The sequence below is a fragment of the Geotrypetes seraphini genome, chromosome 10 (genome assembly GCF_902459505.1).
Source record: "Geotrypetes seraphini chromosome 10, aGeoSer1.1, whole genome shotgun sequence".
In the NCBI taxonomy this organism is placed as follows: Eukaryota; Metazoa; Chordata; class Amphibia; order Gymnophiona; family Dermophiidae; genus Geotrypetes; species Geotrypetes seraphini.
In genome coordinates, this window is record NC_047093.1 from 22,441,280 (window position 1) to 22,513,368 (window position 72,089).

The window sequence follows — 72,089 nt, forward strand, 5'->3', positions numbered from 1 at the left end:
CTTGGGATCTACTGGCAGGCCAGGTTTTCAGGATATCCACAGTGAATACGCATGCGAAAGATTTGCATACCAAGAAGGCGAGTGCAGGCAAATCTCTCTCAAGCATATTCATTGTGGATATCCTGAAAACCTGGCCTGCCAGTAGATCCCAAGGACCGGACTTGGGCAGCCCTGATTTAGTCCTTAAGGCTCAACAGCAGGGGTCCCTAAAGTCCCTCCTTGAGGGCCGAATCCAGTCGGGTTTTCAGAATTTTCCCAATGAATATGCATGAGATCTATTGTATGGATAAGGTAATTTGCTTGGTAGACTTTATATTGCAGACAATATATACAAGATGCAGGCTATATTTATTATACCAAATCTTAAATGCAGTCACTATTATCACCTTTTTACAAACCAAGAGACCCGACACGGTCCGTGTTTCAGATACCACGCCTTCTTCAGGGGTCCATGGTTATTAAGGATTAAGAAAAACCACAATTTAAATTGGTAAAAAAACAAAACTGTACAGTGCAAGAACGTTGGATTGCATCTATTGTGCATACACAGGCGTTTTGTTTATTACCAATTTAAATTGTGGTTTGTCTTAATCCTTAACAACCATGGACCCCTGAAGAAGGTGTGGTCTCCGAAACACACACCATGTCGGGTCCCTTGGTTTGTAAAAAGGTAATAATAGTGACTGCATTTAAGATTTGGTATAATAAATATAGCCTGCATCTTGTACATATTGTCTGCAATATAAAGTCTACCAAGCAAATTACCTTATCCATACAATATCAATTAGCAAAATGCTGGAACCAACTACCACTTACACTACAATCTTGTGACTACTATCAGGTTTAAAAAAACTTTTAAAAGCATTTCTGTACAAAGACAGGGCTCCAACCCTCAAGTAACTGAAAAAGTAATTGTAAAAGCCCAATTTGAAACTGACTAATGCAACTCCTGGGACAAAACGAAGAGTCAATGACCTACTTGTAGGGTATGTGTTTGAAACCATGACCTAACTGTATTAATAGTTGTACTGATCTAACTGTACTAGGAACCCTATTGAATGACTGCGTTAAACTGTCCATTGTAACTGAACCCAACCTCTTATAATGTATTCTGACCTTGAACTGATAGGTAAAGAGAGAATAAAAAACCTGATTAACATATTACTTCCAATGTTACTTACTTAGATATGATATCTAAAAAAGCCCTCTGGTACATCTCAACATTCTTGAAGGAACTTGATCACACTCATGTTGTCTTTCAAAAAAGAACAGCATTTAGGGACCTCCTGTTTAAGATGAAAATTGACAGATTCCGAGAGGGGCTCCAACACTGAGCCTGTACCAGACATAATGGGATTCAACAGAGATTTATGGATTTTAGGTACAAAATAGATGACAGGATAGTTGTGATGTAAAAACTTAAATTCCCCTTCAGTAATTTTAGTTTCCACTGATTCCAACAAAACAGCAGATATTAATTCAATTAAATCGCTTGTAGGGTCATTATCAAGAGTGAGGTAATTAAATTTGTGGATGATGCAAAGTTATTCAGAGTAGTGAGGACACAGAAGGATTGCGAAGACCTACAACAAAACATAAACACACTTGAGGAATGGGCCGCGAAATGGCAAATGAGGTTCAACATGGATAAGTGCAAGATGATGCATGCTGGTTGAAACGACTAGGTCCCAATTGGTATTAGACTCGTTCTGCTGTCCTGACTACAGATGCATCAGGGGACAGAAAACACACACACACACAGATAGCCAAAGAAAGATGAAGTGTTTATTCAGACCAACATCACATATTTATAGTCCCCCCCCCCTTTGTACATGCCCAGTCACAAGCTAATAATGGGTGTAGCTTATAGGGAAAGATAGGTTTCGTTTCTCATGAACACAGGGAGGGGGGTGGGAAATTCCACAGCCAGTAGTCATAGTTACAGATAACTATGTGTGATTTCTTGCATAGCAAAATAAGCTTATAAAGCATATACCCTTACATTGGTAACAAAAATCATATGCACAAATAAAGGATGTCTGGTGCTATACTCGGAGAGAGCCCCCAGGAAAGAGACTTGGGAGTACGTGTAGACAAGTCACTGAAACCATCCACGCAATGTGCGGCGGTGGTAAAAAGAGCAGAGTGCTAGGAATGATTAAGAAGGGGATAACAAACAGATCTGAGGTTATCATGCCACTGTATCGGGCCATGGTACACCCCCCACCTGGAATACTACGTCCAACACTGGTCGCCGTACATGAAAAAGGACATAGCACTACTCGAAAGGGTCCAGAAGAGCGACAAAAATGGTTAAGGGACTGGAGGAGTTACCGTACAATGAGGCTAGAGAATCTGGGCCTCTTCTCCTTTGAAAAGAGAAGACTAAGAGGGGACATGATCGAAATGTTCAAGATATTGGAGGGAACTGACTTAGTAGAGAAAGAGATTGTTCACCCTCTCCAAGTTGAAGAGAACGAGAGGGCACGCGCTAAAGTTAAAAGGGGATAGATTCCGTACAAACGTAAGGAAGTTCTTCTTCACCCAGAGTGGTAGAAATCTGGAATGTTCTTCCGGAGGCTGTTATAGGGGAAAAAGCACCCTTCAGGGATTCAAGACAAGGTTGGATAAGTTCCTATTGGAACAGAACATACGCAGGTAAGGCTAGACTCAAATAGGGCACTGGTCTTTGACCTAAGGGCCGCCGCGTGAGCGGACTGCTGGGCACAATGAACCACTGCTCTGACCCAGCAGTGGCAAATCTTATGTTCTTAAGAACTCTGTAGAAAGATTGAACAGAGTTGTTTAAGAGCTCCTTCAGCATATACTGCAGTGTCTAAAATTACTATTGTACCTCCCTTGTCAGCTGCACGTATCATAATATCAGCATCAAAAGAAAGAGATTTAATGGTTCTTCGTTCAGTAAAAGTCAGAGTAGACAAAGTAATTGAGGAAAGAACTCCAATTTACATATATCATTTTCTACCATTTGTTGGAACATTTAAATGAATGTGGGGGGCTAGGGTTACATGGCCCCGTCCCATCCCCAGCCTCACTTTGTTCCGCCTCCAAACCCACCCCATTCTGCCTCCAGTGCCATCCCATTCAGTTCCCAACCTCCCCCCCTCACAATGCCTCATCTCTTCTTTCCCAATCTCCGGGCCGTGTCTGGAGGGCCTCCGAGCATGTATGGGCGTGTGCGACGTCGGTCACGCATCCTCAAGAGTCCTTCCAGATGCGGCCGGAATTCAGGGCTTTCCAAAATTGCCAGGTTTGGAAAATCCATCCAGGCACCAGGATATTCATCTAAAAAAAAAAAAAAAAAAGGGGGCAAGACTGGGTTTTTCCAGACATCTAGTAACCTTATGTGGGGGCTCCACTGGACCTGGTGAAATCCAAGATGATTTTCCACATAAAAGCTTGGGGGAGTAAGAAGTTCCCACCTGAACTTTGAAAAAAATGTGTCATCTTATATTTTCTCATGAATTTATAAAGTCTTATCCTGGTATCAAAAGGATCATAATAGTGCTGGATTTGAATACTGTCAGGGACGGGGCCCGATACAAAGAAAGTGTAATATGAGCACCGTGCTTATTTTATAAAACAAAATAAAGTAAAACCTTGGTTTGCGAGCATAATTCGTTCCAGAAGCATGCTTGTAATCCAAAGCACTTGTATATCAAAGCAAATTGCCCCATAGGAAATAATGGAAACTCAAGACGATTCATTCCACAACCCAAAAACTTTAATACAAAATACTATACGTACTTGTATTGCAAGATTTCGCTCATTTAGAACAGTCACTACACTCCTGCAGCGTCAGAGAGAGAAGAACCATCGGCTCAGTTGTGATGATGTGACGTGTGTATACTGTATGTACTCGTATTGCAAGACTTTGCTTGTTTAGAGCAGTCACTACATCCACTCCTACAGTGTCAGAGAGAGAAGAACCATCGGCTCAGTTGTGATGTGTATACTGTATGTACTTGTATTGCAAGACATTGCTTGTATATTAGGTTAAAATTTAATCAAATGTTTTGTTTGTCTTGCAAAACACTTGCAAACCAAGTTACTTGCAATCCAAGGTTTTACTGTACACAGGTACGGAATACCTCCACCCAAAAGCAGAATCCAGGAGGACCACCTACAGGGAGGACTCTTAAAAATGCACATGGCCAAATGTATAGTAGCTGAACCTGCAAACTAATTCTATTAAAAAAGCCATTTCTACATATAAAGACAGCATCTATATTTAGGGCTCCTTTTACAAAGGTGCGCAATTTTAGCGCACGAACAAGATTAGCACACGCTAGCTGAAAAATTACCGCCTGTTTAAAAGGAGGCAATAGCAGCTAGCGCATGCTAAAACCGCTAGCGCATCTTTGTAAAAGGAGCCCTTAGTATACTTTATATGTACTCAAAAAAAATTTTTAAGTCTTCAGAGTGTGCCAACCACCAGCCAAATAGTTTTTAGGCTTAATCACTCAATTGGCATGTTCATCTTCATCAGACTTATTTTTTCTTTTTTTAAGTGCTCTGTGCTGTTTAAGTGTGTGTCATAAACTACTGCCAAACCCATAAATACTTCATATATTTTTAAAAAGGAAGAGGAAACTTTGTACTTAGCTTCAGCAGTATTTTAGCCCTGCTTGAGCATAATGATAAATTTTTTTGGATGTCGGGTAGGACCTGTCAGCTCGACATGTTTCAACCGAAGGCTTTTTCAAGAACGGAGCAAAATAGAAGGGGGGACTCGTTCTTGAAAAAGCCTTCAGTTGAAACATGTTGAGCTGACAGGTCCTACCCGACATCCAAAAAAATTTATCATTATGCTCAAGCAGGGCTAAAATACTGCTGAAGCTAAGTACAAAGTTTCCTCTTCCTTTTTAAAAAAATATATGAAGTATTTATGGGTTTGGCAGTAGTTTAAGACACACACTTAAACAGCACAGAGCACTTAAAAAAGAAAAAATAAGTCAGATGAAGATGAACATGCCAACTGAGTGATTAAGCCTAAAAACTATTTGGCTGGTGGTTGGCACACTCTGAAGACTTAAAAAAATTTTTTGTGTGTACAAAAAGTATACTAAATATATTGTAGATGATGTCTTTGTTATAGAGATATGAGATTGTGACAGCAATAATATTTTTAGGCTAAAATGTAGCACTATCTTTATTTTCTCTTCTTTATTAATTTCCAGGTACTTTAGTTAGATTGTGAGCCTTCGGGACAGTAAGGGAATTTTTTAAGTACCTTCTTACTTCTCATTTATAATCTTAATGTATATTTTCTTCAAACCGCTTAGAACCTAACGGATGTAGCGGTATATAAGAAATGAATTACATTACATTACATAAAGCATGCCCTGTATTCAGAGACATTATCTTCAAAATGGAATGGAATCTTATCACTACAAGGCCTTGCACGGTGCACAAAGTGCGCGTGAAGGTGCAGTGCGCGTGCAAGCCCACCCGCGCGCGCACGTACAAAACTCGATACAACTTCAGGGCGCCGCTTCGGCGGCTCGTGCCGCCCCTGTAAGCGGACACCCAGCGAGGCCTCTGGCAAATGCGGCTCTGGACCCCCGCCGGGAGCTCCGTCCTTCCGGGACTTTTGGCCGGGGACGCGGCCAGGTCGAGGCCGGCACCATGTACCTACGGCTCGAAGCGAGGTGAGAGGCGAAAACGCCCAACAGCCGTCGCCAGCGCGCGCGCGCTCTACTTTCAAACGTACCATCGGCCTCGGCCCGCTGTCTCCTCCCCCGGGAGTCCCGCCCCCCTCCGACGCCACGTCTTTCCCTCGGCCGCGGTCCCACCCCCTCCGACGCAACTGACTGTTTCCGGGAGGGCGGGAGAGGGGAGACGCTGCGTCAGAGGGGGGCGGGGCTCCGGAGCAGGCGAGCTCCGGGGCCGGTCCCAGGCAACTTGTCTGAAGTGCTCCGGCCGCCGCCGCTGCTGCCTCAATGACACGTTCGAAGGTAGGAGCTGGAGACCGCGGGCGGGGAGGAGATGCGGTCACGGGTCGGGGGTTCTCGTGATGAGGGCAGTCCAATGCAGGCGCTGAATTAATGCTGGGACTTGATATGTCTGCAGAATGGACATGCTGGGGGGGGGGGGGATAAGAGAGAGGTGGGGAATCGTGCACGGCTGAAAAAAGGTTGTACTGGGGAGGGAGAAAGGAATGAAAAGCAAGGGACAGTGCTGGAGAGAGCAAAGATTATACGGGGGGGAGGGGGCTAGTGATGAAGAGCAAGAGAAAGTGCTGGAAAGAGCAAACATTTTACGGGGGGGCTAGTGATGAAGAGGAAGGGAGAGTGCTGGAAAAAGCAAAGGATGTATGGGGGAGAGTAATGAAGAGCAAGGGATAGTGCTAGAGGGAGCAAAGATTGTACTGGGGGGAAGGGAATGATAAAGAGGAAGGGATAGTGCTGGAAGAAGCAAAGGTTATACTGGGGGAGCGAGTGATGAAGAGGAAGGGATAGTGCTGGAGGAAGCAAAGGTTATAGGGGGAAGCGATGAAGAGGAAGGGATTGTGCTGGAGGAAGCAAAGGTTGTACTGGGGGAGGGAGTGATGAAAAGGAAGGGATAGTGCTGGAAGAAGTAAAGATTATACTGGGAGAGGGAGTGATGAAGGGGAAGGGATAGTGCTGGAGGAAGCAAAGGTACTGAGGAGGGAGTGATGAAGAGGAAGGGATTTTGTTGGAGGAAGCAAAGGTTGTGGGGGGCAGTGATGAAGAGGAAGATAGTGCTGGAGGAAGCAAAGGTTGTACTGGGGGAGGGAGTGATGAAGAGGAAGGGATAATGCTTTGAGAAGCAAAGGTTATACTGGGGGGAGGGAATGATGAAGAGGAAGGGATAGTGCTGGAGGGAGCAATAGTTGTTCTGGAGGAAGATGAATTCTGCTGGAGGAGGCAAAGGTTGTACTGGGAGTGGGAGTGATGAAGTGGAAGGGATTATGCTGGAGGAAGCAAAGGTTGTAGGGTGGAAGTGATGAAGATGAAAGGATTATGCTGGAGGAAGCAAAGGATGTATTGGGGGAAAGTAATGAAGAGGAAGGGATAGTGCTGGATGAAGCAAAGGTTGTGGGGAGGATTGAATGATGAAGAAGAAGGGACAGTTCTGGAGGGAGCAAAGATTGTACGGGGGGAAGGGAATGATGAAGAGGAAGGGATAGTGCTGGAGGGAGCAATGGTTGTTCTGGAGGGAGATGAATTCTGCTGGAGGAGGCAAAGGTTGTACTGGGAAGAGAGTGATGAAGAGGAAGGGATTATGCTGGAGGAAGCAAAAGTTGTAGGGGGGAAGTGATGAAGAGGAAGGGATTGTGCTGGAGGAAGCAAAGGTTGTACTGGGGGAGAGAATGATGAAGAGGAAGGGATTGTTATGGAGGAAACAAAGGTTGTAGGGGGAGTGATGAAAAGGAAGTGATTGTGCTGGAGGGAGCAAAGGTACTGGGGAGGGAGTGATAAAGAGGAAGGGATAGTGTTGGAAGAAGCAAAGGTTGTACTGGGAGAGGGAGTGATGAAGAGGAAGGGATAGTGCTGGAGGGAGCAATGGTTTTTCTGGAGGGAGATGAATTCTGCTGGAGGAGGCAAAGGTTGTAAGGTGGAAGTGATGAAGATGAAGGGATTGTGCTGGAGGAAGCAAAGGATGTATTGGGGGAGAGTAATGAAGAGGAAGGGATAGTGCTGGATGAAGCAAAGGTTGTGGGGGGAGGGAATGATGAAGAGGAAGGGACAGTTCTGGAGGGAGCAAAGATTGTACGGGGGGAAGGGAATGATGAAGAGGAAGGGATAGTGCTGGAGGGAGCAATGGTTGTTCTGGAGGGAGATGAATTCTGCTGGACGAGGCAAAGGTTGTACTGGGAAGAGAGATGAAGAGGAAGGGATTATGCTGGAGGAAGCAAAAGTTGTAGGGGGGAAGTGATGAAGAGGAAGGGATTGTGCTGGAGGAAGCAAAGGTTGTACTGGGGGAGGGAATGATGAAGAGGAAGGGATTGTTATGGAGGAAACAAAGGTTGTAGGGGGGAGTGATGAAAAGGAAGTGATTGTGCTGGAGGGAGCAAAGGTACTGGGGAGGGAGTGATAAAGAGGAAGGGATAGTGTTGAAGCAAAGGTTGTACTGGGAGAGGGAGTGATGAAGAGGAAGGGACAGTGCTGGAAGAAGCAAAGATTGTACAGGGGGAAAGGGAATGATGAAGAGGAAGGGATAATGCAGGAGGGAGCAATGGTTGTTCTGGAGGGAGATGAATTCTGCTGGAGGATGCAAAGGTTGTACTGGGGGGAGGGAGTGATGAAGCGGAAGGGAGGGACAGTGCTGGAAAAAGCAAAGGATGTACTGGGGAGGGAGGGATGATGTTAGAAGAAGCAAAGTTTGCACTGGGGGACGGAGTGATGAAGATGAAGGGATTGTGCTGGAAGAAGCGAAGGTTTTGAGGAGGGAATGATGATGAGGAAGGCAGAGTGCTGGGGAAAGCAAAGGTTGTACTGGAGGGGGAGTGATGAAGAGGAAGGGATCGTGCTGGAGGAATCAAAGGTTCTGTGGGGGAAGGGAGTGATGAAGGGAGAAGGAATGAAGGCATTGTAATGAGAGAAGTGACAGCAGGAGACATGGTGGAGGAAGCAATGGGAGGGGAGACATAAAGGACTAGGGGTAATAATGTCAGAAGCTGTGGAAGGGATTGTACAGGGAAAGTAAAGGAAAAAAAAGATGAGAAGGAATGGAAGAGAGGGTTAGTACCAGAGGAAGCAGTGGAAGAGGTAGTCATGTGTAGGGAGGTTGTAGTGGCAAGAAGTAATAACGGGGAAAGGGAATCTTTGGGGGTGTAGGGGCATTGCTGGGAGGAAAAAGGTAGTACCGAGGGGATGGAGGGAGGAAAATCGGTGGGTGGAGAGGAGGCAAGTTATAAGAGCTGAGATGAATGAGGGGAATAAATTACTACCAGTTTCTTATACAGAGGTTCCAGCTTTAGTTTTATAAAAGGATGGCCCCTGGCAGCTTCCAGACTAAGGAAGCAGGAGGAAAGAGGCCAGGCGTCTTCTCAGGGTTAAACTGAATTTGAGTGAATGTCTCCGTCCTGTGGTGTTCTCAGCACACTGCCTCTGTAATACTCTCTTGGTGGCTTTTGGGGGGAAGGGGCTGTGGGGAGAGCTCTCCTGGCATGCATCTTCCTCTCCCTCCCTCTGGTTACCAGGACAACGGAGGATTTTGGCTTAGTTTCTCCGCAAGCTTTAAGTTGGTTGTCAAATTCGTACACGATTGAGGGAGAAAGGCTAAAGCTATAAGAAACAGTTCTTTATAATTAAAACGTTAAGACTGCTCTTGCTCTGTGGGGACCTTTTCCTTTTTTTTTTTTTTTGCCCCTGGCACTGCTTTGCCTTCTCCTGCTGGTAACTTAATGTCCATTGTGCGCTGGAGAAGGGAATCACGTTGCTCGTCTGGGACAACAGAAACAGCCTATTTTTACGGTGGAGGTACAGGGGAAAGGGATAATGGAAAGGCGTTCTGAATGGATTCCAGGGGTTAACTGTGTTTCATGTATCGTTATTGAGCATCGAAATGTTTCCTGTTGGAACAATGCAAGAGGGATTTGCAAGCCTCTTTCCTTTTGCTAGGGATTTGTCATTTGTGAGCGGCTCCTTATATCTTCCTTCTGAAAAGAGGTGTTGAAATGAAACTCCAGTCACAGTTCACACACACTGAACTATTCTAGTCCCGTTCTGGGGAAGCCCATCAGCCCTTGCTACCAGTTAGGAAATGGGAACCTTTCATCTATATCTTATTTTTTCCACTTTGTCCAGGCTTGTGGTCCTGCCTCCAACCCTCTTCCCCCACCAACAGATCCCCCCAGTCTTTCATTTTCTCCCCTAATTTTTTTTCAAAGAGAGCCCCATGTTTATTTCATCCTTCTGTTTTGAGAGAAGGTTAAAGAGATTGGGATTTTGGAAAGGTAGTAACCCATGTTTTCTGTAACATTAAAGCAGAATCGTTTTAATAGAATCTAGAATAAAGATAATTTTCTTAACCAATTTATCACACTGGATTGGAAACCAAATTTGGAACTAATATAATATTGCTGTTTATTACATTTTTCCCCCCTTTTATTTACTAACTGATGTATAGTATAAGCATTACAAAGTATGACTACTGGTTGATGGATGTTATTCTGGTATTCAAATGCAGTGTTATTACCAGGCTTCCTGTTTATGTAGTTCATTATAGAGGTAGCTGTCATGAACATCTCAGGAAGTCCAAACAATGTTACACATCTCGGAGAAATGCCATCACATTGTTTTATGGACACTCACTCACAGAGAGAGAGTGAGAGAGACATACACAAAGCCAGAGACACACACACTCGGAGAGAGAGAGACATACACACAGACAGAGACACACACACTCAGAGAGAGAGACATATACACAGCCAGAGACACACACACTCGGAGAGAGAGAGACATTCACACAGACAGAGACACACACATTCGGAGAGAGAGACATATACACAGCCAGAGACACACACACTCGGAGAGAGAGAGACATACACAGAGACAGAGACACACACATTCGGAGAGAGAGACATACACACAGACAGAGACACACACACTCGGAGAGAGAGACATACACACAGCCAGAGACGCACACACTCGGAGAGAGAGAGACATTCACACAGACAGAGACACACATACTCGGAGAGAGAGAGATATACACACAGCCAGAGACACACACACTCAGAGAGAGAGAGACATACACACAGACAGAGACACACACACTCAGAGAGAGAGACATACACACAGACAGAGACACACACACCCGGAGAGAGAGAGAGAGAGAGAGACATACAGACAGAGACGCACACTCAGAGAGAGAGACACACACACTCAGAGAGAGAGAGAAAGAGAGAGAGACATTCACACAGACAGAGACACACACACTCGGAGAGAGAGAGACACACACAGACAGAGACACACTCACTCAAAGAGAGAGAGAGACATACACACAGACAAAGACACACTCACAGAGAGAGAAATACACAGAGACACACACACTCAGAGAGAGAGAAAGAGACATACACACAGAGACGCACACTCAGAGAGAGAGACATACACACAGACAGAGACACACACACTCAGAGAGAGAGAGACATACACACAGACAGAGACGCACACTCAGAGAGAAACGCACACACTCAGAGAGAGAGACATACGCACAGACAGAGACGCACACTCAGAGAGAGAAAGACATACACACAGACAAAGACACACACTCACAGAGAGAGATACACAGAGACACACACACTCACAGAGAGAGAGAGAGAGAGACGTACACACAGAGACACTCACAGAGAGAGAGAGACAGACACAGACAAACACACACTCACACACAGAGTGACACTCACGCAGAGAGAGAGAGACACACTCACACATACTCACAAAGAGACACACACTCACACAGAGACACAGAGAGAAAGAGCAATACACACAGACAGAGATACACACACTCACAGAGAAACACACTCACTCACACACAGAGAGAGACATACGCACACACAGAGACACACACACATTCACACAGAGAGAGTCATAAGCACAGATAGACACACACAGAACCAGGGGGTCAAGGGCAGAAACTTGACAGGGGCTTCTAAAACCTGCCTGTAGGCTATGCTTCCTGCAAGCTTAGAGGCCTTGGGCATTAGGCAATTGTCTTGTTTGCCCTAGTTAAACATGTTAAATTTGTCTGTCAAAATACAGCTACCTTTCAACATAAACTTAGGCTGTATGTTCTTTCTCTGTCTAGTCTGCGTGCCATCTACTCCCCCTTCTCCCTTACAGATCCTATGTACTTGTCCTAAGGTTTCTTGAATTCAGACACCTCCACCGGGAGGTCGTTCCACAAATTCATCACCCTCAGGTTACTTCTGAGTCTCTCCACTTTCACCTTTAGCCTATGCCCCCTTCATTCATCTCCTGGGCATTTATGCCACAAAGGTATTTAAACTTAGCAGAGAGAAGTTCATTTTTCTCCGTTTCTATCATATCCTATATCTCCACTCTCCTGTCTTTCTTCCAACGTATAATTGTTGAGATCTTTGCCTGTCCCCCATACTCTTTGATGAAGACCGCTGACCCTTTTGTCACATTCTGAGCCGACTCCATCCTGTTTATATCTTTTTGAAGGTGCGATCTCCAGAACTGCGTGATACTCTGATATCTCACCAGAGGCATTATCCCTTTCCCTACAGGCCAATTAGTGCCATTATTGAGTGGTAATTGGCACCATTTTGGACTTGCACGCACAACTTGCTATGCGTTATTCTCCAACGATGTATGCCCAAATTCCATGGCATGGAGCTCAAAAGAGGTTGTGGCCATGGGAGGTACACAGGCAGATCAGGGTTCCTAAAATTTGTGCAGTGTTACAGAGAACTGGGGAAGCGTGCCCAAATTTGGCGCAGGAAATTACACCCGATTTCAACAGGTATAAGATTTCACACCCAAATTAGCAGCCAATGCTATTCTATAATGGGCACTCATCTTTAAGCGCCCTTTACTGACTAGCCTAGAGAATGACACATTGACAGAATTTGTCCCCGTCTCCAACCTCATAGATAACCCCAGGAAACCATCCCATGTGATTCTTTAGTGCCTGTCTCAACCTCAGTCCTTCTACACCAGCATTCTTCAGTGCAAGGCTTGAGGGTCAGTGGCTGGGCCCATTCAATACTCTGATTCTTATGTGAGCCAAGAATAGGATAAAGAAGCCATTGTGACATCACTGAAGTGATTGGCTCTTAGGCATTGGTGGAATGAGACATTGTGACATCACAATATCTGCTCTGGATACCAGAGACTGTCATTCTTTAGTGTCTATCTCAACCTCAGTCCAAGGTTTGAGGACCAGTGGTTGTGCCCCTTCATACTCTGATTCTTCCCTCTCTCCTTTAAAGAATGATAAGGGGATAGTTTCCCGCGGTTATCTACGGAGACGGAGGTGGTGACAAATTCTGTCGCTGTGTCATTCTCTAGGTCTAGGGTAAGAAAAACATAAATGCATATAATGTTAGTTCCTGACTCTCAGTCTGTAAATTTCAGACTCTACCTGTACTAAACATTGTATCTCAAGTCTGTCTTCAGTTTCAGGATGAGTAAACTGAAAAATGAAAGTTTTAAGTAGCAGCTTGGGGCTTTGTTTGTCCCATAGATACGAGGAACAATTATTCTAGCCTGCATTTTTTTTCACCTTTCACTTTCCTTCTGCTCCTTTACATTAAACCAAGTGAGTATCTAGCACTGTGATTCATTTTTTTTTTTTCCTTATCTAATATTCCCTCGATCCCTTCCCTGCTCTAAATACTCCTGGACCAGAGATTGTATGACCTGGTCCCTATGGACCCTTAAGACCGTGGCCTGATTTTGAGCACTCGGACACATCGAGTCTTAGTGTTGTTTCTGTGGATTTGACTCTCCTGTGTTTTTCTGTCTGATTTTGAGCACATCATTCTAGTCTTTTTGAAAATCTATACATGCTTAATAAATTCTAAAACTGGTTCAGGATTTATAACAGAATATAGTGAAGCTAGTCTTATAGCCCATTACATTAACGGGTGCTAGAATATATGTGTGTGTGTCTCTCTTTATTTCTTTCTCTCTCTCTCTCTCTCTCCTTAGCCGCTTTCTTTCTTTCTGTCTTTCTTTTTCCTTGGCTGTCCATCACCACCCCTTGCCTGCTCCCCCTGTCCATTCTCCCTTCCTTTTACCTCCCCTGTGTCCACCACCACCCTCTTCACAGCTCTCCTTATGCAGCAGCAGCCCTTCTCCCTTTGTTTTACCTCCCCCCCTGTCCAGCAGCACCTTCCTTCTCCCCCTGTCCAACATTAGGCCTCCGTTCCTTTTTCTTCACCCCCCCTGTCCATCAGCACCTCTTTCCTTCTCCCCCTGTCCAGCAGTAGGCGTCCCTTCCTTTTTCTCCCCCCTCCTCCTTCTTATCCCTATGATACACTTATCTTGCTCTGCCCCTGATCAGAGGCTCCCGACAGCAGCCCAGTTGCACCCATTGGAAAAGTTCCCTCTGCGGCATCCCACACCCCTCCTGACGCGACTCCCGCTGTCTTTCTTTCTGTCTGTCTCTGTCCCTGGCCCCCTTTGTCTTTCTGTATATCTCCCTGCCCCTGTGTCTTTCGTCTTTTCTTTCTGTCTCCCTTCCTCCCTCTGTCTGTCTGTCCGAAGCAGCATTCCCTCCCCCTCCATTTCCCTTCCCCCACACCAGTTCCCTGTGCACCTGCCCCTGTGTCTTGTCTTCTTGTCTTTCCCTCTGTTTGTCTGTGCAAAGCAGCATTCCCTCCCCCTTCCATTTCCCTCCCCCCACACCAGTTCCCTGTGCAGCAGCATTAGCGTTTCCTCTACCCCCTTTCCCTTCCCACAGTCGCAACTACAAACGCGGACCCGAGTCTTTAGCCGGCCCCCCCCCTTCCCTTCCCTTTCCGCGGGCCCGACTACACATGGCGATTCAAGCAGCGTGTGCAGCAGTCTTCACACACTGCTTCGGGTCCTTCTACTGCCCTGATTTACTCTGGCACGTCCGGAGCAAATCAGGGCAGTAGAAGGGCCCGAAGCAGCGTGTGAAGACTGCTGCACACGCTGCTTAAATCGCCAGTCGAGCCCGCGGGAAGGGAAGGGGGGGGCGGCAAATGATTCGAGTCCCGGGCAGCGGAAAGTTGCTGGGCTCCTCGGTGGGGGCGCTGAGTGGCCGCGATCCCTCTCCTCCCACCCCACCCACCCCCCCGGAGGAACGGAGATCGGCGGCTACAGCCGCTGGCTTAGGCGTCTTCTATCCACTGCGGCCAACCCTAGCGGAAACAGGAAGTAGTCAGAGAGGGCGGCCGCAGTGGACAGAAGACAGCAAAGCCAGCGTTAGCGCGGTGCAGCGCTTTTCTCTTCATTTAAAAGCGGGTGAGCCGGCGAGAAGGAGGAGGTGGTGGTTTTGGCAGTGAGTGAGGGCGGGAGGAGGCAGTGAGTTAGGGCAGGAGTCGCCGGCTGTGCTGCGCTTTCCCGATCTGTCCGCCGCATACGCACTCTGGCCACGGACCTACGGATCACAGATCAGGGATTACAGATCACGCAGGTCTGAGTGCGCATGCGCGGCTAGCGTTTTATTATATAGGATTAGAAAAGTTACAGAGAGGGGCGACAAAAATGATAAAAGGGATGGGACGACTTCCCTATGAGGAAAGGCTAAAGTGGCTAGGGATCTTCAGCTTGGAGAAGAAATAGCTGAGGGGTGATATAATAGAGGTGTATAAAATACCGAGTGGAGTGGAAAGGGGTAGATGTGAATTGCTTGTTTACTCTTTCCAAAAATACTTGGACTAGAGGACATGCGATGAAGCTGCGAAAAGGGCGAACAGAATACTAGGAATGATTAAGGGGATCACAAACAGATCGGAGAAGGTTATCATGCCGCTGTACCGGGCCATGGTACACCCCCACCTGGAATACTGCATCCAGCACTGGTCGCCGTACTTGAAAAAGGACGCGGTACTGCTCGAAAGGGTCCAGAGAAGAGCGACTAAAATGGTTAAGGGGCTGGAGGAGTTGCCATACAGTGAGAGATTAGCGAAACTGGGCCTCTTCTCCCTTGTAAAGAGGATACTGAGAGGGGACACGATCGAAACATTCAAGATAATGAAGGGAATAGACTTAGTAGATAGAGACAGGTTGTTCATCCTCTCCAAGGTAGAGAGGACGAGAGGGCACTCGCTAAACTTAAAAGGGATTCTGTACAAACATAAGGAAGTTCTTCTTCACCCAGAGAGTGGTAGAAAACTGGAATGCTCTTCCGGAGCCCGTTATAGGGGAAAACACCCTCCAGGGCTTCAAGACAAAGTTAGACAAGTTCCTGCTGAACCAGAACGTACACAGGTAAGGCTAGTCTCATTTAGGGCACTGGTCTTTGACCTAAGGGCCGCCGCGTGAGCGGGCTGCTGGGCGCGATGGACTACTGGTCTGACCCAGCAGCGGCAATTCTTATGTACTAAGAAGTAGTTTTAAAACAAACTGGAGAAAATATTTCTTCACATAGCATGTAATTAAACTCGGGAATTTGTTGCTGGAGAATGTGGTGAAATCAATTAGCTTAGTGGGATTTAAAAAAGGTTTGGATAATTTCCTTAAAGGGAAGTCCGTAAGCCATTATTAAAATGGCTTGAGGAAATCCACTGTTTTTTCATAGGATAAGCGGCATAAAATCTGTTTTCCTAGTTGGGATCCAGCTAGGTACTTGGAACCTGGATTGGCCACTATTGGAAACAGTGGCCACAGGGCTCAGTCTTGGGCCCAATCCTATTCAACATCTTTATAAGAGACTTGGCAGAAGAGCTTCGAGGTAAAATAACATTATTCGCCGATGACGCCAAACTGAGTAATGTAGTGGGCAAATGCACAACAGACGAAGATTCAGTGCCCGACAACATGATGCATGACCTACTCCTACTGGAGCGATGGTCTAGGACATGGCAACTCAACTTCAATGCCAAAAAATGCAAAGTTATGCACCTGGGCAGCCAGAATCCATGCAAGTCTTATACCCTTAATGGCGAGATCCTAGCAAAAACGGTAGCAGAACGAGACTTGGGGATAATCGTCAGTGAGGACATGAAGTCTGCCAATCAAGTGGAGCAGGCTTCGTCCAAGGCAAGACAAATCATGGGCTGCATACGAAGGGGTTTCATCAGTCGTAAGGCGGAAGTCATTATGCCATTGTATAGATCCATGGTGAGGCCCCACCTGGAATACTGTGTGCAATTCTGGAGGCCGCATTATCGCAAGGATGTGCTGAGACTGGAGTCGGTGCAAAGAATGGCCACCCGGATGGTCTCGGGACTCAAGGATCTACCATACGAAAAACGGCTTGACAAATTACAGCTATACTCGCTCGAGGAGCGCAGAGAGAGGGGGGACATGATCGAGACGTTCAAGTATCTTACGGGCCGCATCGAGGTGGAGGAAGATATCTTCTTTTTCAAGGGTCCCACGACAACAAGAGGGCATCCGTTGAAAATCAGGGGCGGGAAACTACGAGGTGACACCAGGAAATTCTTTTTCACTGAAAGAGTGGTTGATCGCTGGAATAGTCTTCCACTACAGGTGATTGAGGCCAGCAGCGTGCCTGATTTTAAGGCCAAATGGGATCGGCACATGGGATCTCTTCACAGGGCAAAGGTAGGGGAGGGACATTAAGGTGGGCAGACTAGATGGGCCATGGGCCCTTATCTGCCGTCTATTTCTATGTTTCTATGACACTGGGCTTGATGGACCTTCGTTCTGTCCCAGTATGGCAATTCTTATGGTGTTTTGTGTAGAAATACTAGTCACAACTTGAGGCAGGGTCTTTCATCTGTCCATGCACTTAGAAATCCTATTGCTTTCCACCTGTATGCACTGTTTCTTTATGTGTCTATGTAATGTATATAGCAAATAGTAAGCAGGAGTTTTTAAAGGTAATATTACAGTTCAAGCTTTCTGAACAAGAGAAGGGAGTGGAATTGGAATTGATCCGGGGATTTTCTGAATAGTTTCATGAAGGTTTTGATATATTTGTTTATTAGCTGTGGGGGGGGGGGATTTTTTTGTGCAGTAATATTTGTAAGTTTTGTAGCGCTTATTATATAATGTACAAAATTGTGAATCATTTATTGCACATTTATAGTTTGAAAATCAATAAAGAATTAAAAAAAAAAAAAAAAAAAGATTTCCAATGCTAGTAATTTTCAAATAACTTTTCTCTGGCTGTATAGGAATATATTCTTATATGTGTGAGCAAAATCGTGGAACAGGCCGCAAATTTTGTCAGACCTGGGAGTGTTTCTGGCAGGACCTTACACCGTATGCTCGCAGTAGACTCTTGAATTGTTAGGACTCTCTTTACCTCTCTGTTTTGATAGCAGCATTGGACTCTTTTTTTGGGGGGGGAGGGAAGGGAGGGGAGGGGAGGGTGTGAGTTTGCACTGTTGTTATTTGGACATGTATGCAACTGATATTTGTATGTTTTCGCTGGAATAATAAAAAACATTTGAACATATGTGTGAGCAAAAAGCCACTTAGGCCCAGTTTTAAAATCATTGTGCTGCAATTTTTTTCCCATTGTGTACAGAGCAGACTGTGGCAGTGTCAGAAAGTATTCCAGGAGACTTCTGACCCCTTAATATTAAAAAAAAAAAAGGGATCAAACTGACCTTTGTTTCTGCCTGGTGATGCTGGAGTTGTGAAATCCACCGAACTGTATTATAGACAGCGAGGCAGCTCTACTAGTCTGTAGCAGCGGAAAAAGCATTTGAAGCACAGGTTTTCTGGGAAGCGTCTTTCATTTTGTGTTAAAGTTCAGTTTGAGGAAGAGGAATGCTCAGTGAGAGAGCGAGTGAGTAGTACACTTCTCCGTATTCGCGGTTTCAACATTCGCGATTGCGATTATTCACAGTTCTTAGCTTACTGGCTCCTCCCCCCAAATTACATCAGCTTGCATAGAGAAATCGCTGATTCCAAGCGTTTACAGAGAAAATCGCTGATTCCCAGCACTTTCTTCACCGTGTTTTGCCTCTCCTTCAGGAACAGGCCAGGTCTCCCACCATGTTATTCGCGGTTTCACCATATTCATAAGAACATAAGAAGTTGTCTATGGCCACATAACTTACGGTGCCATTTACAGAATTTGGTCCTATGTCTATAATGTTATTGTTGATTTTATTGGTGATGCTGTTTGTGTATTGTTTTTTGTTTTTTTTTTTTATAAATACAGTGGTACCTTGGTTTACAAGTGCACCGGTTTGAGAGTGTTTTGCAAGACGAGCAAAACATTTGCAAAATCGGTGCCTCGGAAACCGAGTATGGCTCGATTTACGAGCACCCCCCCCCCCCCCCCCCGCAATCCGGCACCCCCCCCCCCCGCGATCTGCCACCCCCCCTGCCTCGAACCGGCACCCCCCTGCCATGATCCGACCCCCCCGCCATGATTGGGCACCCCCCCGCCACGATCCGACCCCCCCCCCCCAACATGATTGGGCACCCTCTGCCACTTCTTACCCTCATCTGGGCACTCTTGAAAATCGACCTTCTCCTCTGCTGGGCCTTGAGCATCTGAGCATTCTCAAGTCCTGCGAGTTCAGCATTCGCGGTTGCAATTATTCACGGTTCTTAGCTTACTGGCTCCTCCCCCAAATTACATCAGCTTGCATAGAGAAATCGCTGATTCCAAGCGTTTACAGAGAAAATCGCTGATTCCCAGCACTTTCTTCACCATGTTTTGCCTCTCCTTCAGGAACAGGCCAGGTCTCCCACCATGTTATTTGCGGTTTCTCTGACTAATTTTATAAATTACCTCTAATCCTAATTTTATAAATTACCTCTAATCCTATCCCTATAACCTTACCTCTACTCTTATCTGTACCCAGCAATTGTTATGTTCTTAAAGTAACTTAAAAGAGGCGCTATATAAATATGTGGACATTTGAATATCAATTTAATGAGAGTGAATTTCTGGCAGTCTATTTTGGATTCAATAAACACAGCTACAACTGTTTTCCCAAGAAAATTAGCCCGCTAACCAGATTAGCACACGCTAGCCAAAAAACTATCACCTGCTGAAGAGGAGACGGTAGCGGCTAGCGCGCGATAGGGCCTTAACGCGCTTTCGTAAAAGGAGCCTTTTGTGTGGTGATTATATCATGACTATGTGAAGAGAATGGATTGCAAGTGGCAAGGACGGGGGGGGGAGGGGGGCTCAACAGGTGACAAACGAGCCTTTCCAGATCCCGCTGTTAACGTCTCGTCCTAAGGATCTCTTCACAGACCAGTTCAGTTATGTCTGAACTGTAGCAGCTATTAACTGTAGCTGGGCATCGCTAATTAGAGAGAGAGAGAACATTTCCCCATATGCTGCATCATTTATTCCTTTTTTAATTTCATGTTACATTAACCATCTTTTCAAGGTGTTCTTGAGCCTAAGACTTAAATTGGAAATCAAATATACTAACCAGAGCTATAACTGATCTGCATGCACATTCCCTGGACCTTGAGCCTCTTCCATCAGGCACAGAATGGACTTCACATACCTTAATAGGCCTTATTTGGCAAATAATCTAATCTAATCTAATCCTTAGGTTTGTGTACCGCATCATCTCCACGTTCGTAGAGCTCGACGCGGTTTACAGTAGGAGAAATAGGAAGGAACTACAACAGAGGGTTAGAGGTAGAAGTGTGAAGAAAATTTAGAGGACTTGGGATGCCAAGATATAAGAGTTTCCTTGATTCCTAAGTTGGAGGTAGACTTACATTTTTTGCTCAGTCAAATAAAAATGAACAACTTGGCACTGAATAAAATCGGACAGACTTCCGTTTCCCTTAAATGGAACATCATTTTAATTTTACCTTGTTTATGGGTTGTTTCTAAAGTTCACACTAGAGATAGAAAATGCATGGATTGTATTTCACGTACAGAGATTTTAATTTGTAGAAATACTTTGCTTTTCAAATACTGTATATTTTCAGATAAGTGAGCAGCTTTCTTCGGGACCAAAATGGCACTTGAACAGGGCGGTGCGATACCATTTAATTGCTCATAAACATTTCCCAGAAATTTGCAGTGCTTTTCGTTGGCTTATCTAAATAAGCATTCATTTGTTTTATGTTTTGCAGATCTTCTGGAGAATAGTGTAATAGGGATTAAAACATCGGGCTAGAGTCTGGCCAAATTTCAGATTTTGCACCGAAACCATCCTGAAATCCAGATTCAATCATGCTTCGGTGTCAGCCGAAAATACAAGTGTATTTTAATTTGAAATTGAAACTCGCCACTCTCCCCTACCCAAACGCCCTCCTTGGATCCACCTTCAAAACTCTGGTGGTCTCTTTGGGGCAAGAGGGATCCCTAGTTACTCCCGCTCATACTGTTTCAATTTAAAAATGGTTGCCGTAATCTCCTGCAGAATTCGCATAGTAATTACTGTATTTTGACTGTGGAGACAGCAGATGGAAGAGCAACTTGAGATCGCTCCTACCCCAAAGAGCCCACCGGACCACAAAGGCTTTGAAGGTAGGCCCAGGGCTACTAGCTATTCTGCTCAGTTTCATGCATAATCTTTGGCACACATCCTAAAATTTTGTTGAATAGAGCACATGATAGCCATTTGGTATTGGCAGTTGCAAGGGGCAGGAGTGAGGGGGCTTTGCTCTTGCCCCCAATGACCCAAGGTGTGGGCTGGGAGGGGGATTAGAGGACTTGTTTTTGTTGGGTTATTTTGAAGGTACAAAAAAAATGAAAAGGACTTCCATATATGTTGATGCACATCTGGACTACTGCAATTCCCTTTACCAAGGTATAAACCAAGATACAAAACACTGCAGTTAAACTCATCTACAAGGCTAAAAAATTACGATCATGTTACTCCTCTCTTGAAACACGCTCACTGGTTACCCATATCCCTCACTGCATCTCCTTCAAAATCTTACTTCTTGTTTTACATTACATTAGTGACTTCTATTCCGCCTATACCTTGCAGTTCTAGGCGGATTACAAAAGAGCTAACTGGACATTTCCAGGATAGTTATAATTTTTTGTTACAAGTGAGATAAGAAAGCTGGATATTTCCAGGAGAAATTGCGAATTAGATAACAAATAAGGTAAGTGGATATTTCTAGGCAATATTACAAATAGGATAACAATTTTTTGTTACAAGTGACATAAGAAAACTGGATATTTCCAGAAGAAATTGTGAATTAGATAACAAATAAGGTAAGTGGACATTTCTAGGCAATATTAAAAATAGGATAACAATTTTTTGTTACAAGTGAGATAAGAAAGCTGGATATTTCCAGGAGAAATTGCGAATTCGATAACAAATAAGATAAGTGGACATTTCTAGACAATATTACAAATAGGATAACAATTGGGAAAGCTGGACATTTCCAGGAGCTTTACATTTTAGGGGACTGTAAATCTTGGTTGATATTTAGAAGAGGAAAAGATTACCAGAGAAATGGAGGCTTTGAGAGGGGATTTTACCAGGGAGGAGAGGAGTGAGGGTGAGAGTTAAGGAGTTTCTTGAATAGCAGGGTTTGGATCTCTCTTCGAAATGTTTTGAGGTCACTTGTTGTTGTCAGCAGGTTGGAAATGGAGTGGTTGAGTTTTGCTGCTTGAGTCGCAAGTAGGTTGTCAAACATCAAAACAAGAAAATACACCAGTTTTCATTGACAGACTATTGATCCCTCACAATATTGTGACTATTACGAACTCCTCAACAGAGTCTCCTTTCAATTCCTTCACTTCGCTATATATTTTATGACACAACACGTAAAACAATCTTTTCTGTTGCAGCCCCTACTTTATGGAACACGCTTCCAAGTCATATCGCGAATGAAATATCCTTACTCATATATAGGACGAATCTAAAGACCTTTCTATTTAAGGATGCCTTTACTCCCTAAGAAGTAGTTTACCCTTCCCAATGTGTAAGGCCCTTATATTTGTTTTTGTTTTTTTTTATATTGTATTTTTTTCCTCCCCCCCCCCTTTTGTATCTCTAGTCAATATGCCAATATGCTCTTATAATTATATGTCCTCGTCTGTTGTTTTTATTTTTAATCCCTCTATTTTTAACTTTATTGTAACCTACTGTAAACCACCTAGACATAATGATAGGCGGGATATCAAATATATTTGAAACTTGAAAAGAATTTTACGCATATTGTACAGTGTGTAAAAATACATTTCTTTCTTCTTGTTTCAGAAAAGAAATGACCTTTCCCAAGAGGAGTTCTTCTTTTGACAAATTCATGAACCATCGCGCACCGGCAAACTGCCGCTATAAACCTACTTGGTATGAACATGCTGCTAACTGTTATACCCATGCAGTAAGTGCATTCATCTCTCTTCTGGCTATCATCAGTTTAACCTGAAAATGTAAAATATTACTTTGTCTTTGTGACAGACTTTCGCAATGTTTACGTTATTTTACAAGCAAGAGCTACTTTGGCCAAAAATCTCCATGAGATTCAGGACTCTAGTGGCTTAGTAAACAGAAGGGGGGGGTGGACCGCCCCAGGCACCATTTTGTTAGGGGTGCCGGCACCTCTCCGCCGCCCATCCCTCTTGCCTTTTTTTTTTTCCAGGTGGGAAGGGGGAAGGGATGGTTCGGGAGGGGGGCAGCCTCTGATGCCAGTGGGGAGTGGGCATCCCTCCTGCCAATTTTCTCTTCTGGGGGGATGGGGACAGAATGGGGGGGGGTTGTTGGTTGGTTGGTTGGTTGGTTCCCAGTGCTGGGACGTTGGGGAGTGCTTTTTTTTTAATGGGGCAGATATTGTGCATGTGTAACACACACACATCTGTCCATTAAAAGAAAAAAAGGTTTCCTACCCCGAACAGCTGAGTGGCAGGAGGCTGATTTCGGGGCTTCCCCTGCTTCTCAGCTGCTCGGGCTTCCCTTTGCTGGCTTTGCACATGTGTGAGAGTCGCTCACACCAATCAACTGAATGAGTGAGACTAGAACCTCCGCGCTAATCATTTGCATGCAGTTGTTTTGGTACATCAATTGCTCTTCCAAAGTCGGCCAGAGAATCAGCCAACAGCGATCCAGTCGGTATTAGCGCTTATGTTTAGCGCATGCAAGCCTTTGGCAGGTAATCATATTCCTTATGTCCAAGTCCAGAAAGAGTCCAAAAATACTAGGACTAGGGGACTTGCGATGAAGCTGCTAAGTAGTAAATTTAAAACAAACCAGAGAAAATATTTCTTCACTCCTTGTGTAATTAAACTCTGGAATTCATTGCTGGAGATTGTGGTGAAAGCAGTTCACTTAGCAGGGTTTAAAAAAAGGTTTGACTAACTTCCTAAAAGAAGTTCATAATCCATTATTAAGGTGGACTTGGGGAAATCCACTGCTTATTCCTAGGATCTTGCCAGGTACTTGTGACCTGGGCTGACCACTTTGGAAATAGAATAATGAGTTTGATGGACCTTTGGTCTGTCCCAGTATGGCGGCTTTTATGTTCTTAGGTTATGTTCATAAGTTGCGGCACCTGGATTATAGCATTGCCCTGTAATGCCTAACTTTTACTTTAAAAGGTTTGATAGCAGAGACCCAAAGGTAAGCCGGTGGCGATCACTGCTTTGCAGGTGTTAAACCCAGAAGTTCAGTGCTGGGCCATGTCCAAGTGGTGATATTCAGCACTTAACCAGTTATGGGTTACTACATAGAGACAGCACTGACTTTTATGTGATCCTATTTATGAGATTAATCTAGCCAGTTACAAAGTGTTGAATATCGTCACTTAACTAGACAAGTGCCAGCCCTGCTTCCAGAACGCCCCCCAAATAACTCAGTTTCAGTGAGGTATTAACAGGTTATTTCAGCGGTACTGACCTGTTAAGGGCCACTGAAAATTAGTAGCTGGCCTCGGAGAGGTGTTTTTGACCAGCCAGGAGTCATTTCTGGCTGGATAAATCATTTTCAAAATTGACCCCGTAGAATTCTAATGCGTTAATAGTTTAGCCAAAGCTTAGATGATAAAGTGTTGAACTGATGAAGTTAAGAGGTGATAGGCTCCGGAGTAATCTAAGAAAATACTTTTTTACAGAAAGGGTAGTAGATGCGTGGAACAGTCTCCCAGAAGAGGTGGTGGAAACAGAGACTGTAAAGCAAAAAACCAAATCCAAGGAGGAAAACAAGGTTCAACTGTCTGCAGTGAAAAACAATCCAGAACAAACAAAGCAAAAAACTGCAGACCTTGTACACGATGCAGGCAGGCTTTATTATGACAAGTAAATATAGGTTAAAAACCTTTTACCAGGTGAGGGACCCAACACGGTCCGTGTTTCGGACTAACCTTCGGGCGGTTTTTTCAGCATGTCACCTATCGGCTAATCACCCAAGGCTTTTTTCTTTTGATAATTTTCTGCTTTACCAAATTTGGACCCCTGACGAAGGTTAGTCCGAAACACGGACCGTGTTGGGTCCCTCACCTGGTAAAAGGTTTTTAACCTATATTTACTTGTCATAATAAAGCCTGCCTGCATCGTGTACAAGGTCTGCAGTTTTTTGCTTTGTTTGTTCTGGAAACAGAGACTGTGTCTGAATTCAAAAGGGCCTGGGATAGGCACGTGGGATCTCGGGCAGACTAGATGGGCCATTTGGCCTTTATCTGCCATCATGTTACAATGTTTCTAAAACCATAAAGTTCTGTGACATCACAATGCAGGTGTAAAGAGCCTTAGCCTATAGAAAGAGGAGATGCAAATGTTAAGAGCCTTAGCCAATAGGGAGAGGAGGAGATAGTAGATGCTGTGGTTGGGTCATTTGGCCTTTATCTGCCATCATGTTACAATGTTTCTATAAAGTTCTATGACATCACAATGCAGGTGTAAAGAGCCTTAGCCAATAGAGAGAGGAGGAGATAGTGGATGCTGCAGATGGGCCATTTGGCCTTTATCTGCCATCATGTTACAATGTTTCTAAATGACAAAATTATTTCAGTACAAGCTGAATATCTTCAATAAATATATCTACACATAAATGATATTCACCCACATTCTAAATATCAGAGATAATAAGCCACGTTTCTTAAAAGGTTTTTTAACCGGAGAAAAAGACCTCAGTGTTTCTCAGGATCAAGCCTGGGAAATTTTCTATAGCAAATACTTTGTTGCCATAGAGAAATACATCCTTGGTCTTAAAAAAACTCCGTTATATCTTATATCAATCACTATTGTATTACTTTGAAGTAATCACTGTTAAGCCATTTGTCATAGGTATTCAATATATTTCCAACAAATAAGAAAACAAACACTTATATTTTAGTCTTCTGATATTACAAAATCACTGCAGTCTGCAGCTGAAGCCAAGTGCAAATCTATCGCACTCAAGAGGCTAATTTAGATTTCACTTATAGATTTCAAGTTTCAAGTTTATTAGGATTTTATATACCGCCTATCAAGGTTATCTAAGCGGTTTTTACAATCAGGTATTCAAGCATTTCTCTATCTGTCCCGGTGGGCTTACAATTTATCTAACATACCTGGAGAATTAAGTGACTATGGAGGATTAAGTGACTTGCCCAGGGTCACAAGGAGCAGCGTGGGATTTGAACCCACAACCCCAGGGTGCTGAGGCTGTGGCTTCAACCACCACGCCACACACTCCTCCTTTTAGATATCCCATAGATTTCTTTTAGCTATCCCGACAGGCCCTGTTTTGCGTATCCGCTATATCAGGGGATTATCTGAAAAACACAATGGATCTAGTAACTTTTAAGAATAACTATTTTCTGTAAACTATATCTTACTGCAAAATTACTCACTCTAAAGTAAGAGCTACCGCTTCAATGATTCTCTTCTTAAGAAATGGCGGCTCAGCGTCTGTCCGAGTTTTTAAGGCGAAAGAGGAAGTACACACCAACCAATCACAGTTGTCTAAAAACGGGAGAACTGCCAATCGCAGTCACTTCCGGTTAGAATTTCAAAAAAATGTGCACCATTCTATTCTAGCATTCAATCCATACGAGGTATAAGTTTTCAATTTAAATATCCATTTTTGTTCTCTTTGTCTGATTTGTCCCTTCCCTTATTTGATGGATGCAAATGATCTATAATCCAGCAGCGCATTTCTGAAAAGGTGTGATTAGTGTCTAAACAATGTTGCACCATAGGTGCACAGACAAGATCTATGTTCAATGATTCTTGTTTTAAAGTGTCTTGAAGTCTGTCCGATATATAATAAATTACATGGGCAACATATAGCATAAATTATTCCACTCGTATCGCAGGTGGTATATGATGTCAATGTATATTCTCTCTTATCAGATGGATTAATGAATGATTTACCTTCCTGAATATTATTACATACTGAACAATGTCCGCATTTATAGTGTCCCACTTGCCCACCCTGGCTGCTCCATGATTCAATGGTTTGTGTTGCTCCCTTACTAGCTGGACACATTAGTTCCTGTAAATTCTTATTTCTAGAATAAGCTGTCGTTATTTGTACATCTTGAAAGCAAGGATGTATAGATAAACAATTCCAATGTTTCCTCAAGATTTTAGCAAAGAACTAAACTTGTTGTGAATGCCGTATTGTTGTTCAATACACATACTAGCTTCTCAGCTTCGGGTTCAGGTACCATATACTGTAGTAATAAGTCCCTTTGATTATTTAATGCTCGTGTATATGCTTTTTTTTTTGTGTTCAAATCTATTTTTATTAAGCAAAAGTAAATACAATAAGCATAACAACCATGGTATGCATTTTTAACAAACACCCGCGGAGGACTGGACTCTTATGCCCTCCCCGGACCCACCTCACCCCCCTCCCACAGCAAAGAAACCCCAACCCCCCACCCCCCCTTCCCCCTCCCCCCTCAGATACCGAAAACTTTTAGGCAGGGAACATCAAAGACACATAGAAGCACAGATTCAGAGGTGAAGTCTATTCAAAACACGGCTACGACTCTCAGGAGTCAAAATGTTCAAATACGGAGTCCAAGTGTGAACAAAGCATTGTGTGTGTAGATTTCTCTTGTGCCTAAGCACAGAATCAATAAATTCTGAGATCCTTTCTGAAATTAAATGAAAACCATCTAGCCAAGCAAGCAGAAGAGGCTTCTGTCGGCTTGAATTGCTTGTCACTGCCCCTTCCCCCCCATATTCAGCAGCATTAAAGCAAGCAGTGCCACTGAATATCACTTCTGACCACTGCCAAAAAGTAGGCAGGTCTGCGGCAGCATTAGGAAGTAGCCCAGGGTTAGGTAGGTGCCGGCACCCTGATAAACCTTTGTACCTTCACTTCTGCTCAGATGCCATCCCTGAGAACAACTACCCCCTAATTCTAGAAAGTTGCATGCCCACATTTCCAAATAGTGTACAGATTTGTATACAGCACTTACAGAATAAGTTCAGTTTTGCATGTAAATTAATAGATTAATTAGATGTTAATTGGCTTTAACACAATTCTGTCCAATAATTGCTTAATTGGCTTTAATTGTGTATAACTGCCTTTAGTTGGTATTCTATGAGAGTAGTTTGGTAAATTTCCATGAAATGGCGTCACAGTCTATTAACCTCCCCCTTTACAAAACCACAATAGCGGTAAACGATAAACAAAAAGGAAACTATGCTGTCTATTAGTTTTTATTTCTGAAGAAATAATATAGTAATTAATTAAGCTGCATTTGATAAAGGAGGCAGTGATATGAGCCAAGTCAAAACATCTGCATTGGATTATTATTATTTTTTTTTTATAAATCTTTATTGATTTTTAAACTTTGACAATGCAATACAAATATCTGAACATAAATATTTCATAAAAAGCATTATTAAACTTACAATTTATACTTAGAACAATCATTTTCTCCCCCCCTTACCAAATTACTACAATAAGACAAATTATGTAATTATATTATAATTAAGTATTTTAATAAACAAAATATCTTTCCCTCCCCTGGATGTGTAAGCAATTCTACCAACCTCAAAAAAATAAATAAATACATTACAATTATTATGATGTTACAAATATAGTCATTGGACTCCACACTCTATTAAATGTCCTGCTAAACCCCAAACACTCTGCATTCATTTTTTCATATTTATACGTGGTACAAACATTTGTCCACCAAAACGTGTAATTTAGTCTGTTATACCTCTTCCAATTATGTGTAATCAATTGGATAGCTATTCCCGTCATTATCATAAAAAGTTGACTTTTATATTTATCCAAAGAAGGCTTGACATGTAAGAACATAAGAAGTTGCCTCCACTGGGTCAGACCAGAGGTCCATCACGCCCAGCAGTCCGCACCCACGGCGGCCCCATCAGGTCCACGACCTGTCAGGTTGTCTTGATTTAGCCCTATATCCCTATCTACCTCTGTCTGTACCCTTCAATCCCCCTATCCTTCAGGAATCTATCCAATCTCTCTTTGAATCCCCGTAGCGTACTCTGCCCGATCACATCCTCCGGGAGCGTGTTCCATGTGTCCACAACCCGCTGAGTGAAGAAGAACTTCCTGGCGTTAGTTCTAAACCTGTCCCCTTTCAGTTGCTCCGAGTGCCCCCTTGTACTTGTGGTTCCCCGTAGTCTGAAGAATCTTTCCTTGTCTACCTTCTCTATGCCGTTCATGATCTTGAAAGTTTCTATCATGTAAAAGCGTACCCCAGATTATGGCTTCATACGTTAGGGGAATTGCTGAATCAAGAATAAGATTAATTTGTCTCCAAATTGATTTCCAGAAATTAAGTATCAAAGGACAATAATATAACAGATGATCCAAAGTATTGATGTTAATGACTTTGGGAACCTGGTTGCCATCCTACTTTTTTGATCCTGTGAGTGAGGATTGCTGCGTTGTGGTTGTTTCCATTATAGCCTCACTTTTTCATCTTCTATACCTTTTCAGGATTTCCCCAATGAATATGCATGAGATCTATTTGCATGCACTGCTTTCATTGTATGCTAATAGATCTCATGCATATTAATTGGGGAAATCCTGAAAACTCAACTGGATTGCGGCCTTTGAGGAGGGACTTTGACACCCCTGCCATAGAGGGAGGGGGTACAGGCAGATCAGGGACATGTCAAGCAGTTAAGCTTGCAGGCTATAAAATACTAGCATTTATATACCCAACTGCCTATAGTTAGGCACCTAAATAAATTTAGATGAGTTTCAAAATATACACATACAGTGGTACCTTGGATTACGAGCATAATCCGTTCCAGGAGCATGCTCGTAATCCAAAATGCTCGTTTATCAAAGCGAGTTTCCCCATAGGAAATAATGGAAACTTGCTTTGATGCGTTTCCCCCCCCTCCTCCCCCCGAGAACCGGCATTGCTCCCCTCGAAGCCCCCCCCCCCCGCGATCAGGCACCCCCCCTGCAATCCGGCACCCCCCCTGCAATCCGGCACCCCCCACCACGATCTGACCCCCCCGACACGATTGGGCACCTCCCCGCCACGATCCGACCCCCCCCCCCAAACACAATGCTCAGATGCTCAAGGCCCAGCAGAGGAGAAGGCTGATTTTCAAGAGTGCCCAGATGAGGGTAAGAATCGGCAGGGGGTGCCCAATTGTGTCGGGGGGGGGGTCGGATCGTGGCGGAGGGGTGCCCAATTGTGTCGAGGGGGTCGGATCGTGGCGGGGGGTGCCCAATCATGGCGGGGGGGTCGGATCGTGGCGGGGGGGGGGGGTGCCGGTTCGAGGCAGGGGGGATGCCGGATTGCGGGGGGGGGGTGCTCATAAATCGAGCCATGCTCGGTTTCCGAGGCACCAATTTTGCAAATGTTTTGCTCATCTTGCAAAACACTCGCAAACCGGTGCATTCGTAAACCGAGGTACCACTGTATTTAAAAAAAAAAACAAAACCAATACACAAACAGCATCACCAATAAAATCAACAATAACATTATAGACATAGGACCAAATTCTGTAAATGGCACCGTAAGTTAGGCGGCCTACTGGCACCTAACTTAATTGGTCTAAATGGCACACTAATTGACTGCGCCAATTAAACACCAGTTAAAATCTCAGTTAAAAAATGTGGGCACCCAAATCACATCTACAGAGGCTCCCAAGGTCAAAGTAGGCATGGTTTGTGCTGGAAGTGACCTTAGGTGCCGTTAGGCGTGATTCTTTGTCAAAGGTAGAGGCCGGTAATATAGGCCTGTAAAACCCTCAATTCTGTAAATGGCGCCATTGCGTGATTGATACAGAATCTGCGGCATTTTTGTAGGCGGCCGCCTGTTACGGCGCCATTTGCAGAATCTGGCCTATATGGGTCATATCAATGATCCATATATACTACTGTACAACATAAAAACCCTTCTATCCACTCAACAAAAAGGATTCATGAAGAAATGTGTTTTTAATATGTTTATACTTGCCAGTTGGCTGGCGTAAATGTGCATTCTGCTGTTCCTGGCATCAGTTAAAATTTGAACCAGGCCTTTAAAGATAAGTCTCCATTAAATTATTTATTCAAGCTTAAAAGCTGGATTCCAAAAATATAAGCTAATAAAAATAATATAGCTACTTAGTGGTGTACAAGCCTATTAGGAAGCATCAGCGGCAAAAAGCCCCATAAATTGATATCTTGTATATCTGGGTTGTCGCTTCTGACAGCTCTATAAACGTTACTTGAGAATTGTTTGGAAGTCAGTGAAAGTATTTGACTGCAAAGCTTTGTGAAGACTATTTTCAGCGTACAAATGGAATGCTTTGCACAATTTTGGAATGATAGCAAATCTTATATTTTAAATCTTTATTGAGTTTCTAAAGCTAACAAAAATGCAAAAAAACTGTGGATACAGATGTTCTGGAGATAATTTATTATCCACTGACATATAAAAACATGAAAATGCAATGAAAAAAGTACAATGATAAAAAATACAGTGATAAAAATCCAAACGGACCCTACAGGGTCCATGTTTCGGCGAACACGCCTTCCTGAGGGGTCCTACAGTGCTGCAAACGTAAGCGCACGGTGGCACTGGGATGATGAGCGCTAATTTTAGGTACTCTATTTTATAAATTTGATGAATCGCTTATCCATAATTTACTAAGCGAATTACGAGTTATAATAAACATATCAATAAACATACAAATTAAAATGAAGTAAATAAGAGTATAAAAACAGACTCATTAACAAACACAACAGAAATACGAGAGGATAAAAGGGAAAAGTTACATAGTTAATGTTTAGAAAAAAAGAAGAGAGAACCAGTCGGGGAAAAACATAAGGAGGAATGACTTGACTACACTGCTTAAATTATGTTTATTTTAAAGACTAAAGGCATCGTTAAAAAGAAAGGTTTTTAGTTTATTTTTAAAATGACTGAGTTCTTTTTCATCTCTTATGTATTGTGGTTTGGGGGACCACTATTGAAAACATGTCGTGACGTCTAGTGCCTACAACTTATAAAGAAGGAACTGCCAATAGTCCTTGCGCTAAAGATCGGAGAGTGCGTGATGAGTTATGCGGGATGAGCATCCGATTTATAAATAGTGGTTCACTCGTGGATAGAGTTTTGAATACCAGAAGCAAAATTTTATAAGTAATGCGATGGTTAATGGGGAGCCAGTGCAAATCAATCAAAACAGGAGTTACATGGTCATATTTTTTACCTTTATGTATAAGTTTGACGGCGATATTTTGAATTATCTATAAATGTGTTCTTTTAGGCATGACCTAATGCATAAGAGCTTATTTAGACTTGAAAATGATTATAAAATTGGCCTCCTTATAGCCTGAAGATCGGGCCGTTATTTCACCAGTATTTTTAACGTTTTGTTTGAGAATGTATTGAGTTGCATCTTTAGGCTGCAAAAGCCAAAGTAACGTTTGAATCGAGCAACTTCTCTGAATGAATTTTTTCGAAAGCATTGTCTGTCTCGATCCATCTGCTGACACGTTTCCTGATTCCTTTCCTAGTTCCTCATTGTGCCAGCCATTGTGGGAAGCACACTCCTCCATCGGCTGTCAGATGATCGATGGGAAAAGATAACTGCTTGCATATATGGAATAGGCCTCTGTGCCCTGTTCATCGTTTCCACTGTGTTCCATATTGTTTCATGGAAAAAGAGTCACCTAAGGTAAATCATCCTATTTGTTCTAGCAGGGTATAGTAGTACTATTTATCGGTTCATAGACAACTCGGCGAAAGACAAAGGCGCGCGCCGACAACTGAGCGCAAGACGGAGGCGCGCACCAAAGAAAATTACAGTTTTTAGGGGCTCCGACGGGGGTTTTTGTTGGGGAGCCCCCCCAGTTTACTTAATAGAGATCGCGCCGGCGTTGTGGGGGGTTTGAGGGGTTGTAACCCTCCACATTTTCCTGTAAACTTAACTTTTTCCCTAAAAACAGGGAAAAAGTGAAGTTTTCAGTAAAATGTGGGGGGTTACAATCCCCCACACCCCCCACAATGCGGCGCGATCTCTATTAAGTAAAGTGGGGGGGTTCCCCCCCGGCCCCCTCCGTCGGAGCCGTAAAAACAGTTTTCTGTGGTGCGCGCCTCCGCGCTGCGCTCAATTGTCTGCGTGCGCCTTTGTCCCAGCGCGCTTTTGACCTGACACCCTATTTATCATTTCTAGAGCACTGAAAGGTATATGCAGCACTGTGCATTTAACATTCAATAGAAAGTCCCTGCTCGGAAGAGCTTACAATCTAATTTGAACAGACAGGACATCTCGGGGTTGGGGGGTTTCTGGTAGAAAGAATAATACAGTGGGTATAGGTATCTGACAGTGGAAGTTAAGAGTTGAAAACATCTTCAAAAAAGTGGCCTTTTAGCTTGAATTTGAACACTGCTAGAGACAGAGCATGACGTATCGACTCTGGCAGCCTGTTCTAGGCATACGGTGCAGCAAGAAAGAAGGTACAATCTGGAGTTGGCAGTGACTGTTCCTCTCTCTCCTCCCTCTCTCTCTCCACTTCCCTTCAGCGCTACTGAACCGCTTCCCTTCATCGGGACATCTTCCTCCCTCCCCGTCACCTTCGCGGGCGCTTTTCAGAATCAAAGTTTTCTCTCTCTCTGGGCGGCCCCGGCGCCACAGCCTTCTCACAATCGCGCATGACCACCCAGAAACGTCTCCTCTGACGCAGCTTCCTGTTTCCGCCTGGGCTTCTGTGGCATCCAGGCCTCTCAGAGAGAGAAAACTCTGAAAAGCGCAAAAGAAGGCGAGGGGAAGGGTGGGGAGATGCTCCAATGAAGGGAAGAGATGCCCGGACCGTGGCGATCAGGAGGGAGGGGGCTGCTTGACTGCGCAATCGCGAGGAAGGCTGCTGACTGGGAGAGGTGGGAAGGGAGGCAATGCGTGGCAGATACTTTACTGCGGGGACAAGGCCATTCATTGCTCCACGGGGCGGTGAATGGCCTTGTCCCCATATCCACGGCTACCAATCTTTTTTTCGCCCCCGTTCCTGCGGTCTTTTTATCCTTTCCTTGTAAATAAGTCAAATGTAAAGTTATAGGACTGGTGTGTTTTTAAAAATGCATTTTCATCATAATTTGTGTTTTTCGGTTTGGTTAGCTCTTCTGCTAACATTTTAGTACTTGGAGAAACAAAGATTTTTTTAAAAAAAATATCTTTCTCACTAGGACAATGGAGCATTGTTTTCACATGTGTGACCGAATGGTGATCTATATCTTCATTGCTGCATCCTATGCACCCTGGTAAGAAATAAATTCTCCTTGTCGGGCTTTGGAAATATAGGCGTAAATATTCAGCAGTCCAGCAATAGAGATGGGCAGTTGTTTGCAACAATACAAGCGACGTTTAGGACAGTGTTTCCCGATTCCGTCCTGGAGTACCCCCTTGCCTGTCAGGTTTTCAGGATATCTTAAATAATAAAATGCTAGCCCGCGCATGCGCAGTACGAAACGTGTTCCCTGATCCCTTTTCTGTCGGGATGTGGCCGCACGACTGCGCATGCGCTAGATGGCGCGTTGAGGAGTCATAATGCAGACCCGGAAGAGCGAAGGAAGCCTCACACTGAGCAACTGTATTTACACTGTGCAACGAGCCTCTGCAATGGTCCCAGGTTCCTCTCAGCCCACCCTTCTCGCGGTCTGGCCGGCTACCTTAGTCCTTTGCCGCCGCCGCCACCCCCTTGCTTTCCCGCGGTCGACAAAACTCTTGCCTCCAGCAGCCGCCGCAGCACTGTAAACACGCTGTTTCGCGGCCTCTACTGCCTTCATTTGCTCTTTCGTTTCTCTGATGACGTCATCAGGGACACGGAAGAGCAAATCGGGGCAGTAGAGGCCGCGAAGCAACGTGTTTACAGTGCTGCGGCGGCTGCTGGAGGCAAGAGGTTTGTCGACTGCGGGAAGGGAAGGAGGTGGCGGCGGCGGCAAGGGACTAGGGGAACTGGCCAGACCGCGAGAAGAGAAAATCGCGTGAGCCACGAAGAGACAGGGAGGAACTGGGAAGAAGGAAGAGGAAGAGGGAAAGGGGCCTGCTTTGGAGTAAGGGTGTGCTTGGAGGCACACAACTTTGCTTGGGGGGGAGACAGAAGGGGGACCATGGAGAGACAGGGAGGAATGGAGCTGGAGAGGGAAAGGGGCCTGCTTTGAAGAAGGGCTGTGCTTGGAGGCAGACAGCTTTGCTTGGGAGGGGAGACAGAAGAGGGACCACGGAGACACTGTCAGGGAGGAATTGGAGGGGTAGAGGGAAAGGGAGCTGCTTCGGGGGGAGGGGTGTGCTGGGAGGCAGATCATTTTGCTTAGGGGGGGAAGACAGAAGGGGGGCTACGGAGAGACAGTTAGGGAGGAACTGGAGGGGGAGAGGGAAAGGGGGCTGCTTTCTAGCACCCGTTAATGTAAGACTAGTCTATAATAAATATGTATGAAAGAAATTTGCACATACGACTGGTTATACAGTCCTATTTATATAGAGACCTAAAATTTTTTACTATGGTACACTAAGCCCCCCTTTTACGAAGTCACTTTAGGCTTTTCTTTCATTGGTTGCGGTGGTATTAGTTCTGATGCACATAGAACTCCTATGAGCATTAGAGCTAATACCGCCAAGGCTGGCGATAAAAAAAAAAAAAGCCTAACTCGGCTTTGTGAAAGGTGGGGAGTGGTAAATGCAGTAACACCCCCCTCTTCTAGTTTTTAGCGCAGAGCGCCGCGCTGAATGGCTCGCACTGCTCCCGACGGTCATAGGAACTCAATGAGCGTTGGGAGCAGCACGGGCCATTCAGCGCGGCTCCCTGCGCTAGAAACTGCGAGCGCAGTTTTAATAGAAGAGGCCCTTAGGGCCTCTTTTATGAAGCCGCACGGCAAAAGCCCTTTAAATCCCTGTGGGCTTCAAAGCATTTATCATGGCGGCCTTTGCGAATGGGCTTGATAAAAGAGGCCCTTAATTGCATCTTTCTACTGATGTTTTAGCTTAGTCTCGTTTTTAAAGACGGAACAGGCCACAATGAAACCCTGGCATTTTGCAATATATGTGGCCTTCCTCTGGGAAAAAGTGACTGAAGCAGCAGATCCAGAATGTTGAGAGCAGCTGATTTTTTTCGTGTCACGGGTCTTTAAGCAGTCTGCTAAAGTTACACATCTGAACTTTTGTAACCTTTTTATTTTTTTCACATAAGAGGATGATGGCGTTTGAACTGTTTTATTGCAAATTGTTTGCTGTAAGAGAATTCATTTAAGACCTCTGTTTTGTTTTTTTTTTCAGGTGACTTTAGTCACCTTGCTCCAGAGATGATCACAAATAAGCTAAATTTTATTTGCCATTATCTCCCCCCCCCCCCCACAAAAAAAAAGAAAAGAAATCGTTTTGTTTTCCAAATTGGGTGATGCATATAATGGCTATCACCTTTTTCTAGGTTAAATTTACGAGAGCTTGGACCTTTGGCATCTCATATGCGTTGGTTTATATGGCTTATGGCTGCTGGAGGAACGGTCTATGTATTTCTTTACCATGAAAGGTAAGACATAACTGGTTTGTATTTAATCATGAAACTTTACTGAAATTGTTGTCCAGTAAATCAGCAAAAGAAAATTCTGTCCAAGGATAAAACATCGTTGTGCTTGTCATAATTTTCTATCATGCTACGTTCCAGATGATAGTGGATTGTGTTTACTCATCATAAAAAAAAAAAAAAGCTTCCATTCTCAGAAAGGTTTTAAGATTAAGGGCTCCTTTTACAAAGATGCGTTAATGCGCGGAGTAGCGCATGGTAGCCGCTACTGCCTCCTCTTCAGCAGGTGGTAGTTTTTCAGCTAGCACGCGCTATACTGCGCGCTAATCCGGTGTGTGCGCTAAAAATGCTAGCGCACCGTTGTAAAAGGAGCCCTAAAAGTTCCATATTTCTTCAAAATGTATTGGAACAATCTTAAATACATAAATATCAAAATAGAGATCCTTTGTTTAACCATTGTATGATCCATATTTTTTAAAGGATCAGTCAACCTATCCTATATAATAAAAGGCTAGCCGCGCATGCGCACTCCTATTTGCGTGCTTCCGTGATCAGTAGGTCTGTGGTCGCAGGAGTGCGCATGCGCGCTTATACGTCACCAGCCGCCGATCGCCTCCACAAGCCGGGACCACAGACAGCCGCCGATCTCCGTTCCTCCAGCAGGGGGGGCGGGGGGGTCTCGGAGGAGAGGGATCGCGGCCGCTCAGCACCCCACCGAGGAGCCCAGCAACTTTCCGCTGCCCGGGACCCGAGTCCTTTGCCGCCCCCCCTTTCCTTCCCGCAGGCCCGACTATAAACCTGGCGATTTAAGCAGCATGTGTAGCAGTCTTCACACGCTTGTTATGTGCCCTTCTACTGCCCTGATTTGCTCTGCCACGTCTCTGATGATATCATCAGGGACGTGCCAGAGTACATCAGGGCAGTAGAAGGACCCGAAGCAGCGTGTGAAGACTGCTGCACACGCTGCTTGAATCGCCAGGTTTGTAGTCAGGCCCGCGGGAAGGAAAGGTGAGGGTGGCAAAGGACTCGGGACCGCGTTTGTAGTCAGGACCGCGGGAAGGGAAAGGGGGTAGAGGAAACGCTAATGCTGCTGCACAGGGAACTGGTATGGGGGAGGGAATGCTGCTTTGGAAAGACAGACAGAGGGAGGAAGGGAGACAGAAAGAAAAGAAGAAAGACACAGGGGCAGGGAGATACACAGAAAGACAGACAGACAAAGGGGGCCAGGGATAGAGACAGACAGAAAGAAAGACAGCGGGAGTCGCGTCAGGAGGGGTGCGGGATGCAGCAGAGGGAACTTTTCCAATGGGTGCAACTAGGCAGCTGTCGGGAAACTCTGATCAGGGGCAGAGCAAGGTAAGTGTATCATAGGGATAAGAAGAAGGAGGGGGGAGAAAAAGGAAGGGACGCCTACTGCTGGACAGGGGGAGAAGGAAAGAGGTGCTGATGGATAGGAGGGAGGTAAAACAAAGGGAGAAGGGCTGCTGCTGCATAAGGAGAGCTGTGAAGGGGTGGTGGTGGACACAGGGGAGGTAAAAGGAAGGGAGAATGGATAGGGGAAGCAGGCAAGGGGTGGTGATGGACAGCCAAGGAAAAAGAAAGACAGAAAGAAAGAAAGCGGCTAAGGAGAGAGAGAGAAAGAAATAAAGAGAGACACACACACATATATTCTAGCATCTGTTAATGTAACGGGCTATAAGACTAGTTTAATATAAAATGATTTCGGTTATCAGTGTATTGACTTGACTTGGATCTTGTTCATTTTCAAACAGCTGGGTTTTATGGAGTTGTTGGTTTGTTTGTTTTTTACTTTATTTAGGTATAAAATCATTGAACTCCTCTTTTATTTGGCAATGGGATTTTCTCCTGCCTTGGTAGTAACATCAATGGTAAGAAATTTATCAAATATAATCAAGCTTTTATGGGATTTTAGTTTGAGGAATTCCCTAGGTTTTTTTTTCTCTCCCTGCTCTGTAGAAGATACTTTAACTGCTATATTATCTAACAATACATAGTAAATCTAAAATTAAGTGCTAAACTACCATATTTCCCCATATATAGGCCGCAGCCTATACATGGGTTATACAAACCTGTCTGTGAGGCATGGCCTAGTTAAATAGGGCAGCCTATCTAAAAATTTAAAATCATCCTGCCCATCATACCTTTTTAAATCATCCCCCCCCCCCCCCCATTACCTTTTAAAAAAAAACATCGCTGGACAGCTGCCGGCTTCCTCCTCGAATCTCCAGCGGTGCAGGGCAGTTGCGATCTCTTCAGTATCCAGCCTGGCCCTGCACTGCTTGCTGAATGGCTGCCATCAGTTCTTGCGAGTCCAGAACTGGCAGCAGCCATTTTGCAAACGGCGCAGGGCCAGGCTGGATGCCGAAGAGATCACAACTGCCCTGCACCGCTAGAGATTCAAGGAGTCAGCCGGCAAGTAATGTACTGGTAAGATAAGCCGTGGCTAATACCATGGGGCAGTTTATCTTCCGGTTTTAAAACATAGGTCGCCCTTTTCTGCGGCCTATGCAGAGGGGCGGTCTATTTGCGGGGAAATACAGTAGTCTTTATTTTATGTGGTATTGACTAAAATGTCGATACAAATGGCATCTGGATCATTTCAATTTATTTAAAAAATTTCTATACCATTTTATATCAAAATGGTTTACATACATAAAATCTTAAAACAGACTAAGACAAGTAGAAACAGAAGGATTCAGTTCTTACAACAGAAATATCAATCTTCAGAGAAATGCATCCACAAATAATTATGTTTTTAGCAATTTTCTGAATGAACTCCTATCACTGAATTTCCAAATTTGCCCTACAAGGATATTCCACAATTTTACTCCTGCACATGAAAAGGTCTTTGCGTTGGTTTCAGCATATTTTGGGTTAACATTTGCTTTAAAACAATGCAGAATTTTTGGAACGCAATGATTGTGTTGGTTGATAACTAGACATCTTGCTCTTAAAAAAATTTCCAGGATTGTGCCATATAAAAATTGATGACAAATCATGATTGCTTTGTATTGGATTCTAAATACAACTGGCAACCAATGCAGTTGTCGAAGATATGGTGTAAAGTGTAGTTACTTACCTGTAACATAGGTTCTCCGTGGACAGCAGGATAGTCAGCCACATATGGGCTTGGAAAACCCTCTTCCTGACCGCCATTGCATCGGCCAGACGTATCAGCGAGATCCAGGCCCTGGTCCATCAAGACTGTTTGGCCGAATGCATTCGGGGCGTGGAATGCTATGTCGAGGCAGTAGTGCTTGGTAAAGGTGTGCAAGGAGGACCAAGTGGCTGCATTGCAGATGTCCTCTATTGGTGTATGGTGTAGATGAGCCAGAGTGGTGGCTACGGCTCTGAGCTGGTGGGCGTGGGCTCCCACTGGCGGTTCACGCTGCGCTCTTCCGTAGGTGAAAGAGATGCACTGGGATATCCAGCGCGAGGGTGTGCGTTTGGTGACCGGCCGTCCTGGCCTGTTATGGTCGTAGGAGACGAACAGTTGTGAGGCTTGTCTGGTCTGTTGTGTCCTGTTAATATAGGTGGTCGCAGTGTTCCCGCTAAGCTGCGCTGGGGTGCGCTGGCGCACAAAATATTACCTCGCAGCGCACAAGTTTCTCGTCACAGCGCACACAGTGTAGAGCACAGTTCTTCAACCGCCGGTCCGCAAACAAAATCTTGCCGGTCCGCGAAGGATTCGGTCCCCGCCGCAACGAAAGGCCGGCGTCAGCTGACTTGCAACTTCCTGTTGCAGTCGCTGTGCCGGGACTCCTGCCTTCGCCGGGACTCCTGCCTTCCACCGCGTTTGCCTCCTGCCTTGTCTCCGCACCTCCAGACCAGCAGCGGCAGCTGTGTATGCTTTTAACTTCGGCACAGAGCTGCCCCTAATCAATAGTTTAGCGCGGTTTCATAAGGCAGCCTCGGGGCCTTTGCTAGGCCGGCCCACATCGCATCATCGAAGCGGGCCGGCTATCAAAGGCCCCGAGGCTGCCTCATGAAACCGCGCTAAACTATTGATTAGGGGCAGCTCTGTGCCGAAGTTAAAAGCATACAGAGCTGCCGCTGCTGGTCTGAACTCTTGGGCCGCTGAAGGAGGGCAAAAAGCAGCTGTCCTGGAGGTTTCCCTTCCTCTCGCCTTTACAGGTTCCTTTTTTCCACCTTTTTTTTTTTCCTTCAAACGGCAACGGGCCCCAGCATCGACATCAATCAAGTAAGTTCCACTGTCAATCAAGCGGTTCTGCTCGGCCAAAGCTTCCCCTGTGACATGAGCCACCCTCAGGGGAAAGAAAGTGACCCACAAAGGTGAGGGGAAGGGGGGCAGATGATGGAAGTTGGGGGGGGGAGAGAGAGAGAGAGAGAGAGAAGGGGCAGATGATGGAATGGAGGAGATGAGAGAGAGAGAGAAGGGGACAGATGATGGAAGTGAGAAGAAGGGAGAGAGAGCAGAAGGCAGATGGATGTCAGTTGAGAAGGGAGAGCAGATGCTGAATGGAAGTGGGGAAAGAACACATACTGGATGGAAGGAGGAGATAAATAAAGGGGGAAGAAAATAGTAAGATAATGGAGGGGTGAGGGAAAGGGGTGACAAGCTGTGTGTAGACACAGTGAAAAGAGGGAAACGGGACTAAATAGTAAGAAAGAATTTAATTTAGATGGAGGCAGAAAATAGAGAAGGAAGACCAGAGAAGAAAAGGGAAGAGAGAGCAGAGAATGATCAGATCTGAGTGGAGGAAATGAGAAGAGAGATATGCTAAAAACCACAGGGGGGAGGGAAGGATAGAGATGCCAGACCATGAGGGGAACAGAAGGAAGATGATGGATGCTAGACCAAATTGGGGGGTGGGGGGGGGGCAGGAGGAGAGATGGCAGGGAAAGACAGACAGTGAATGGAAGGGGCAGATGCTGGACTGAAGAGACAGAGAAGGTTATCATGCTGCTGTACCGGGCCATGGTACGCCCTCACCTGGAGTACTGCGTCCAGCACTGGTACTTTAAGAAGGACACGGTACTACTCGAAAGGATCCAGAGAAGAGCAACTAAAATGGTTAAGGGGCTGGAGGAGTTGCCGTACAGCGAAAGATTAGAGAAACTGGGCCTCTTCTCCCTTGAGCAGAGGAGATTGAGAGGGGACATGATAGAAACATTCAAGGTACTGAAGGGAATAGACTTAGTAGCTAAGGCAGGGAGAACGAGAGGGCACTCTCTAAAGTTGAAAGGGGATAGATTCCATACAAACGTAAGGAAGTTCTGTGGTAGAAAGCAACATATTTATTTGGCTCATAACTTGCTGGCGCCCGATATTTTTAGCTCACAGTGAAAAAAGTTTGCTCACAACACCCGCCCGCTTAGAGGGAACAGGGTCCGTACACAGTCCAAGGGGTGTCGCTGTAGTGGCTGCGAGCCCCCCTGTGGGTGAATGTAGAGTGTGGGGAGGATGATAGACTGGTTGATGTGGAACGCTGACGCCACCTTCGGCAAGAATCAGGGGTGGGTTCTGAGCACCACCCTGTCCTCATGGATCAATGTGTAGGGGGGGTGATGGACCAGGGCCTGGATCTCGCTGATACGTCTGGCCGATGCAATGGCGGTCAGGAAGAGGGTTTTCCAAGCCTATATGTGGCTGACTCATCCTGCTTGTCCTAGCAGAATGTGGTCATATCTTGGCATTCCTGTTATCAGTCTAGCCACGGCATTCTGTATCACGTTAATAAGTCCCATTAGGAAAATGCAAGTTTATATTCACACAGATCTCTTAGTAGTTAGGAAGCCATTTAGAAAGTATAGTCAAGCTTTGGGTAGCAAGTAACGTGGTTTCCAAGTGTTTAGCAAGATGAGCAAAACATTTTCTTAAATTTTTACCTTGATAAACGAACGTTGACTTGCAGTACGAACACATTTACGTGCATCACTTCAAATGCGCACAATATGTGTGCATCGCATCGCTGATCGCGTCTGAACATAATACGTGCACCCACAGTTCATGCGCGCACAACATACGCACATGTCACGCTAAGCGCGGCTGAATGTAATAAAAGCATCGCGCCCAAATCGCCCGTTCGAAACGAGTGAGATCTTGCAATACAAATATGCACGTATTTTCTGTTGTAATTTTGGGTATGTGGAACGAATCGTCAGAGTTTCCATTATTTCCTATGGGGAAATTTGCTTTGATATAAGAGCACTTTGGATTACGAGCATGCTTCTGGAATGAATTATGCTCGCAAACCAAGGTACCACTGTAATTCTATAACTTAGCTTCCCGTAGGTACTACAATGGGACACATTTGGCAACAATTCTTCAGTGATCCAGAGGCGCACTTTAGTCATAGAAACAGAGAAAAACAAAGATAGATTAAGATCATATGGGTCTGCCCAGGGGTTGGCAACCTTGTCCTCAAAAGCCACAACCCAGCCAGGGTTTTCAGGATTCCCCCAATAAAAATGCATATTCATTAGGGAAAGACAAAACAAACAGTGAAGTCCGATGTTGCTGATGTCAGCTTTATTAATAGCTGATAAAAGGTGTTCGGTTCATAGACAAAAGCGCCGAAGACAAAGGCGCATGCCGACAACTGAGCACAAGATGGAAGCGCGCACCAAAGAAAAAGAGTGTTTTTAGGGGCTCCGACAGGGGGTTTTGTTGGGGAGCCCCCCCACTTTACTTAATACAGATTGTGTCAGCGTTGTGGGGGTTTGGGGGGTTGTAACCCCCCTCATTATACTGGAAACTTAACTGTTTCCCTGTTTTTTAGGGAAAAAGTAAAGTTTTCAGTAAAATGTGGGGGGTTGCAACCCCCCAAACCCCCCACAACGCGGCACGATCTGTATAAAGTAAAGTGGGGGGGGTTCCCCCCACACCCACCGTCGGAGCCCTTTAAAACAGTCATTTTCTTCGGCGCGCACCTCCACGCTGCGCTCAGTTGTCTGCGTGCGCCTTTGTCCCGGCACGCTTTTGACCTGACACCAAGGTGTTCACAATTTTAAAATCAATAAAATGCATCCACAACTTGAATCGATGAAGAGGACCCAACACGGTCTGTGTTTCGACCAAAAATATCTTCCTCAGGGGTCCCAATTGGTCTCTTCTGAGATTTAGTGGATATATAAACCTACACCCAGCATATATTGAATAAATTCCTCAAGCGTGTGGCTTGTAGAAAAAGCCACACGCTTGAGGAACTTATTAAAATCTACGCTGGGTGTAGGTTGATAAAACTATTTAAGATGTAGCACAAAGCTATATACGTTAGACAGAGAATCTCAATATAGCTTCCCGGAGAGGCTTAACATTTTATGGTTTATAGGATATGTGATATAAGTCAATGTATTGCAGTGATTGTACTGTAGTGAAATGAAAAACTTCTTTATAAAAAAATTTTCTTAAACAAAGGTCTTAGTAATACATTTTTCACCATGCGCAACCTCTGAAAAATAAGAAAACTCTTCGAAAAAGACCACTACAGGATCATAGTTCAATCCCTTGTCCTAGGACTAGTAGACTATTGCAATATCCTCTACCTTCCATGTCCCACAAACTTGATAAACCAACTGCAGACCATTCAAAACACAGCCCTCAGGCTGATCTACTCACTCGGAAAATTCGACCACATCACTAATGCCTACCTTGGCTCACACTGGCTACTAATACGTGCTCGAATCCAATTCAAATTTTTTTGTCTACTATACAAAGCAATAAACGGATCTGCACCCACCTACCTCAACAACCGTCTAAACTTCAACTGTGCTTCCAGAATAACAAGAACCCAGAACCTATTCGCCTATCCACCGCTCAAGGGAACTCAGCGAAAGAAGATGTACGACGGCCTCCTAGCAACGCAGGCAGCGAAGCTGGACCCCTTTATCTCCAACTTGTTATCAACTACAAGTGACTTTAAATCATTCCGAAAGAAATCAAAACCCTACTATTCAAAAAATCTATACAATCTCCCAACCGACCCAATAATTAGCCAACCCTAAACTCTTCTTCCCTACCAGTATTCCTCAATTCTCCTCCCTTCCCCTTCTTCTCCCCTCTGCCTCCTTTATTAAACCTTCCCTAAACAGTAATCCCCCTGCATCTACTATGTAAACGTCCCCTAAAATGTAATGCCTGTATCTACTGTGTAAATAACAGTCCAATAGATTAGACCCAGGCTAAAGACACCTTCACCATTCATTTAAGGTTACTAAAAGGTAGCCTCAGCCCCACCACTCCACCGCTAAATCAATATTTCATTGCGGGAAGAATTATGTGAGAACTCATCATTGGCTGCCTCTAATATATTTTTAATACCAAAAGTTTGTTATATCAAAAAGTCTTCATGTACCTCAATAATAGTAATAAATATTCAATGCTTTAAAGCGTCATTGTACTTAGCTTGTTTTTATCAGCCAACGTCCGGGAGTAGAACCCGACATGCATGTTTCCCACTACAAGAGTGCTGTATCAAGGGTCTCCACCGAACGCCCATGTCATCCGCTCTTAAAATTGGTGGAGTCGGATGACACGGGCGTTCTTGGAAGACCCTTGATACAGCACTCTTGTAGTGCGAAACATACATGTCGGGTTCTACTCCCGGACGTTGGCTGATAAAAACAAGCCAAGTACAATGACGCTTTAAAGCATTGAATATTTATTACTATTATTGAGGTACATGAAGACTTTTTGATATAACAAACTTTTGGTATTAAAAATATGTTAGAGGCAGCCAATGATGAGTTCTCACATAATTCTTCCCGCAATGAAATATTGATTTAGCGGTGGAGTGGTGGGGCTGAGGCTACCTTTTAGAAACCTTAAATGAATGGTGAAGGTGTCTTTAGCCTGGATCTAATCTATTGGACTGTTATTTATGCTTGAGTGACTAGGGCTGAAATTTAACATTGAATCTTAAAGCCATTTTTTGAAGGCTGGAAGTGTATCTACTGTGTAGACATCCCTCCCAGCTTTCTTATACTATATCCCGCTTAGAACTGTAAGCATCCCCTAAAATGTAACTTCCTGGAAATGTCCAGCTGTCTTATACTGTAATCCGTTAGAACTGCAAGGTAAAGGCGGAATATAAGTCACTAATGTAATGTCATGTACTTGAAGAAAAGCTTCTTTGTGTGGTGTAGAGCTAATTATTGAAGCTGTTGATTAATATATAAACCCCAATTGTTTGAAATGAATATGCATGAGAGAAATCTGCATGCCCACTACCTTACTTTACAGGCAGATCTCACTCATGTATATTCATTTGGGATATCTTGAAACCCCAACTGGGGGTCCCCCAGGCCAGGTTTAAGGACTACTGCTCTGCATTATTGCCTCATAAAAATATTAGCACATTGTGACCAGGTCGATAAAGATAATCTTACTTTTTGTTTTTTTTCAACAGAACAACACTGATGGGATTCACGAATTGGCCTGGGGAGGAGTCATTTACTGTTTGGGCGTGGTCTTTTTCAAGAGCGATGGAATCATTCCTTTTGCCCACGCTATCTGGCACCTGTTTGTAGCCCTGGCAGCTGCAGTCCACTATTACGCTATTTGGAAATACCTTTACAAAACCCCTTCCACAGACTTCCTCTGGCATTTATGAGAAAAATCTACAGGACAGAACCCCGGTGACAGTATTATGTGACTTAAGTTAATTATTTTTTTTTTGGGGGGGGGGGTTTGGAATTGGGGGAAATCACACAAAGAAAACTAAGAACTGCACAGCCTCTTGATTTTTGAACATATTTACTGTGAAGTGAGGGGGGGTGTTTGTTCCTCGTTGGGGTTTTCCAGATCGTTTTGTGTCCCTGGGCTTGCCCGTCACACAGCAGGTAACCAGCTAAGACACTGTCCTATCAGGAAGAAAACGCCATTTCAGATTAACTTCTCGATGCTATCAGGGTTTCCTTTGGGCACGCATCCCAATTCCATCTGAGATATTCTGCAGTCGTCATGTTTGAAAGTGGCTACCTGATGTTTACAAAAACCGAATGTTCGTATTGTAACTTACTTTTACACTTTTCTCTGAAATTCACTGTTATAAAATGAAGCTGAAATCCTAATTGTGTTCACGGATGCAACAGCAGATACTTGTTCTATACTACTGTCTTGGAGCCATTTAAAAAAAAAAAAAAAATGCTTTCTTAACTAAAACGATAGGATCTGGTTTTACAGAAACTTTCCATTTTGTAGGTTTTTAAAAAAAACAAAAAACCATGCTAAGTTGACAGTATGGGTAACTGATACAGCATGTGTGCAGACTTATTTTAGCAAGGAACAAGTACATTCCAAATCACTTTATTTACCTCTTGCAAAGGTTTATTGCCAGTATAGAAATTGCCAATTTTTTAAGAACCCAGTACAATGTCAAAACTAAGGGCTCCTTTTACGAAAGGTGCGCTGGCGTTTTTAACGCACGCACCGGATTAGCGCGCGCTAGTCGAAAAACTGCCGCCTGCTCAAGAGGAGGCGGTAGCGGCTAGCGCGTGCGGCATTTTACCGCGCGTTAAGGCCCTAACGCGCCTTCGTAAAAGGAGCCCTAACTGTTCTCAAAAAAAATATATATATTTTTTGCCAAACTTTTAATAGTCACATGGAACTCTGTAGAAAGATCTTCCAGTATTTACCAGAAGTGGTCCTTCAAACACTAGGGGCTCCTTTTACTAAGCCGTGTTAGGACAGAAAAGCACGCGCTAGACACTAACGCCAGCATTAAGCCACGTAGTGCGGGTTTAGTGCACGCTAAAATGCTGCGTGTGCTAAAAACGCTAACGCAGCTTAGTAAAAGGAGCCCTAGAAGCCTGACAGTATTGCACAGACGAAAGATTTTAAGTGAACGCCGGTATTTTTGAGGCAGGTTTCTGCACCGGAGTCAGTTTCTCTACCTTAACAGTATTAACGTAAAAGCCTAACGCTGGCAAGTATCCATATGACAAAAATATTTCTTTCAGTGTAAAGATAAACTTTTGGCAATTTCTTGAACTGTAACGTATTCACTGATGTACTGTATTTGGTGCTGAAATGTCTAGACAGGTATTTTTGTTTTTTTCCACCAGTGTCTTGAATGTTTAAAACATAATAGTTTGTAACTTTTAAGGAAAAACGTCATAGCACCACCTCCTGACACCTCCCTCCTTCCCCAACGTCCCACAGTTTTAATGATTAGAAAGATAACGGACTGCAGGCTTAATATAAGTTTCATCAACTTTTTATCTTTTGCTGTAGTTAGAAAGTTCTGGTTCTCTGAAGTAGGAAGTGAAGATTAGAACACTGATGGAATTGTGACTGTTTGATTAGCTCATCCCATTTGCAGATGAAATGTCTTATATTAAGATTTAATTTTTTTTTTAACTCTTATTTTATTTTTGTGTGTGTTTAAAAACTACTTCTTGGGTTTTTTTTATATTGTGATCCATGCATTGCCTCCACTTCGAAGACGACAGTTCTTTTAAACTTTGTTAAAGGTTTATTTGTTGGGATATTTTTTTGTGTATTTTCATGTAAATACTATTGGGTAAACTAGACCTCAAATTATGGATGGACCTATGGGTAAAGTGGGTGGGCAAAATCCCCCTGGATTCTCTATAGGTTGCCCAAATTTGACGCACAGTGGCAGATGTACCCATCGACTGATTAGTTAATAATCAATTATTGATATTAATTGGAACTGATTTGTGCATGCGCATGCATCTGCTCACGCACTGTTCCAGAATGCTGCGCCAACCAAAGTGTCTTATGTGCATCTCAAAAGAGGGTGTGTCCACGGGAGCATGAGCAGGTCGGGGGCGTTGCAAACATTTAGCCGCAGTGTTATAGAATACTGGGGTTGCGCACCAAGTCTAGCGCCAAGTATCAGCAGGTTTAAGTCCTCACCCCCAAAGTTGGGTGTGGAGATCTATGCTAAGTGCTAGTATAGAAGTGCTCAACCCGGACTGGGCACAGAGTTTTTCCAGTTAGTGGCGTAGTGAATGGGGGGGGAGGGGCAGCAACCCTCCTCCTTTCCACTCCTTCCCACTTCTCCCCCTCCCCCACACCGTACCTTTAGCTCTTCGCCAGTACGAGCAGCAACTCCAACCTGCTGCTCGCACCCACGTTGGCTCTCCCTCTGATGTCACTCCCGGGTCCCGTGCCTAAAAAGTGGCGTCGGAGGGAGAGTCGGCACAGGCAGGAAGTTGGTGATGCAGCTTGCGCCGGGAAAGTTAAAGGTACGGGGAAAAGAAAGGGGTGTGTGCGTACGGGGAGGGGGGAGGGGACAAAGGCAGGGGGCAGAGAAGAGGGTGGAGGAGGGGCACCTCTCACCCTCACTAAGCCACTGTTCCCAGTGCCTATTTTTGAGCACTGTTTATTGAACTGGACCCAATGTCCACTCCTCAGCCTGTCCCCTCCTCCCCCAGCCCTATTCAACTTAAAATGTTAAATTCCAGAGCTTACAGGTTAAATAGCAGCCCTTCAAGGTGCCCAGAACTCCCTCTAGCAATCTTGGCAGTCGGTGACAGCTTTCCTGAGCCTCCCTGCGCATGCCTGGAATCCGGGCACATATCAAGTGCCAGGCGGCAAAGGAAAGCTGCCGCTGACTGCCGAACTGCGCTGGTGAGAGTTCTGGGCATCTTCAAGGAGTAGGGCTTGAAGATCCCCTTCAGCTGGCAGGGCTGGGAGATCCCCCACCAGCTTCAGCTGCTGCTGATTAAGTCTGAGCCCAAAATGGGTGAACTTTTGCCCACCTGTGGCTATGGTGTGGGTAAATACTGCTGACCTATGGGAGGGGAGCAGAGCAGGGGACGAACAGAATCTTTGAAAACTAATGAGGATGTCAAATCAAAAATGGATTTCCAGTAAGTAAATTTATGTAGAGAGTGGAACGTAATTATCCACGTATGAATTCCTTAAACACATGGAGGGTAATTTCTATAAAGGTCTGTCTCTCTTTTATAAAGATAAGTAGACGGAGCAAACCATAGAGCCAGTGAAAATGCACACATCCAGACTGTGAAAGTGCACAGAACAATTGCAGTATTTTAGAATCTGTGCACTTAACTGTGTTCCCACCCATGTGAACCCCCATGAGTATTGCCATGTATGTGTGCATGTAAAAGGACCAAAATACTGACATACACATGTCCTCACCCCCTTAAATCTGCACTGCTCTGTATAGAAATTGCCCACATTTTGTTTTGCTTCTATGAGTTCAAATAACTTTGGAAACCACTAACCTCTGTAAAACTGTTGCATATATGTATTTGTAGCTTGAACGTTGTGTTGTGTTTATCGATGTCCTTTCAAGGTATGTTTCAAAGTGCAAATGGTAAAATTAATGGTTCATATGTGCTAAAAACTTATGAGCTTGAATGTAACCAAACTGGAACGGATTAAACATTGTCGATGGAGACAGATGTGATTTTATTTTCTTTTTATTTGTCTATTTTATTTTTGAAAGTACAGGTCTCCCTCCTTATTTATGGGGATTAAGTGTTCAGCCCCCACGCATATGCCATAAATTCACAAATAACTACATGTTCGTGGAGCCAACTCCCTCAGTGATGTCGGCAGCAATCTCGCTATCTGATTAGACACAGGATTTGAAAGTCAGCCACTGTAGTGATGTCAGCAGCAGACCTGCTGGTCTGATTGGGCACAGGATTTGAAAGCCAGTCCCTGAGGTGATGTCATCAGCATCTCACTGTCTGATTGGGTACAGGAGTTGAGAGCTGGGACTTGGGAAGTGTAGCTGGGTAAACCCTGCTCCCTGCCAGCTGAAGCTGGAGCAGCTTTAAATTTTGAGTTCGGAGAGAGCAGACAGTGAGATTCAGTGTAGCAGTTTTAATGTTAAATAACCGGGTGCAGCAAGACTGCAAGTGATCCGGTGAGGAGGAAGAACGAAATACTGTACAGATGGAACGCTCACAAATAACTGAAGTCGCGAATCCCAAACCCACGAATATGGAGAGAGATCTGTACTTCACTCTTACAGTTAGGGCTGTACCGAATATTTGGTTTTGATTTGATTCGATTCAGCCCCAAACACATTATTCGTGTTCGACCAAAATAGTGATTTAAATATGAATAAACCAAAGCTGTATTGTGCTAAATCCTAGTGCAATAAACACTTGATCTCTGATTTCACATTGCTTCTTCTAATATTTGCTATGCTTAAACTCGGTGCCCATTATTTGTATTCGGCTGACTAATATTTTTCATTATTCGTATTTGACGAATAATAAAATATACTATTTGGTACAGCTCTACTTACAATACAGTATATTTGAATTCTTATAGTATTCATAGTACCTGCTCAGCTCAGATTAGAAACCAAGAAGCTGAAAAAATTACATTAGAAGCCATATCGTTTTAAAGCAATAAAACCAGTATGAATTTAGCAAAAACTCCCTAATCAGGACAGTTTTCACAGCCTTCCTAAAAGCTAAATAATCCCGCATCTATATTAAAGATGTAAGTTTCATCTAGCCAAAATTTAAACTAGCTGTTACTAGTAGAAGGTTTTTTTGTGACCGTGTTGCAATTATGAGAACTGGCATTATGAAAAGTAGATTTTATGTCTATACTTTTGTTTGGAGGGAGAAGAATTTTGTTCATACGTAAGGAGAGGCTTAAGTCCTCTTTGTGATACCGTCAGCCTTTTTTGGTTAAGTGAGGCAATCACAAAAGAAATGATGCTTTAATCTAGCAAGTCAGTGATAATGGATTTAGCATCATCTTGGATGGACAGAAATCTGACAGGAGTCGCATTGTGAACACTTTTTGTTACGGCCAAGTAACTGGACTGAAAACACTGACTTATGGCAGAGGCCATTAGAACTGGGATTTCAACCTCTGGCTTAATGGTAAAAGACCAAGGAACCCTTTTACTAAAACGCACTAGAATCTGGGCTTAAGCAGGTGGTGGGATTTCACCATGCTAAGCCCAGATTTAAGGGTTAGAACAAACAGCAGAGCAAATGAGTATATAGGGCAAAAAGAAATTTAATGTAACGTGTTTAACATGGGCAAAGCAAGGCAAACAAAGACGGGGAAGAACCAACAAAGTCTGCAGTGAAAGATACAAAGGCAAAACAAGGGAAACTGCAGACACACGTACAATGATGCAGGCTAAATTTATTATATCACATAAGCGCGGTTAAAAACAACATCTTAAAACAAACCAAAGGACTGACACGGTCTGTGTTTCGGTAACACGCCTTCATCAGGGGTCCCAGGTTGAAAAAAGATCAAATGAAACTGCAACCAAACTATAGCCTGTACAGCATGGAGATCAGTCTATTTGTAAGCTGCTTCGCAATGTGTTTTAACATGGCCACATTTCACCCGAGGGCAGGATAAACAGACAGCAAGCTTCTCTAGTGTAATACATGTATGATGTGTTTCTTTGTCTGTCATTTATACAGGGGTAGCTCTGTAGTCTTAGTGTAATAAAGGCTCTGCCCAGGGTACTGCTGCCCGTAGGTTACACGGGACGAGGAAGAGGCAGAAAACAGGATACGTGCTTTCCACATAGTTTCAGAGAAGCTGACTTGGTGCCAAAAGAAGTGAGTCAGAGAATGTTTAAGGATTTCCTCTCTAATGAAAAAATGAACTCTGTGACACATTTTCATCAATCACACTTGTCAAGCTTCTGCTGTGGGGAGCCATGAAACTTGCAAATTATTCCACACTTCAATAAGGCAAATGCATCTGGAAAATGGGCACAAATCAAGGGAAACCGAGCCATTGTGACATCACCAATGAGGTTGGCTCTTAGGCATTGGTAGAATGAGGCATTATGACATCACATTACGAGGAGCCACTGAAAGGGTTCTCAGCCCAACCAAGAAAAGAACGATGTGGAGCCATGAAATTTACAAGTTATTCCACACTTCACTGAGGCAAATGCATCTAAAAAATGGGCACAAGTCAAGAGAAACCGAGCCATTGTGACATCACTGATGAGGTTGGCTCTTAGGCATTGGTAGAATGAGGCATTATGACATCACAATACGATGGGCCATTGTAAAGTTCTCAGCCCAACCAAGAAGAGAACGATGTGGAGCCATGAAACTTACAAGTTATTCCACACTTTTTGTTTCAGTGAGGCAAATGCATCTAGTGAATGGGCCCACATATAGGGAAACCAAGCCATTGTGACATCACCAGAGAGATTGGCTCTTAGGCATTGGTAGAATGAGGCATTATGACATCACAATACGATGGGCCACTGAAAGGTTCTCAGCCCAACCAAGAAGAGAGTGATGTGGAGCCATGAAACTTACAAGTTATTCCACACTTTTCTTGACACTTCTTGTTTCAATGATAGATATGATATGAAATGAAAAGTGTCAAGAAAAGCGTGGAATAACTTGTAAGTTTCATGGCTCCACTTCACTCTCTTCTTAATAATAATAATAATAACAACAGTTTATATACCGCAGTACCGTTAAGTTCTATGCAGTTTACAAAAGATTAATGAAGTACAAGTTGAGAGAACTTAGGGGGTGGGAAAACAAGAGGGGGATAGTGTAATAGAACCGTTATAGAGGGGAAAGAGAGGAACGGGTCAGCTGTCTAGATACTTCAGGAACAGGTTAGTTTTGAGGCGTTTCCTGAATACCTCGTAAGTGGTGGGCGAGAGCAGTTGTTCTAGATCTTTACCCCATAAAGCTGCTTGATATGAGAGAAGGTTGGGCTGAGAACTTTTCAGCGGCCCCTCATATTGTGATGTCATAATGCCTCATTCCACCAATGCCTAAGAGCCAATCTCTTTGGTGATGTCACAATGGCTTGGTTTCCCTATATGTGGGCCCATTCACTAGATGCATTTGCCTCAGTGAAACGAAAAGTGTGGAATAACTTGTACGTTTCATGGCTCCCCATCGTTCTCTTCTTGGCTGGGCTGAGAACATTTCAGTGGCCCCTCTTATGATCAGGTGCATTTACAGGGAAATTCTATAAATGGCGCCTATGAAAGTTAGGCGCACTTTATAGAATCACCCTTAGTGACCTATGGCACACCCTATTTATGCCAGGGATTTCCTGGTTTAAATGAGTGCACCTAAGTCCAAAACGTGCCCCCGATCCGCCCCTTAACCACACCTAGTTTCTGGTAGGCACCTTGGACTAGGCGCTTAACATAAATTACGAGTTAATTGTCAATTATTGGCACCAATTAAGCCTTTTAAACAATTAAGTTAGGCACTAGATTGGCTAGGCGCTCCAATCTAGGCATTTAACTTTAAGGGCTCCTTTTACAAAGGGGCGTTAGGGCCTTAACGCGTGGAATAGCGCGTGCTAAAATCTCATGCGCGCTAGCCGCTACCGCCTCCTTTTGAGCAGGTGGTAGTTTTTCAGGTAGCGCTCGCTATAGCATGCGCTAATCCGGTGCGTGTGCTAAAAACGCTAGCGCGCCTTTGTAAAAGGAGCCCTAAGAGTCATTTATAAAATCAAGGCCTCAGGGTCTATAAAAACGAGGATGTCTGGCTAAAGATAGTCATCTTATCTGAATGTAGTAATGCATCTCTGAGCCCTGGCCTGTTTTACTCAGACTAGAGAGTTGCACGGGGACAGAAATCCCACCCATCCCCGCCCGTCCCCGACAGGATCCTCTCCGTTCCCACCCGTCCCCGCTAGGATCCTCTCCGTCCCCACCTGTCCCCACCAGGATCCTCTCCATCCCCACCCGTCCCCGCCAGGATCCTCTCCGTCCCCACCTGTCCCCGTCAGGATCCTCTCCATCCCCACCCATCCCCGCAAGGAATTACCTCCATCCCTGCCCGTCCCCATAAAAAGCAGCAATTACTTCTGACAGGATCATCAATTCCACAGTTTTTTTTGTGTTTGCGCCGCTGTTTTCCTTGTGGAATCTCTTTGGTGGAACCCTTTTTTTGTTTTCTGTTCAAGTAATTAACTTATAAACCCCCTCTTTTACTAAGGCTGACGTGTCCATTATATTATATGGACGAACCCTGCTTCCAAAGCCTTCCATCCCCGTAGGAGTCCCGTGGGCCAGAGGGAGGTCCCTGTGGGTTAGGGGGGATTCCCGCGGGAACCCTGCGAGACCCGCAGGATTTCCACGATCCCCGTTCCCATGCAGACCTCTAACTCAGACTAGTCCAAAATTCAGTGTGCTGTTTGCCTACCCTTGTGCCTCTCAAACATTTTTTTAGCTCCGGCACACTAAACGAAGCAAATGTTTTTCACGGCCCATTATAGTTAAAATTATAAAATTGCAAAACCAACAAAAAATCGAATTTGAGAATTATTTTTTTTAAAGTTCTTTAAGCTATGTAGGGGTAATTGTAACAACGGTGAAACTAAAGTAGATAGACTAGAATTGCTAATCAATGCGATGGGTGTGAATGTTTCAGAGTGGAAATTAACTCAAAATGCAGCTCGATAGTCAACAAGCAAATATACATAGTAACATAGTAGATGACGGCAGATAAAGACCCGAATGGTCCATCCAGTCTGCCCAACCTGATTCAATTTAAATTTTTTTTTTTTTTTTTTTCTTCTTAGCTATTTCTGGGCAAGAATCCAAAGCTTTACCCGGTACTATGCTTGGGTTCCAACTACCGAAATCTCTGTTAAGACTTACTCCAGCCCATCTACACCCTCCCAGCCATTGAAGCCCTCCCCTGCCCATCCTCCACCAAACGGCCATACACAGACACAGACCGTGCAAGTCTGCCCAGTAACTGGCCTTAGTTCAATATTTAATATTATTTTCTGATTCTAAATCTTCTGTGTTCATCCCACGCTTCTTTGAACTCAGTCACAGTTTTACTCTCCACCACCTCTCTCGGGAGCGCATTCCAGGCATCCACCACCCTCTCCGTAAAATAGAATTTCCTAACATTGCCCCTGAATCTACCACCCCTCAACCTCAAATTATGTCCTCTGGTTTTACCATTTTCCTTTCTCTGGAAAAGATTTTGTTCTACGTTAATACCCTTTAAGTATTTGAACGTCTGAATCATATCTCCCCTGTCTCTCCTTTCCTCTAGGGTATACATATTCAGGGCTTCCAGTCTCTCCTCATACGTCTTCTGGCGCAAGCCTCCTATCATTTTCGTCGCCCTCCTCTGGACCGCTTCAAGTCTTCTTACGTCTTTCGCCAGATACGGTCTCCAAAACTGAACACAATACTCCAAGTGGGGCCTCACCAATGACCTGTACAGGGGCATCAACACCTTCTTCCTTCTACTGACTATGCCTCTCTTTATACAGCCCAGAATCCTTCTGGCAGCAGCCACTGCCTTGTCACACTGTTTTTTCGCCTTTAGATCTTCGGACACTATCACCCCAAGGTCCCTCTCCCCGTCCGTGCATATCAGCTTCTCTCCTCCCAGCATATACGGTTCCTTCCTATTATTAATCCCCAAATGCATTACTCTGCATTTCTTTGCATTGAATTTTAGTTGCCAGGCATTAGACCATTCCTCTAACTTTTGTAGATCATTTTTCATATTTTCCACTCCCTCTTCGGTGTCTACTCTGTTACAAATCTTGGTATCATCTGCAAAAAGGCACACTTTTCCTTCTAACCCTTCAGCAATGTCACTTACATACATATTGAACAGGATTGGCCCCAGCACCGAACCCTGAGGGACTCCACTAGTCACCTTTCCTTCCTTCGAGCGACTTCCATTAATCACCACCCTCTGGCGTCTGTCCGACAGCCAGTTTCTGACCCAGTTCATCACTTTGGGTCCTAACTTCAGCCCTTCAAGTTTGTTCAACAGCCTCCTATGAGGAACTGTATCAAAGGCTTTGCTGAAATCCAAGTAAATTACATCTAGCATATGTCCTCGATCCAGCTCTCTGGTTACCCAATCAAAAAATTCAATCAGGTTCGTTTGGCACGATTTACCTTTTGTAAAGCCATGTTGCCTCGGATCCTATAACCCATTAGATTCAAGGAAATACACTATCCTTTCTTTCAGCAACACTTCCATTATTTTTCCAACAACTGAAGTGAGGCTCACCGGCCTGTAGTTTCCTGCTTCATCCCTGTGACCACTTTTATGAATAGGGACCACATCCGCTCTCCTCCAATCCCCAGGAATCACTCCCCTCTCCAGAGATTTGTTGAACAAGTCTTTAATAGGACTCGCCAGAACCTCTCTGAGCTCCCTTAGTATCCTGGGATGGATCCCACCTGGTCCCATCGCTTTGTCCACCTTCAGTTTTTCAAGTTGCTCATAAACACCCTCCTCCGTGAACGGCGCAGAATCTACTCCATTTTCTCGTGTAACTTTGCCAGACAATCTTGGTCCTTCTCCAGGATTTTCTTCTGTGAACACAGAACAGAAGTATTTGTTTAGCACATTTGCTTTCTCCTCATCACTCTCCACATATTTGTTCCCAGCATCTTTTAGCCTAGCAATTCCATTTTTTATCTTCCTCCTTTCACTAATATATCTGAAAAAATTTTTATCTCCCTTTTTTACATTTTTAGCCATTTGTTCTTCCGCCTGTGCCTTCGCCAAACGTATCTCTCTCTTGGCTTCTTTCAGTTTCACCCTGTAGTCCTTTCTGCTCTCTTCTTCTTGGGTTTTTTTATATTTCATGAACGCCAACTCTTTCGCCTTTATTTTCTCAGCCACTAGGTTGGAGAACCATATCGGCTTCCTTTTTCTCTTGTTTTTATTGATTTTCTTCACATAAAGGTCCGTAGCCATTTTTATCACTCCTTTCAGCTTAGACCACTGTCTTTCCACTTCTCTTATGTCCTCCCATCCTAACAGCTCTTTCTTCAGGTACTTTCCCATTGCATTAAAGTCCGTACGTTTGAAATCTAGGACTTTAAGTATCGTGCGGCCGCTCTCCACTTTAGCCGTTATATCAAACCAAACCGTTTGATGATCGCTACTACCCAGGTGAGCACCCACTCGAACATTAGAGATACTCTCTCCATTTGTGAGGACCAGATCCAATATCGCTTTTTCCCTTGTGGGTTCCGTCACCATTTGTCTGAGCAGAGCCTCTTGAAAGGCATCCACAATCTCCCTACTTCTTTCCGATTCCGCAGACGGAACATTCCAGTCCGCATCCGGCAGGTTGAAATCTCCCAATAGCAGAACCTCCTCATTCCTTCCAAACTTTTGGATATCCACAATCAGATCCTTATCAATTTGCTGCGATTGAGTCGGAGGTCTGTAGACTACACCCACGTAGATAGAAGTTCCATCTTCTCTTTTCAGAGCAATCCATATCGCTTCTTCCTCTCCCCAGGTCCCTTGCATTTCGGTCGCTTGGATATTGATCTTTACATAGAGAGCTACTCCTCCACCTTTATGACCATCTCTGTCCTTCCTAAAAAGATTATATCCCGGTATGTTTGCATCCCATCCATGTGATTCACTGAACCATGTCTCTGTGATAGCAACGATATGCAATTTTCATCATCCACCATCTGCGCTTGTTTTGGGGGTTTTTTTCGATTTAATTTCTGTCAGTGCTGAAAATCCAAGTTTGCCAAAATAATACGATCCAAATGATAGCAAAGCCTTGATTGCTTTGCTGCTCAAGTTAGGATAACTCCTGCTTAGTAAAATAAAATGACTTGGCCTTAGTTGTCAAGGACCAATCACGTCAAAGAATGATGCTTGTTTGGATGGTTGTAGCCGTATGCAGGCAGACCCTCATAACACTGACAGACTCTTGTATACATGACATATATGTCATCTATTCTAGTGTATATTTATGAAGGGAATTTTTAAAAATGAAGTAAAATTTTGGAATCTGTCATGGCACACCCAGAATCTCTTTGGGGCACACCACTGAATAAGGACACAGTACTACTCAAAAGGGTCCAGAGAAGAGCGACTAAGATGGTTAAGGGGCTGGAGGAGCTGCCGTACAGCGAAAGATTAGAGAAACTGGGCCTCTTCTCTCTCGAACAGAGGAGATTGAGAGGGGACATGATCGAAACATTCAAGGTACTGAAGGGGATAGACTTAGTAGACAAGGACAGGTTGTTCACCCTCTCCAAAGTAGGGAGAACGAGAGGGCACTCTCTAAAGTTGAAAGGGGATAGATTCCGTACAAACGTAAGGAAGTTCTTCTTCACCCAGAGAGTGGTAGAAAGCTGGAACGCTCTTCCGGAGTCTGTTATAGGGGAAAACACCCTCCAGGGATTCAAGACAAAGTTAGACAAGTTCCTGGTGAACAAGAACGTGCGCTGGTAGGGATAGTCTCAGTTAGGGTGCTGGTCTTAGACCAGAGGGCCGCCACATGAGCGGACTGCTGGGCATGATGGACTACTGGTCTGACTCAGCAGTGGCAATTCTTATGTTCTTATGTTCACTGTGCAATGGCACACAGTTTCAGAGACACTGTCCTACATTAATCTTAAGAGCGGCAATTCTGGTCCAAGCCGTTTGACATTCAGCTTATGAAGCCTGGGTCATAGCTAGATATAAGTCACCACATAGGCCACAAGGCAGTGGCGTAGCGAGGATGGGAGGTTCATGGGGCAGTAACACCCCTCCCCCACCCTCGCTCCTTCCCTGATCCCTCCCTGCCGAATGCCCCCTTCCCCTTACCTCTAGTTGTTTGCTGCAAGCAGCAAGAACTTCAACGTGCTCCTCGCGACCCCGTCGGCTCTCCCTCTGACATCACTTCCTGGAAGTGACATCAACGGGAGAGACGATGCGGTCACGAGGAACACATTGAAGTTGATGTTCATGATGGTGAACAACTAGCGTGGCGTGGGAAGAGGCGGGGGTGTTGAGGAGAAGGGGTGCTGGCACCCCCACCAACATTGCACCAGGGCTTATGCCCCCCTCCCCCTTACTATGCCACTGCCACAAGGGAAGCTGAGGCACTAAACTTGTGCCCTGTCCACTGGCTTCCCTTGTTTTCAGAGGGGAGAGGGGGGTTGCCAAGGATTTGTTTACACGTTGCAAAGCTCTGCATGAAGTCTTTGTGGCAAGAAGGTACATAAGGGTAAAACAAGAAGCCATCAGACCTGCAACAGGCAGCCATTGTTGACCCAGAGATTATATAGTTCAAACCATCCATGCCTTTTGCTTAGAGCGGATAGCGTAGCTGGTTTTAAGAAAGATTTGGACGAGTTCCTGGAAGAAAAGTCCATAGTCTGTTATTGAGAAAGACACGGGAGAAGCCACTGCTTGCCCTGGATCGGTAGCATGGAATGTTGCTACTCTTTGGGATTCTAGAATCTTGTCACTCTCTGGGATTCCGGAATATTACTATTCTTTGAGATTCTGTATGGAATGTTGCTACTCTTTGGGATTCTAGAATCTTGTCACTCTCTGGGATTCCGAAATATTACTATTCTTTGAGATTCTGTATGGAATGTTGCTACTCTTTGGGATTCTAGAATCTTGTTACTCTCTGGGATTCCGGAATCTTGCTATTCTTTGAGATTCTGTATAGAATGTTGCTAGGCCTTGGGTTTTGGCCAGGTACTGGTGACCTGGATTGGCCACTGTGGGAACGGGCTACTGGGCTTGATGGACCATTGGTCTGACCCAGTGAGGCTATTCTTATGTTCTTATAAATGAAAAGAATGGTAGAATCACATGCTGTAGTTTATTTGCCAATATTCAGCACTGCTTAACCAAGCAGTGCCAATGAATATCGGTTCATGAACAGCCATTTTTAAAGTGGGCTGGAGTGGGGGGCGGCGCCAAGGACAGAGTCGGGGAGGAGCTGGCAGCTATGCGGGTGCCTGAAACATTCAGTGCTGGTGTCCACATAGCTAAGTAAAATCCTATCGATTGCACAAAAATTGGTGCTTTCATATGTAAATTTATTTGAGAGAGAAAAAGAGGCTTCAGGACCCCCTAGGGCTAATAGACCTCTTTGTTGGGCATCTATGTTTAATCCAACTTACTGGGCCATTTTCAATCATCAGTCTGCCAAACAATCTCTCAACGAAACTGTGGTTTATTTCAGGAACAAAACATTCAACTTTTTATAAATTATTAGTGCACTTAGCTCAATCTATCCCAACGGGGACTGCCTCCATTTCACCATATTAATTGGCTTTCTCAGGGGAATGCTTATGTGCCGTATTCAAATTGATCCTGTCCTAAAACCAAAGTTTGATATTAAACATATATAATGTTAAATGAAAAAAAAAGTCCAAACTTTACATGCTCATGATACACACTGTGTCTTTCTACTTCTTTTTCTTTCATTGAAAATGGCCGACAAGACGTCAGACACCAGAGGGTTTAAATGGCTAGTAATTAATCACGTGCTCCTTCTATAATTCATTCAATTTTAAATCCACCATCACATGCAGCTTTCATATGCTGAAATGTATTTCTTATGATCTTAATTGGGACAATCACTTAAAGATAATCTGTGACTTTTGAAACAAGGAAGCAAATTAATTATGTCCTCAGTGGTTTTACATTCTTTATCATATTTCCCTATCTGTCCTGGTGGGCTCAAACTCTATCAAGTGTACCCGTGGGGGGGGGGTGCAATGAGGGGATTAAGTGACTTGTCCAGGATCACAAGGAGCAGTGAGAGATTTGAACCCACAACCACAGGGTGCTGAGGCTGTAGCTCTAACCACTACGCCAACACACTCCCATCCAAATTGCGTAGGCCCAGGCCCACCCATGGCTATGCCACCACTTTGGGGAAGGGACAAAGGGGTAACTGTTTCTGTAATTCTGCAGTGGTATAATAGTATGAAAATAAGTTTTCAGATCTCGTCTGCTGCTCTGATATTTGCTTCAGAAGAATGTGTATCGATCTTGACTTTCTGGTTAAAAGCGCAGTAGTAAGAGGAAGGCCCAAACCAGTTTTTCAGCGAACAAGTGGAAACATGATTTTAAAGAACAGAAGTTGTACCAGTAGCAATCCAAAGGGAAATCAGAGAAATGGATGAGGGGAGGTGTCCTTCTTAGGAAGAATTGCAACAGCGAGTTGACGATCTGTGAAATCCTGCAAGGTTCGCCATGAAAAGAAACCGCCCAACCCTCAAAGTGATGTAAGTGGGTGGGAGAGGCTCCTGCCTGTTTAAATCATGGTGGATTGCACAACCCCCCCCCCCCCCCCCCCCAGTTATTCAGCGGCACCAAATTGAACAGAGTTGCTGAATTTCATCTCTGACCACTTGTGTTGAAAGTGGACAGGTCGGGGGCAGTACAAGGGGTGGCAGTGGGGGTGCCAGCAATATTACGGGCTGGGATCCGCAATGCTAACTTGACCAAGATAGAACAGCTCAAAAGCCAGTTCAGCTACATAGGTCCCACAGAACTCTCCCCCTTCAAAGTCCCTCCTGCCCCTCACCCCCCGGCAGCCTTCCTTCTTCCTGCTCCCCTGGTCCAGGTAGGGTCCCTCCCCAGGGCCTATCTATATCCCTGGTGGCGCAGGAGTGAAGCTCACTTGCTTTAAGAAAATGACTGTTGTAACCTCTGGCTTTGATGGCTGGGATGGTTTAGATGGAGGCTTCAGTAGATTGAACCTAAGCACAGTACCAGGTAAAGCTTTGGGTTCTGGCCCAGCAAGAGCTAGGAAGAAGGAAAGGTTAAATTAAATCAGTAATTTAAAGAGTGGGTAAGATTGGGCAGACTGGATGGACCATTCGGGTCTTTATCTGCCGTCATCTACTATGTTACCCTTATCCTCACTTTTAATTATGTTATTATTGAAGTCCTGAATTAGTTTAATGTCATCTCAGCTGTGTCATTCATAATGAGCTACCCTTACAGCACAAATTTTTGATGAATTAGAGAAATGTTTTTCTTGTATTTTTCTTTTTACTATACTCGTATTTTTTTAGTTCATTATAGTTTATCAATCTCTTGTGTTGGAAAACATTTTTTTTCTTTATTTATTTATAGTTGTCAAATAAAATTCACAAGAACATCTTGCTACATGAAACACAGAGAAGGAAACTATTTCAAAAGGAAGAATAAGAAAAAAATTCTTATAATATACCCAAATCTTAATCCCCTTTGTTAGACCACAACAGAGGAAGTCAAAGTATATTAAGGGAGAAATTAAATGCATTTCATTTGTGGAAAAAGCTTAGAGTGAATCAACGACTGAATTATTCAAAAAGGTCCCTTTTTTTTTTTTTCTTTTCACTCTTTCTTGGAAAACATTTATAGGCCATGAATTGGGGATACAAAGACCTCAAGCGCTCACAGCATGTCCGATTTTAAGAACTAGGTCTAAACAACTTGGATTATTCTGACGCCTAATTAGGCACTGTTCAGCGCGATCCAAGCACAATGGCCATGGTGAGGCCTCATCTGGAGTACTGTGTGCAATTCTGGAGGCCACATCACAGTAAAGATGTGCGCAGAATTGAATCGGTTCAGCGGACGGCCACCAGGATGATCTCGGGGCTCAAGGGTCTCTCGTACGAAGAGAGACTGAACAAATTGCAGCTCTACACTCTCGAGGAACGTAGGGAGAGGGGAGACATGATCGCAACATTTAAGTACCTCACGGGACGTGTCGAAGTGGAAGATGATATTTTCTTTCTCAAGGGACCCTCGGCCACAAGAGGGCACCCGCTCAAACTCAGGGGCGGAAAATTTCATGGCGACACCAGAAAGTATTTCTTCACAGAGAGAGTGGTTGATCATTGGAACAAGCTTCCAGTGCAGGTGATCGAGGCAGGCAGCGTGCCAGATTTTAAGAATAAATGGGATACCCATGTGGGATCCCTACGAGGGTCAAGATAAGGAAATTGGGTCATTAGGGTAAGCAGAGTGGGCAGACTTGATGGGCTGTAGCCCTTTTCTGCCGTCATCTTCTATGTTTCTATGATGGGTCATTTGGCCTTTATCTGCCATCATGTTTCTATGTTTCTATAATCAGAAAGTTCTATGACATCACAATGCAGGTGCAAAGAGCCTTAGCCTATAGGAAGAGGAGATGCAAATGTTAAGAGCCTTAGCCAATAGGGAGAGGAGGAGAGAGTGGCTGCTGCAGACACCAGAAAGTATTTCTTCACAGAGAGAGTGGTTGATCATTGGAACAAGCTTCCAGTGCAGGTGATCGAGGCAGACAGCGTGCCAGACTTTAAGAATAAATGGGATACCCATGTGGGATCCCTACGAGGGTCAAGATAAGGAAATTGGGTCATTAGGGCATAGACAGGGGGTGGGTAAGCAGAGTGGGCAGACTTGATGGGCTGTAGCCCTTTTCTGCCATCATCTTCTATGTTTCTATGTTTCTAATGGGATGCTGTTTAGTGAATCACGCTGAGTGGAACCTATTTTGGAGGTGCCCAAGAAATAGGCCAGCTCTAGGCACAACTAAAAGGTAGGCGCCCACGCGAGCGCTTAAGCACGCTTAAGAGCAGGGATTCCGTAAGAAGGTGCCTAACACGTAGCCACGCCCACGCCTAACGTGCATAGCGTCTATTTTTTTGAAGGCCGCCTAAATTTTTTAGAGGCGCCTTGTTACAAAATCGCGTTTTTCTTGATAAGCGCCTATGTTTCAATCAGTGCTGATTAAAAAGCTTAATTGAGCTTGTTATTCAAATTAGATAGGTGCCTATCTAGGTTGGCACCTCCGAAATAGGTGCCTAACTTTAGGCGCTGGTTACGGATTTGGGCCCTTGTCCCTCTAATTGGGGATTTCAAGACCAGGTTTAGTATAGGTGCTTCTAAAGCCAAGTATATGTAAAAACGTTGAGGTGTTAAGTATGAAGACTATGCTTTGAACACAGAGACTATCCTATATAATAAAACGCTAGCCGCGCATGCGCACTCCTATCTGCGTGCTTCCATGATCAGTAGGTCTGTGGTCGCAGGAGTGCACATGCGCGAGTCCCCAGCCATCTTCCCAACGAAGCATTTTCTTTTTCCCTCAACCATTGAATTCAATTTGGCTGACGCGGGTCTTTACGTTCGCCGTTAACGGACTTCAAAGTGCTGCAGGAGTCCTTTTCTTTCACGGACCTTCGCAGTTAGTGCTTCCAGTACTTGAACTCAGCGCTGGACTCCCTGCTCTCCGACACTGGCGGGGATCGAAAGGAGACGCAGCGACACCTCGCGGGAAGGGAAGCCCAACAAAACAGTCCAGCCGCTATGTTCTTCGCAGTCCCGAAAAACCTGCAGATTCCAGCAGCACGTGCAGCACTCTACACACGCTGCTTCGGGGCCTTCTACTGCTCTGATTTGCTCTGCCACATGTCTGATGATGTCATCAGGGATGTGCCAGAGTAAATCAGGGCAGTAGAAGGCCCCGAAGCAGCGTGTGTAGAGTGCTGCACACGCTGCTGGAATCTGCAGGTTTGTCGGGACCGCGGGAAGGGGGGGTAGGGGAAATGTGGTGTATGGGGGAGGGAATTCTGCTGCTGTGGCTGCTGCACAGGGAAGTGGGGGGGGGGGGGGAAGAAAGACAGACAGCGGGAGGAAGAAGACAAGAAGAAAGACACAGGGGCAGGGAGAGACACAGAAAGACAGACAGACAAAGGGGGCCAGGGAGAGAGACAGACAGAAACAAAGACAGTGGGAGTGAGAGAAAGACATAAATAAAGAAAGACAGACAGACATATATTCTAGCACCCGTTAATGTAACGGGCTAAAATACTAGTTACTCTAATAAACGTTAAGATAAAAAGTTAAATTTAGTTAGAGTGTGGTCAGTGTAGGGGGCACAAAAGAACCAATGAGAGCTCACGATTTGGGCTAGATTCACTAACCTGCCTGAATCGGAACAATCGGTTTCCGATTCAGGCAGGTCCGACAAATTCACTAACCTAAAATATGCAGATAGGAGCGAGCAGAGGAACGCCCCCATCTGCCTGCACGGATCGCGTATGCGCAGACCCGTCCTAGCCGTGACTTAAAAAAATATATATATTTGAAACTTTCGAAACCAAGGGCTTGCACAGGCAGTCGGGGCAGGCATGTTTGGGGCCTGACTCTCCCGCTCCTATGCGGTGGTGGTGGCGGTGGCAGCCTCTTCCCTTCAGTGCGTGCCCGCCGCGGGTTTAAAGCTGGCGCTGCACTGTGGCATGCAGCCCCGCTTTAAAACCACAGGCTTGCACTGCGGGGAAGGGCGGGAGAGATCGGGGCAGGCAGGCAGGGGGTTCGGGATCGGGGCAGGCAGGCAGGCGCGTTCGGGGCTGCAGGAGATGGGGCTGACAGGTTAGAAAGCAGGGCGGCAGAAGGCAGGGCAGTCGCAAAGGGCTTCAGCGACTGGTCCTAAGCAGTCGCTTTTTGCGAGGCCAGTGGGATCGAAAAAAAGTTTAGCGAATCGCGTCCCTGCCTACTTTGCATGCAGTTCCCCTCATTTGCATGCGCGCCCCGGAAGCGGAGCACTACACAGGTTAGTGAATACTGCAGGAGGGAAATCTGGTCGCTAGCGAAGACATGAAGACTGCCAGTCAAGTGGCGAAAGCTTCATCCAGGGCTATCAGGGGCTGTATCCGTAGAAGTTTCGTCAGCCGTAAGCCCGAGGTCATAATGCCGTTGTACAGATCCATGGTGAGACCCCCCATCTGGAATACTGTGTGCAATTCTGGAGGCCGCATTATCAAAAGGATGTGCGGAGAGTTGAGTCGGTTCAGCGAATGGCCACCAGGATGGTCTCAGGACTCAAGGATCTCCCGTATGAGGAACGACTGGGTAAGTTGGAGCTGTACTCACTCGAAGAATGCAGAGAGAGGGGAGACATGATCGAGACGTTCAAGTATGTCACGGGCCGTATCGAGGTGGAAGAAGATCTCTTTTTTCTTAAAGGACCCACGGCGACAAGAGGGCATCCGTGGAAAATCAGGGGTGGGAAATTTCATGGCGATACCAGAAAATATTTCTTCACCGAAAGGGTGGTTGACCGTTGGAATAATCTTCCACAGAAGGTAATTGAGGCTAGCAGCATGCCAGATTTTAAAAAAGAAGTCATCCTGCCGTTGTATCGGGCAATGGTGCGCCCGCACCTGGAGTACTGTGTTCAGTATTGGTCACCGTACCTTAAGAAGGATATGGCAATACTTGAGAGTGTCCAGAGGAGAGCGACACGAATGATTAAGGGCATGAAAAACCTCTCATACACTGAAAGATTGGAGAGGCTGGAGCTCTTCTCCCTGGAAAAGCGGAGACTCAGAGGAGACATGATAGAGACCTACAAGATCATGAAGGGCATAGAGAAAGTAGAGAGAGATAGATTCTTCAAATTTTCAAAACATAAAAGAACAAGAGGGCATTCGGAAAAATTGGAAGGGGATAGATTCAAAACAAATGCTAGGAAGTTTTTCTTTACTCAGCGGGTGGTGGATACCTGGAATGCGCTTCCAGAGGACGTAATAGGGCAGAGTATGGTACTGGGGTTTAAGAAAGGATTGGACAATTTCCTGTTGGAAAAGGGGATAGAGGGGTATAGATAGAGGATTACTGCACAGGTCTTGGACCTGTTGGGCCGACGCGTGAGCGGACTGCTGGGCACGATGGACCTCGGGTCTGACCCGGCAGAGGCATTGCTTATGTTCTTATGTTCTTATGTTCTTATGTTCTTATGGGATTGGCATGTCGGATCTCTTCATGGAGGTAGATAGGGGGAGGGTCTTTGGTGTGGGCAGACTGGATGGGCCGTGGCCCTTTTCTGCCATCATTTTCTATGTTTCTAAGGGCTCGTAAACCGATCGGTACACGATCAGTTTGCTTAGTGAATCTAGCCCAAAGGGCAGTTCTGGCAAAGATTAGTTCTTAAAATCGGACATGCTGTGAGCGCGTGAGGTCTTTGTATCCCCAATTCATGGTCTATAAATGTTTTCCAAAACATGAGATTGATAAACTGTAATGAACTAAATAAAATAAGAGTATATAGTAAAAAAAAAAAAAGATAAATATTTCTCTAATTCATCAAAAATTTGTTCTATAAGGGTAGCTTGTCAGTGACGTTCATCTAGTAGGTAATAGTGTCATTCATAATGAGGCCTGCCACCATTTTTTTTTTCAACTGCTGGGACAAAGTTCTTCTGTTGCAGTTCATTGTTAACTTTTGCCACCTGTTGAACAAACTACAACTATTAATCATTTGTATAGTGCTACTAGACATAGGCAGCGCTGTGCATCAAAACACAGGAGAGACAGTCCCTGCTCAAAAGAGCTTACAATCTAGTCAAGGCAGACAAACTGGACAAGAAGTGATTTTCTTTCAGTTCAACACTTGCATTTTATCACTCCTGTTACATTGTTTGTAACTGGTCCCCTTTCCCATTTTTGACTACAATCTAGTCAAGGCAGACAAACTGGACAAGAAGGTGCATCAGGTGGTGGAACCATATACAGCTGCATTATGATGTCATCAAGAATTCTGGGTATGATCCAGATGCATTGTGATGTCACAGTGTTCAGACAGCTTCTACTACTATGACTAATCGTTTCTATAGTGCTACTAGACATATGCAGTGCTGCCCATCAAAACACAAACTGGACAAGAAGGTGCCTGAATACACTGTGCTGAGGTGGGGGAATTACGGAGGGAATGAAAAGACAGATACTGGCGCTTAGAAGGTGGGTTGGAATTTGGAATTGAAAGCAGCTCTATGCTGGAAATGAAGACGGGAAACTGACAGGGCTGACGGTCAGTCTAGAAAAGGTATATAGACAGATTGATAGGCTAAAGAGTGATAAATCCCCAGGACCGGATGGCATCCGTCCGAGGGTCATCAAGGAACTTAAAGGGACTATAGCTGAACTGCTTCAACTAATAGCCAACCTGTCAATCAAATCGGGGAAGATTCCGGAAGACTGGAAGGTGGCAAATGTTACGCTGATCTTCAAAAAAGGTTCGAGGGGAGATCCGGGAAACTACAGACCGGTGAGTCTGACCTCGGTACCGGGAAAGATGGTAGAGGCGCTGATAAAGGATCACATCATTGATCACCTTGACAGACACGGTCTGATGAGGACCAGCCAGCACGGCTTCAGCAAAGGCAGATCTTGTCTGATGAACTTGCTGCACTTCTTCAAGGGGGTAAACAGGCGAATAGACAAGGGCGATCCAGTCGACATTGTTTATCTGGATTTTCAGAAGGCGTTCGATAAGGTTCCACATGAATGACTACTTTGGAAGATTGCGAGTCATGGAATCGAGGGTGAAATACTCACGTGGATCAAAAACTGGCTGGAGCATAGGAAACAGAGAGTGGGGATAAATGGACAATACTCGGACTGGAAGAGCGTCACCAGTGGGGTGCCGCAGGGCTCGGTGCTTGGACCCGTGCTCTTCAACATCTTTATAAATGATCTGGAAATTAGTACGACCAGCGAGTTGATTAAATTTGCGGAAGATACTAAGCTATTCAGAGTAGTGAAGACGCAGGAGGATTGCGAAGATCTGCAACGTGACATAAACACGCTTGAGAAATGGGCTGCGACATGGCAAAGGAGGTTCAACGTGGATAAGTGTAAAGTGATGCATGTCGGTAGCAAAAATCTCATGCACGAATACAGGATGTCTGGGGCTGTACTTGGAGAGACCTCCCGGGAAAGAGATTTGGGAGTTCTGATCGACAAGTCGATGAAGCCGTCTGTGCAATGTGCGGTGGTGGTGAAAAGGGTGAACAGAATGCTAGGAATGATTTAAAAGGGGGATCACGAACAGATCGGAGAGGGTTATCATGCTGCTGTACTGGGCCATGGTACACCCTCACCTGGAGTACTGCGTCCAACACTGGTTGCCGTACACGAAGAAGGACACGGTACTACTCGAAAGGGTCCAGAGAAGAGTGACTAAAATGGTTAATGGGCCGGAGGAGTTGCCGTACAATGAGAGATTGAAGAAACTGGGCCTCTTCTCCCTCAAACAGAGGAGACTGCGAGGAGACATGATTGAAACATTCAAGGTACTGAAGGGGATAGACTTAGCAGATAAAGACAGACTGTTCACCCTTTCCAAGGTAGGGAGAACGAGAGGGCACTCTCTAAAGTTGAAAGGGGATAGGTTCCGTACGAACATAAGGAAGTTCTTCTTCACCCAGAGAGTGGTAGAAAACTGGAACGCTCTTCCAGAATCTGTTATAGGGGAAAACACACTTCAGGGTTTCAAAACAAAGTTGGACAAGTTCCTGCTAAACTGGAATGTACACAGTTGAGGCTGGACTCATTTTGAGCACTGGTCTTTGACCTGAGGGCCACCGCGTGAGCGGACTACTGGGCAGGATGGACCACTGGTCTGACCCAGCAGCGGCAATTCTTATGTTCTTATCAACGGTCTCAAACTTTGCAGGACCACATTTTGGATTTGTAGGTACTTGATGGTCTGCAGAAAAAATAATTAATGTCTTATTAAAGAAATGACAACTTTGCATGAGGTAAAACTCATTATAGTTTATAAATCTTTCCTTAATTGCTTTCTGATCTTTTCTGCTATACCCAGCTGAAAGCAGCGCAACATGCAGAAAGTGAAAAACTATCAAAGCATCAACTGCAAGAGACAAGATTTTGGACCAACCATTTTGAGGCCCTCGGTATTATAAAGAAGGATTCTTTATGGAAAACTGGTGCCTTAAGTGTCCGGCCTTCAGCTTTCGCCTCCTCCAGCACCAGACACACGCACAAACTGCGTTGCCTCCAATGGTCACCCTACATTCTGGAACGTTGCCCGCCTCACTGCTGTAACCTCACGCAAGCGATTTCCTGCGTCTGCACGCGATTGGACTCCACCTCACAATCGCGTACAGACACAGGAGAAAGCACTTGTGTGAGGTTACAGCGACTGCCGGAGACTTAAGGCACAAGTTTTCCATAGAGAATCATTCTTTATAATACCGAGGGCCTCAAAATAGTACCTGGCGAGGGCTGCATGCGGCCCATGGACCGCGGGTTTAAGACCACTGGTTTAGATGTACTGGAGTGAGTTTTGACGGAGACTTCAGTAGATGGAACCTAAGCACAGTACCGGGCAGAGCTCTGGGTTTCTGGCCCAGAAATAGCTAAGAAGAAGGAAAATTTAAATTAAATCAATAATTTTAAAGAGAGGGTAGGGTTGGGCAGACTGGATGGACCATTCGGGTCTTTATCTGCCATCATCTATTATGTTATTATGCTACTATGTATTTGCTTTGATGACATCACAATTGAAGGAACCAATCAGGAAGTGACAGAAAATTAAAGATAACACCCCCCTCCCCCGTGGTAAGTTAATAAGCCCCAACACCACATAGCAGAGTTCTGATACATCCAATGCTGTACGAGGGGTGTTTCTATTTCTGCATGGCATTGTAAAATACTACTGTATATGCCCTGTAATTTTATTCTTTATAATAGTCTCTATTAACACATTGCCCGGCACCAACACCAGGCTCTCTAATCTATAATTCCCTGATCAACTCTGGAACCCATTTCAAAAACAGGCAGTGGCCTAGGGTGTCAGTGATAAAAAGTAGCAAAGTCTTGATCTAGCATCTCTCCTTCCCTCTCCGTTTCCTCTGCTGCACTGCCCCGCAAATTCGCAGTTTGCAAAGCGCAGACTCAGTCTTTCGTGATATTTTCTGACCGCCTCTTCTGGGAAATAAAGTTAGGCTACACCAAGCAGGAGCTGCTTTGACATGCTATCTGGCGTGTCAAAGCAGCTCCTGATTGGTGTAGCCCAGGGATCTCAAAGTCCCTCCTTGAGGGCCACAATCCAGTCGGGTTTTCAGGATTTCCCCAATGAATATGCATTGAAAGCAGTGCATGCACATAGATCTCATGCATATTCATTGGAGAAATCCTGAAAACCTGACTGGATTGCGGCCCTCAAGGAGGGACTTTGAGACCCCTGGTGTAGCCTGACTTTAGTTTCCGGAAGAGGCGGTCAGAAATGACTATGAAGGATCCCCACTCCCGATTTGAAGCACCCGCCTCCGCCCCAGCTTCCATCTTCTGCCTCTCCTGCCACCGATCCACTCCTAAACCGCATTCGCGGTTTTTCAAAATTTGCGGGTGCTCCTGGAACGGAACCCCCTGTGAATTTCGGGGGACTACTGTATCTCTTTGCAGCTCAATATCCAGAGCATAGGAAAGTTGCAGAACTGGAATTTTGATGCCCTTTATCATCAATGGGGATGGAGAGCTGAGGGGAGGAGATACTGGATCACCAGCAGAGGCAGAGAATAAAAGGAGAGATCCCAGAAAGCGGTTCATAGACAACCCCGCGAAAGACAAAGGCGCGCGCCGACAACTGAGCGCAAGACGGAGGTGCGCGCCGAAGAAAATTACAGTTTTTAGGGGATCCGACGGGGGGTTTTGTTGGGGAGCCCCCCCAGTTTACTTAATAGAGATCGCGCCGGCGTTATGGGGGGTTTGGGGGGTTGTAACCATCCACATTTTACTGTAAACTTAACTTTTTCCCTAAAAATAGGGAAAAAGTGAAGTTTTCAGTAAAATGTGGGGGGTTACAACCCCCCACAACACCCCCCACAATGCGGCGCGATCTCTATTAAGTAAAGTGGGGGGTTCCCCCCCCACGCCCCCCCATCGGAGCCCTAAAAACAGTAATTTTGTGCGGCGCGCTTTTGACCTGACACCCAGAAAGCAGGTGGGGAGGGCGACACGGACACAAAACTTAACACAGGGCACCACAGTCTCTTGAGCTAGTCCCGTACTAGAGACCACTAAACTGAAAGCCAGTTATTTTGTAGGACGTTCAGGTTGAAGTTGGCACTTAGACGGTTAAGTTCTGCTATTCAGCACTTAACTACCTAAGTTAAGTGGT

General features: G+C 44.8%; 1 protein-coding gene across 2 annotated transcripts; it reads left to right on the forward strand.

Annotated features, from left to right (window-relative positions):
• Positions 1-5,487: 5,487 nt before the first annotated feature.
• On the forward strand, positions 5,488-49,847 carry MMD (monocyte to macrophage differentiation associated). 2 transcript variants are annotated; one of them, XM_033961391.1, is made up of 7 exons: positions 5,488-5,672; positions 22,772-22,895; positions 32,456-32,616; positions 34,122-34,196; positions 36,359-36,460; positions 38,274-38,343; positions 45,847-49,847. In XM_033961391.1, the coding sequence occupies exons 1-7, from the start codon at positions 5,650-5,652 to the stop codon at positions 46,048-46,050; spliced, it is 759 nt and encodes a 252-aa protein (XP_033817282.1). In that variant the 5' UTR covers positions 5,488-5,649; the 3' UTR covers positions 46,051-49,847. The 2 variants fall into 2 exon arrangements, with proteins under 2 accessions (XP_033817282.1, XP_033817283.1); XM_033961392.1 differs by lacking the exon at positions 5,488-5,672 and adding an exon at positions 5,834-5,978.
• Positions 49,848-72,089: the final 22,242 nt, after the last annotated feature.

What these genes read in the sequence shown, in the direction of transcription:
- MMD (XM_033961391.1), top strand. Translation starts at nt 5,650, where the DNA reads ATGTACCTACGGCTCGAAGCGAG. An exon ending in GTATTTCTTTACCATGAAAG is followed by an intron (nt 36,461 to 38,273) that starts GTAAGACATAAC and finishes TACTTTATTTAG; the next exon opens with GTATAAAATCATTGAACTCC. An exon ending in CCTTGGTAGTAACATCAATG is followed by an intron (nt 38,344 to 45,846) that starts GTAAGAAATTTA and finishes TTTTTTCAACAG; the next exon opens with AACAACACTGATGGGATTCA.